Source organism: Bufo gargarizans, chromosome 3, assembly GCF_014858855.1.
Source record: "Bufo gargarizans isolate SCDJY-AF-19 chromosome 3, ASM1485885v1, whole genome shotgun sequence".
Classification (NCBI taxonomy): Eukaryota; Metazoa; Chordata; class Amphibia; order Anura; family Bufonidae; genus Bufo; species Bufo gargarizans.
In genome coordinates this window covers 549,219,334-549,281,701 of record NC_058082.1, presented here as the reverse complement: position 1 = coordinate 549,281,701, position 62,368 = coordinate 549,219,334, and the positions used below count along the sequence as shown (strand labels likewise).

The following is a 62,368-nucleotide window of genomic DNA, read 5'->3' as shown; positions in this document are numbered from 1 at the left end:
GGGCGCATTCAGTTTTTTATTTTTTTAGTTTTCTCGTTTTAACTTATGCAGGGATGAAAATAAAATGTTTTATACTCTCACAATCTTCTGTTTACTATTTAAAATATTTGTAGTGATTTTTGCAAAATGTTTTCTAAGAGTGTAACTGGTATGGAGAGGAAATTAGAAAATGCAACATTTAGTTGGACAAAGCAAATTCTTCTTCTTTTTTTTTTTTTAATCTTTACAATTTAAAGAGGTTGTCCGACATACCCTTATTTTCACCCCGGCAGCCCCCCTGAGCCTAGCATCGGAGCATCTCCTGCTCCGATGCGCTCCCGTGTCCTGCGCTAAATCGCGCAGGGCACTGGCTTTTTTGTTTTCAATAACACACTGCCGGGCGGTAACTTCCGCCCGGCCGTGTGTTTGGTGACGTCACCGGCTCTGAGGGGCGGGCTTTAGCTCTGCCCTAGCCGTTTTACGGGCTAGGGCAGAGCTAAATCCCGCCCATCAGTGCCGGTGACATCACCAGGTTTCCTGGCAGCCCCATGGAGAGCCCCGGTACGTCACGGGAACTCCTAAAAATGCCTTTGCCCTGCGCTAAATTGAACTGCTCCGATGCTCATGTCAGGGGGGCTGTTGGGATGAAAATGGAGGGATGTCCGGGTTCAGTTCTGAACCCGGACAACCCCTTTAATGGCACATTTTGAGCTATAAATGTATTGCCTTTTAGCTTATTTTTTTTGGTTCATGCGTGTGTAGCGACTTCAAATCCTTTTTTCATTGATATGGCCTGTACCATAGTGAAGCATCGTGGAGGCGACGGGCAGGCCAAGGAAGCCCTCTGTCAAACACCTTAGATGCTGCTCCATCCAAGGGGTTAGAACGATGAAAGTCCAGGTTTATTGCTCTCCAATCAGTTACTAAAAGCCTTGGCACTGAGATGGCAGCGCCCATAGCTGCAATCTCCATCCGGAGAAAGGCAGCGCCTAAATAAGGCCACTTTAATAACCCTAAACTACAGTGTTCTTCTGGGAGATACTTACTGATGACTTATCTTTGGAACAGGTCATCACTATCTGATCAGTGGGGGGTCTGAATCCTGGCCCCCTAAACACTCAGCTGTTGGAAGAAGCCTTGGTGATCGGATGAGCGCTACAACCTCACCCTTGGCCTGCAACCATCGGTCACATGGTCTTTCTGCAGCACAGAGACTTTAACTGCTCGGAGTAGTGCTCCGGCCGCCACAGCGGTACTGCTGGTGCCCGACGCGGCCAATAACAAAGCTCCGTCAATGGTCGGTGCTGCAAGGAGTAGAGCTTGTTCTTACTACCCTAACTGTATACCATTTGCATATAACAGAAATTTGGAGCAGGCTCACAAGCTAAGCGCACGACATACAGTTTAAGGCTACATGCACACGAACGTTGTTTGTTTCAGTTCTGTTTTTTTTGCAGATAGGATGCAGACCTATTTATTTCAATAGGTCGTGTGCTGTCCGTCCCATAGCCCCGCAAAAAAAATATAGAACATGTCCTATTCTTGTCTGTTTTAGGCACTGTTACAACGGATCCACAAAAATAACAATGGCATACGGAGGCCATTTTTTTTTTTTTTTTTTTCGTACAGCCATGTGCATGTAGCCTTATACAGCTGAAACCTGTATTGGGGATAACCAAGTCATTTAACCCCTGAGATCCCTGCACCTGAGTGGTTAGACAGAAGGGGGGGGGGGGGGGGTTCTCTGGGTCCCTTAATTTGAAACTCCGCAGTGAAACTGTGGTGCCGATTAGTTGCTATGGTATCCTGTCTGCCATAATAAACCATCAGGGCTTATAGGGTATTTTTGACAAATTCATATTTTCAGTTGGCCTTTATTAAAAATATTGAGTTGTTCTGTCAAATGATTAACACTTAGTCACATTCTTATCAGTAAGAGGAGGACTGAGCTATAAGTGTTTATAATGTCAGCTCCCCAACTGACCGGAAAAGTGAGAAAATAGAATAGAACTAGAGCATCTCAGTTATGTATGAAAAAATATGGAGTCCTTCTTTTTCTGTAAAGACCAATAAAAAAAAAAAGTACAATGCAATAATAATTGCCTTTGGAGGCTCTTCTCTCTCTGCAACTGCCGCACCCTCTGGACTTTGGTTGACAGGGCCAGGCCGTGAAAACATCATGACGCCTGGCCCTATCCATCAAAGTGCAGAGGGAGTGAAGAATCCTCACCACCCATAGAGGCTGGCATCTATCCTGACTACCCAGCGAAGAGGGATGATAGAGTGACCTGTTAACAGAGGTGACGACAACCACCACTGGAGAGAACAAACTGATATTGGAAAGCGGATCTGGTCACCCAGGGAGGACAAATATATTTGTTCCATCTGGCCAGAAAGGCATTTTGAAATGGGCGAGAATGAAATTGAGTGTACAGGACAGCGTCCATGGTGGAGACCATGAGACTGAGGACTTGCATGTATAGGCAAACTGGATATGGGGATGGGGCAAATCAGGACATTTCTGTGCCATCTAATTAGCTTAACCGTGATGGGTGTCAAAGCACATCCCAGGAAAATGAGACTTTTTGAAATTGAATCAGGTTGGATTCAGGTAGATTAATAACTCGAAACGGTACAGAGTATCCAGAACTATGGTCACGAGAGGGAGCTTTGACCAGAATGTCGTCCAGGTACAGGATTACGCCATTTCCCCTCAAGTGAAGTAGAACCATGATCAAGGCAACGACCTCGGTAAATGTCCTCGGGACCACTGTCAGGCTGAATGGAAGACCACAAATTGGGAGTGGAAAAGCCCCACTGCAAATCGTAAGTACTTTTGGTGTGGGACACAGACGGGTAGAAATTGCCTTAGTTCTATTGAGACAATCACTGACCGCAGAGACTCCAATCTCCCTATTTCTTGGGAACTATTAACAGGTTTGAATAGAAACCCTGGAACCTTTCATGATGGGGGACAGGCACGTTCACTCACTGGGCGAGGAGAGGGTAGATGGCCTTGGCTAGAGGAGGGATAGTTTGAAAAATTGTGAGGAAGGAGAATTCTATACAATATACTCTCCGGTACCCAGGCATCTGAAATGTAGGTAAACCATACCTTCTGGAAGAGAACCAGCAGGCCTGGATGAGGGCAACGATTCATGTGGAGGTGGGCTTTGAGGATACCACTATGTAGGCAGGAGGCAGATTCAACAGTGGCTTTACTGAGCCAGGTGAAAGAGCTGACCCTACAGCTTTAAACAAAGACTTTGAAAAACTTTTTGTCCTTTTGTTTGGAAAATGAAGCTGCTTCTGACATGGGCGGAGTGGTTTGTTTAGCCAGGCAGGCAACCTGTGGATCCACAATAGGGGGTGAGGGTTGTCTTTTTTTTTTTTTTCCCCGACAAGGTCCTCTGGTAAAGAGAAGATCCAGGCATTTGGGCATAACAAAATGTCGATCCAGAAAATACTACTCCTTAGAATCACAATCCAAGTGGTTCAGGCAGAACTATTCAGAGCACTGGGAGGGGCGAAACTAAAACCCCTCTTGGGCAGAAAAGGCTTCAGTTTCTTTGACCTGTAGGTTCTCAACAGCTAAAATGAGACTGTCAATCATAGAGGAGAGTTTGTAGGACTACTATTCATCTAAATGATGCTCCATACAGGGGCGGACTGACCGGTCGGGCACTTCGGACATGGTCCGAGGGCCCGCCGCAGAATAACAATGTGCAGTGCCGGGGAAGCGACTGCTTCGGGGCACAGGCTGACAGGCACACACTCTGAGCTACGAGACCCTGGTGTATTTAAATCTCATTTAGCATGTCTTTCAGAAAAGTTTCTCCTGGGCGAAGTTTCGCGACCTTCACACATCAGAGGCAAGGCATTTACCCACACAGCTATGACAGCTTTACCACCATATATATATATATATATATATGACTTCTACTGTAGGTAACTTTGATACCTACATCTATATCTACAGTAGAAGTCATATATATATGAGAGAGAGGCACTTGATACTGGCACATTAGGGGGCAGGGGGAGAGGATGGCACAGTGGCACTAGGATACTGCCACATGGAGGGGGGAAGGAGAGAGGCACTTGATACTGGCACATTAGGGGGCAGGGGGAGAAGATGGCACTATGATATTGGCACATATGGGGCAGGGGGGGGGGCAGGAAATACACAGCTGTGTATGTAAAATGTGTAACACAGTGATATATAATGTGCCACTCAGAGCTGTGTGTGTAGCAGAGCTGTGTATGTAAAATGTGCAAAAACCCTGATGCTCTCAAAAAGAGCAAGCAATATAAAACATTGTAGTTTGATACCTTTTACCCCTTAAAGACCGGGCCCATTTTCATTTTTACATTAGCCATAATCTTTTTATTTTTCCATTCACATAGTCATATGAGGGCTTTTTTGTGTGGGACAAGATGCATTTTTTTAAATGTCGCCACTTAATTTACCATGTCTTGTATCAGAAAGCAGGAAAAAAATAAATTCTTTGTGGGTTAAAAAAAAAAATAACAATTCCGCCAAGGTTTTTGAGGTTTTGACATCATGGCGTTCACTAAAAATGATGTCTTTATTCTGCGGCTCAATACGATACAAAACTTGTATAGTTTTTATTTGATTTAATTACTTTAAAAAATTACTTTTCTATATTTCAGTCTATGTGAGGGCTTGTTTTTGTGTAATGATCAGTTTTCTTGGGGGAGGGGGCCCCATACAAAAATTTGCTTGTTAAAGATTGTGTAGGGTGTGGCTGGAGGCAGGACATGGGTGGGGCCTGTAAGGGGGCCCTGAGGGTTCTCAGTCCGCCCCTGGCTCCATATCAGATACTTCGCCCTCAGGACACTTCTGAATGGTGTCCCTTAGGAGATATGGAGGATCCTATGGAAACTGAGTGAGTGGTTGTGGAGGAGAGACTGGGACACTTTTAAGAACATACATCAGCGGTGGGATCTTTAGGTAAGGTCATTTGAGTCAGAGGAGGTCCTGGCACGCAACCCAACATCTCCACAATGGCTTTGTTAGTAAGCGAAACAAAGGAGCCTGCCCAGTCAGGGTCAACTGCAAGATGTGCCATAGAGGCAGCTGGGGAGAGACAAGTAGCACAGAGAGGCTCCAACTAACTGCACTGTAACTGTGTGTGACCAGAAGAACATGCAAAGTGAGTCACCAACTGTCCGTAGGGTTCTGTTCTAGGGTCTGACATAGCAGATGAGGGGTTAAAGCCTATTCCTCAAGGAAGGATGGAAGCCAGCTAGGGCAGATCTTTCTCCGCCCTGCAGATACAATATAACAAGAATTTAGAAGAGAGGTAGATGCTGTAGAGAAGCAGAGTGTCTCAGGATGGAGCAAAAGGCCTGAACAGCAGTAGAAGAGGGAAAAGGTGACGTTCAGCCTGAATGGGATGCACAGAGAAGGCGGCAAGACCATGAGCAGTGGAAAACCTTCATGCCACGGAAATGGAAGAGAGATCTGGACCCAAACTGAATCAGGAAGTCCCACCCCTGGAAGTGAGACCTAGCTTGAACCAAAGCCTGGAGTATCTATGAAAGCCCCGGCCGCCGCAGAAGACCAACACCGGAGGAAGGTGGAGGTGGAAAAGCCTCGAACAGAACCATTGCCAGCAGACAGGAAAAGACAAAGCTCCAGGCGCCCATTAGCCTCCAAAATGAGAGGCAGAAGAGAGTCTCCCCTGTAACTTAAGGGATTCTGTCACCTCTCCAAAGCCAAAATCGGATTTTAAAGCAGTCATGCAGCACAGCTTACCTTGAATAGGCTGTGCTCTTCTATCTTGTAATCCGTCCAGTAGTTTATGAGAAAATCGACTTTTATGATTATGCAAGTTAGCCCTGAAGGTGCCCAGAGGGGCTTAGCCCCTTAGTGTGCCCAGTAACGCCCCTCTTACAGTGCCCAAAACGCCTTCCTTCAGAATGCCTAACCGCCCACAGCCTCTCATCCCTCTCCTCCCCCACGGCCGAGCGAAGTCTCGCGCAGACACAGTACCCACTAAGGGCTGCGCCAGTGCGATCTGCAGGAGACTGAAGGCAGGAGCTTCATCCTCGTCACTGAGCATGCGCCGAGCCCGGCCGTGAGGGAGGGGGAAGAGAGGGATGAGAGGCTGTGGGCGGTTAGGCAGTCGGAAGGAAGGCGTTTTGGGCACTGTAAGAGGGGCGTTACTGGGCTCACTAAGGGGAACATAACGCCCCTCGGGGCACCTTCAGGGCTAATTTGCATAATCATAAAAGTTGTTTTTCTCCTAAACTACTGGACGGATTACAAGATAGAAGAGCACAGCCGACTCAAGGTAAGCTGTGCTGCATGACTGCTTTAAAATCCGATTTTGGGTTAGCAGAGGTGACAGAATCCCTTTAAGACTGACCAAGATGTACTGCAGACCACAGGGGAGGACATCGAAGCCCCCACATAACGAGATGGTAACTCTGTCTACTAGGTGGAGGCTGGCGCAATAGTCCCACTAGGGTGGGATGGAGGGGGTTGGGAAGGCTTTGTAGAAGGATCAATGTGTATATTTACCCATCTACCATGAAGATAGTCCCCCAATTCTAGTGGGGTTACCGCCTTCAATGTACTACCTCTTGGGGACAGTAATTAAACCGACACAACTGAGGGAACCAAACTATGAAGGAGCTGGCGAGAAATAGCAGATCTAAAGAAATAAAATAAAAGTTATTGCTGAACCTGCCAAGGCAGGCAAGTCTGCCCCCTGCACGGATTTAGCTTAGTCCCTGTGGGAAGGGTATAGCAGGGGGGAGGCGTGAACACTTTTTAGGATTAGTGTCTGCCTCCTAGTGGCAGGCTACACCCATGGTTACTACCGTGTCCCCAATGATGAGAAATAAAAATATTTATCATGAGTGCAGGGAAAGAAAATGGCCAATTTGCCATTTTTGGTCACCCACCCCCTCAAAAAAAAAAGATCTAGAGCCTGCCCTGCAAAACTCAAGCCCTCACACAGCTCTGCAGATATAAGAGTTACTGCTGTCCGAGTACCGAGATGCAAGACAACGTTTTCTTCAATGGCTTTGCTGCATTCGTAGCGTCCTCCTCACTTTACGTATGTCTAAGTGCGATTTATCTGAATTACTGCAAATTTCGTACTACTCCTTGCTTAAAAGGACTCCACAAAAATGCCAAGAGGATTATTTTTATTCTGCTGGAAAAAATAAATGTAGTGTGACCTCTGACCGCGTTATTTCTCTGGTACGGATTGACATTTAATGAAGGGAACTGAAGTTAAATTCATGATCCTCTCCCTTTAATTCCGCTGCCCTTGGAGATTTGATTTTTACTGATCCCATTTGCTACCCCTATAAAACCTTCTCACGCGCAGACACGCACCAGACGGAGGATTTACAACTTTATTTCTCAAACACAGAACATAACATTCTCCTTCTGCATGGAGCCTAAACCTTAAGAAAGAATAACCTTGGAGGCCGATAACTTACAAGCCTTCCACAGTTTAAAGGGCTTCTGTCAGCCCACTAAACAAATTTTTTTTTTTGGGTTAATAATAATCCCTACACTGCGAGCTCCCTATACATAAGCTAAATATTCATTTTGGTTCAGTAGAATTTGTTAAAAAGCTATTTTTATAATATGTAAATTACCTTGCTACCAGCAAGTAGTGCGGCTACTTGCTGGTAGCAGCCGCATCCTCCGATCCTAATGACGCCCCCTCCGCTGTGTGATTGACAGGGCCAGGGAACAGAATCGTTCTCTGCTGGCCCTGTTTGAATTCCAAATCTCGCGCCTGCGCCGTACCCGTCTTTAATCGGCGCAGGCGCACTGAGAGGCGGCCGCTCCATCCTCAATGCGCCTGCGCCGGGTGTAGATGTGACGTCATCGGCGCAGGCGCATTGAGGATGGAGCGGCCGCCTCTCAGTGCGCCTGCGCCGATTAAAGACGGGTACGGCGCAGGCGCGAGATTTGGAATTCAAACAGGGCCAGCAGAGAACGATTCCGTTCCCTGGCCCTGTCAATCACACTGGGGAGGTGGCGTCATTAGGATCGGAGGATGCGGCTGCTACCAGCAAGTAGTCGCCCTACTTGCTGGTAGCAAGGTAATTTACATATTATAAAAATAGCTTTTTAACAAATTCTACTGAACTAAAATGAATATTTAGCTTATGTATAGGGAGCTCGCAGTGTAGGGATTATTATTAACAAAAAAAAAAAAACGGTTTAGTGGGCTGACAGAAGCCCTTTAAATCTACATAAAAAGTCGAGCCGCTCTGTAAACCCGTCGGCCGCGCTTCATAGACCTGTGCCTTGTCAACCTAATCAACGAGGGAAATAACGGACGCTCTCTTCTCCAGTCACATCTAAAGCTCAATTCAGGATTCTGCTGGTTTCCAGTTACCGGCACCATGCTGTTGGGTCACGTGGTGGACACTGATTGCCGTCTGTTTCCAAGAGCGACCAGGAGAATTTTGAACACTGCTCTGGAGAAAAACTAAATAATTGGCACAAAAACCGTAAATCAAAACGGATGTAAAGATGCTCAAGTTTCTATGTAGATTGAAACTGAAATTTTGCTGAAAGTGGTAATAACCTTTAAATGATTGTAAATTAAGTGACTTCACCGTCCAGAGAAAACACCAAAATTTGCAAACAAAAAAAAAGCTAAACATATACATATATATACACACACACAGTAAGGGTTCATTCACATGTCCGTAGTGAATGGCGGATCCGCGATACACCCGGCTGGCACCCCCTATAGAAATGCCTATTCTTATCTGCAATTGCTCTCCGCATCTCTTCCGGCCCTATAGAGAATGAATGGGTCCGCACCCGTTCCTGATATTGCAGAACAGATGCGGAACCATTTGCGGACGTGTGAATGGACCCTAAGACCTTGCACTTAAAGGACATCTGTCAGCAGTTTTGTGCCTATGACACTGGCTGACCTGTTACATGTGCACTTGGCAGTTGAAGACATCTGTGTTGGTCCCATGTTCATATGTGCCCGCACTGCTGAGAAAAAGGATGTTTTAATATATGCAAATGAGTCTCTAGGAGCAACGGGGGTGTTGTCGTTACACCTAGAAGCTCTGCTCTCTGTGCAACTACCGCATCCTCTGCACTTTGATAGGACCAAGCAGTGGGAACATTGTCACATCTGGTCCCGTTAGGCTCCATTCAGACGTCCGTGTGTGTTTTGCGGATCCGCCAATGTGCGTTCCGCATTTTGCGGACCACACATCGCCGGCACTTAATAGAAAATGCCTATTCTTGCGGACAAGAATAGGACAAATGTTCTATTTCTTTCGGGATCGGAAATGCGGACCCGGAAGTGCGAGTCCGCATTTCTGGATCTGGGCCGCACGTCGTGCGGCCCCATAGAAATGAATGGGTCCCCAATTCTGTTCCGCAAAATGCGGAACGGAATTGCGGACGTGTGAATGGAGCCTTAAAGTGAGAGGGCGCGGTAGTTACATTTAGAACTGGTGGAGGATCCGCCGAAGTTATCTAGAGGCCGGCGCCTCTTCATAACTCCAGCGGATGCACTGCCAGCGCAGGGGCTTATTAAGACTGGAATCTAAAACGCCGGACTTAAGAGCTCATTGAGACGTCCGTATTTCTGGGTCCGCATAACGGGTGCGGACACGTTCTTTCAATGGGGCCGCAAAAGATGTGGACAGCACATCGTGTGCTGCCCGCATCAGCAGTTCTGTTCCGCAGCCTTGCAAAAATTATACAGCATGTCCTATTCTTGTCCGCAATCGTGGACAAGACTAGGCATTTCTATATAGGGCTTGCCCTGTGCGTAACGCACACAGATGGTATCCATGTTTTGCGGATCTGCAATTTGCGGACCTCAAAAATGGATACGGTCATGTGAATGAGCCCTAAATGTGCCCCATAGTTTCTTTACCAGCCAGGACTCCTACACATCGAAACCCAACCCAAAAAGCTCCGCATCTATCTGTAGCCCATTCCTCACTGCACTGACCTTGTGCACGTGGATGCTCTTTTCTGGCTCTGTCGTTATCTGTGCACCACTGGGGGCGACTACAGAAAAGGGATGAGTATTTATCAAGTAGAGAAAGCTAAATCCATATTGCTTTCTTTGCTGGCTATACTCATTTTTCTGTCCGGGCTGCAGCGGTGGTCGTAACCATGGAAACGAGCACTGATGGGAAAGTTTACGAAGCCAGCAAAGGAGGCAATATGGACAAACACAATACATTAGTAAGTGCCTTGTAGTAACTCTCTCTACAGGATAAATGCCATTGGCTGAAGTGAGTCGACCCCTTTAACGTACATTCTAATAATTAGGTAAAGCAACCGCCCCTGAGCAGCATCTGAACAAGCAGCTAAATTGTTACCTTTGCAATTACGTTTTTGTAACTCCAAAGCATATAAAATGAAAAACAGAGCACCTTTAAACAAAATCGTGATTAAAGATCCAACCAGTGTGTCCACAGCCCCTCAGCGTCAGTACAGCTACAGACTACAAACAATCCCCGGGCGTAGTCTGCTCCTGCAGTCACGAGTTACCCGTCTTCTACTGTCTGCAGAAGTGAAGTAACATAATGGAGTAACAACTGCAGGATCACAGTCTGCATGGGAGCTGTATACACAAAACGGTAGGATACACAGAATGTAATTACTGCTCTGTAAGTGCTCTAAAGTGGATCTGAAAGCAGAGAACATGAGGTCTTCATCAATACCCGATATACAACGTAGAGATCACCACATGGAGCTTCCATGATAACCGGCAACAAGGGACAAAAAAACTAAATCTAAGACCTCAAATAACTCAAAGGAGGCAGTAATGGAGGGATTCATCCTGAGGTGGCGTAAGGAGCCGGCATTTCCTCCAACAAGCGCAGGATTCCTCGCCCCCGGACCTTGGCGGTAGGAGTGGAGCCGACCCCCCTCATTCCCAGAGAATCTCCTGTAAAATGAACAGAACCAGATAACGGGGTCACTGACTGAAAGAGACAGCCCGCTTGGGTATCTAACAGAAACGCTGCATGATAATAACATGCAATCTAAAATAATCACCTCCGACCGCGCCCGCAGAGTTTCCATTCTCAGACTGATGGGGGCGATCCGTTTTTGTCTGCAGAAAATCAAATATTAAGGAAACATTTATAATGTAAACTGCACGAGCAGTCTATATACTAGTGAAAAGATAGGCGGCATTCCCAGCTATGTCCCCGCTGGTGTCTAGGGAATGGATAGGCTGCATTGTCAGTGATGTCACTGCTGTCTAGTGAACGGATAGGCTGCATTCTCAGTGATGTCACTGCTCTCTAGTGAATGGATAGGCTGCATTCTCAGTGATGTCACTGCTCTCTAGTGGATGGATAGGGTGTATTCTCAGTGATGTCACTGTTCTCTAGTGAATGGATAGGCTGCATTGTCAGTGATGTCACTGCTCTCTAGTGAATGTATAGGCTGCATTCTCAGTGATGTCACCGCTCTCTAGTGAATGGATAGGCTGCATTCTCAGTGATGTCACCGCTCTCTAGTGAATGGATAGGCTGCATTCTCAGTGATGTCACTGCTCTCTAGTGAATGGATAGGCTGCATTCTCAGTGATGTCACTGCTCTCTAGTGAATGGATAGGCTGCATTCTCAGTTATGTCACTGCTCTCTAGTGAATGGATAGGCTGCATTCTCAGTGATGTTCCTGCTCTGTAGTGAATGGATAGGCTGCATTCTCAGTGATGTCACCGCTCTCTACTGAATGGATAGGCTGCATTCTCAGTGATGTCACTGCTCTCTAGTGAATGGACAGGCTGCATTCTCAGTGATGTCACTGCTCTCTAGTGAATGAATAGGCTGCATTCTCAGTGATGTCACTGCTCTCTAGTGAATGGATAGGCTGCATTCTCAGTTATGTCACTGCTCTCTAGTGAATGGATAGGCTGCATTCTCAGTGATGTTCCTGCTCTGTAGTGAATGGATAGGCTGCATTCTCAGTGATGTCACCGCTCTCTACTGAATGGATAGGCTGCATTCTCAGTGATGTCACTGCTCTCTAGTGAATGGACAGGCTGCATTCTCAGTGATGTCACTGCTCTCTAGTGAATGAATAGGCTGCATTCTCAGTGATGTCACTGCTCTCTAGTGAATGGATAGGCTGCATTCTCAGTGATGTCACTGCTCTCTAGTGAATGGATAGGCTGCATTCTCAGTGATGTCACTGCTCTCTAGTGAATGGATAGGATGCATTTCTCAGTGATGTTACCTCTGATCTCTAGTGAATGGATAGGCTGCATTCTCAGTGATGTCACTGCTCTCTAGTGAATGGATAGGCTGCATTCTCAGTGATGTCACTGCTCTCTAGTGAATGGACAGGCTGCATTCTCAGTGATGTCACTGCTCTCTAGTGAATGAATAGGCTGCATTCTCAGTGATGTCACTGCTCTCTAGTGAATGGATAGGCTGCATTCTCAGTGATGTCACTGCTCTCTAGTGAATGGATAGGGTGTATTCTCAGTGATGTCACTGTTCTCTAGTAAATGGATAGGCTGCATTCTCAGTGATGTCACCGCTGCTCTCTAGTGAATGGATAGGCTGCATTCTCAGTGATGTCACCGCTCTCTAGTGAATGGATAGGCTGCATTCTCAGTGATGTCACCGCTCTCTAGTGAATGGATAGGATGCATTTCTCAGTGATGTTACCTCTGATCTCTAGTGAATGGATAGGCTGCATTCTCAGTGATGTCACTGCTCTCTAGTGAATGGATAGGCTGCATTCTCAGTGATGTCACCGCTGATCTCTAGTGAATGGATAGGATGCATTCTCAGTGATGTCACCGCTGATCTCTAGTGAATGGATAGGCTGCATTCTCAGTGATGTCACACATTCTACTAAGTAGCTGCATTATCAGTGATGAACGTGTAGAAGTATAATAGAACCTTATGACGGTAAGCCCACACACAATGCAATACATTACAGATGAGCAGATAAGCCCTAATAAAATACTGACCTGATACCTCCTGGCATTGAGAACAATGGTTTCACTACTTTCACACTTCTGGTTGTTGTTCGCCTGTAGGTTGGGCAAGTGATCGGATGTCAGCACCACCCCATACACCGTGGCCAGAGCGCTGCTAATGGAGTAGCTGCAAAACAGAAGGCAAAAGACATAACATGGAATGAACAGATCCACATCATTTGCAGCGATAAAATATGTACATTTCCATGAGGTCCTTCTCTCCCAAATAAATTGCTATGACGACTTCCAAGATTGGGGTCAAATTAATTGACTACCGAATTATTAAATTCTCTCACCCCAGACTGGATGCAGTCTGTGCCAGAACCGGTGATATCTGGCAGGCTGTTCTCTGCCGGAGATGTGAACGGGGCCTTACCTGAACAGCACCGTTATATCATGGCGTAAACACATCCAGTATCATAACACACTGGAGATGGGGCCTGCGGGATAACTGCATGGGCAGTGTATGGAGCAGACACCAGAGCTGCGTCCACAGCATACACAGCTAGTGCCAGCTGCCACCCGACCACAGTGACCAGGATAGAGAGAAATAAAAACCTGGACATTTAACCCCTCAGATGCTGCAGTCCACAGCAGTTAGACAGAGACAGGGGGCTGACAATGACCCATTCCACACCAGTCATGACAGCAGTGAAGGCCCCTAGTCTCCTATGTGGTTAAACCACATTGCAGTGGACTGTGCTAACAATATAAGGTTCAAGTTCCCTAGGGGGCTAGAAAAGTAAAGAAAAAATATTATATATATATATATATATATATATATATATATATATATATATATATATATATATATATATATATATATATATATATATATATATATATATAAATAATTTTTGCCTCTTATAAAAAATTAGCAATAAAAACATCTATAATTGATATTTCCACATCTGGAATACTGCAATATCATGTTATTTATACTGCATGCTGAACAATGTAAAGAATAAATAAATAAAAATAATGATAAAAAATGTCGCATGCACCCCAAAACTGTCCCTATACAAATTAGTTTACCCCCTACAAAAAATAAAAAATTCAATGCCCTGAGGCAACTCCATAAAAAATTTTGTTATGGGCGCCAGAATATGACCACACAAGGCAATTTATTTTTTCATTTTTAAAAGTAGCAAAATATAACAAAAACCATCGGGTATCTCCACAACCATAGTGACCCACAGAATAAATGTCATGTTTACTGCACAGTGATCATCACAAACCCCCCAAAATAATGGTGGTACTGCGTTTTTTGCAGTTCCTAAGTAGATTAAAGGGGTTTTCTGGGATTTTCCTCTGAATAGGTCATCAGTATCTAATTTGTGGGGGTCTGACACCCAGGACCCCCTCCGATCAGCTGTTTGAGAAGGCACCGGCACTCCTGTGAGCACCGCTGCCTTCTCTCAGCGCCGTACACTGTATAGGGGCTGTGCTTGGTATCACACTCGGCCCCACTGAAGTGAATGTGGCCGAGCTGCAGTACCAAGCACAGCCACTATACAATGTACGGCGCTGAGCTTAGTGAGCTGAGAGAAGGCAGCAGTTCTCACAGGAGTGCAGGTGTCTTCTCAAACTGCTGATCTGTGGGGGTCCCAGGAGTCGGTCTGCCACCAATCAGATATCTAGAGGATAGGTCATTAGTATCAAAATCCTGGAAAACCCCTTTAAAAAAAAAAGCCAAAAGCAAAAAAGAGAAACAAAGACGTTATGGAAAAAAATGAAAAAGTTGCTGCCAACATGGGCTTGGTCTTCAAGAAGTTGGTCCACAGGATATGCCATAAATGTCGACTATCAAGAACGGGCTCATCGTGCGCTTTTGGAAGTCCCATAGCAGCGATTTGAGAGAGCTGTGCAAGCGCGCCTGCTCGGCATTCATGGCAGCGTGTGAGGGGGTCCCATTTTTGAGACTGACGGGGTCCCAGAGGTGTAACCTGTAAAAATGAATGAAATGAACATACAGAGGGTGATAACTTACGTGGCTTTCTTGCAGCTTGCAAGTGCACAGCACCACATGTCGTTCTCCTCATGCCATTTACATCTGCCGAGAGAGTTACACATTTTTATTGCTTGCCACCATCATGCAGTGTAGTTTGCTACCGATCTACCAATGGAAAATACACAGTCAATTCCCACACATGTGAACAAGCCCTCGGCTCACTTATCACGGCCTCTCAGGAAACCGTAGTGCGGGAGGCAGGGGCCTGGAGGACCGAGCTGTGGTCGCTGACTAGACCATAGGCAGGGTCTGTACCCACAGCCACCACTATATTACAGGAATTAATGGATCAGAAGAAACCACAGACTCGGCTTCTCCAAGATAATAAAGAAGAAACAAGGCGACATGTAAGGCTTCTTGGAGTTCCAGCAAATTAAAGTCACTTTCCTGTAGGATTGACGACAAGGATCACCTTTGCACGGATTGATTTTACTGTTCATTTGCTTCTAAAATGCAAAAATAATTATTCTTCATTAAAACTTCCCTACCAATCTGCTTCTGCCTCTGTTGGCTCTCTGCTCTCCCTTCCCTCAGTGCGAGATACAGCAGCAGGGAGGGCGAGGTGCTTGTACGGGGCAAATGTAGGTGAAGAGGATCCAAGAATGACCAGCTCACACAGGCTGTAGACAGGAAAGAAGGCGCACACACACAACGGTCTGCAGGGGGAAGGAAGTAGCATCCAGGACACACAGATCCAGCATTGTAAACTGAAGGAGGTCAGAAATGCATGGACGGGTGAAGATTGCAGAACGAAACTTAAAAGGGTTCTCCAGGCGACAGATCTCAATGAGACCCCAATCAAATAGGGCCCAATACACACAAATAACCGCAGGTGCAATCCCAAGATAGAAAACTGAAACCAAAAATTGGCACGCCGCTTCTGGAATATAACAAAGTTAGGCCTCATGCACACGACCGCTGTTTCATTCCATGTCTGTTGTTCAGTTTTTCGTGACTTTCTACGGACCCATTGACTTTCAATGGGTCCGTTGAAAACTCGGCTAATGCACCGTCATCCGCGTCCGTGGTTTCAGTCCGTCAAAACAATAGAACCTGTCCTATTTTTTTCACGGAAAACGGTTTGCGGACCCATTCAAGTCAATGGGTCAGTGAAAAAACGTGGAGGCACACAAGATTGTCATCCGCGTCCGTTTTTTTCCTATCATTTGCATGGCAAACTTGACTTAGACTTTTTTTTTTACTTTCCTTAATGTCTGGTGATCCTCCAAAAATAAATAAAGACACATGGAAACAAAAAAGGAAACGGATCACAGAACGGAACCCCATTTTGCGGAACGGAACACAACAACGGTCGTATATCAAGTATTGTGGGATATAAAAGGCAAGTATAAAGAGATAAAACCACACTGTGGTACATCCACACTCGCCAAATACTGCACAGTATACGGACCCAGAGGAATGCACCTCCACAGGACACCCCAACACGTGTTAGCTTCCTCAGGGTCTCCCCACGTGTTGGGGTGTCCTGTGGAGGTGCATTCCTCTGGGTCCGTATACTGTGCAGTATTTGGCGAGTGTGGATGTACCACAGTGTGGTTTTATCTCTTTATACTTGCCTTCTATATCCCACAATACTTGTGATAGGACCACGGTTTTGCACCTCCATGTGGTTTTGGATATTGACACCATGGCCCTGATTTATCATACCCGTCACTCCAGAATTCTGGCATCAAAAAGTCACAAAATAGGGCTCTTGCAACTTTTTGTTTACACTTACTTGCGCAAAATTTTGTGACTTTTTGCATGTGTTCACCACTCACTCCAGTTTTGTAATATGGGTGGGGAAGTGGGTGTGGCCAGCTATGTTAATGAGTTTGACTCCAGATTTATCATTGAGACTTTTTTTTTTAAAGTCATAAATAAGTCGCAATCTCCCTCCAGGAGGAGAAGGAAAACTGGAGGAGCTTCTCCAGACAGAAGTGTTAGGTTTCAGGACAAACCTAACTAATCAAACAACCTGTGACATATGATAAATGTGGAATAAAGTACTCCAACGCAGACTCGAGCAAAACTAATGATAACTTCCTCTCTTGTGTGTCTTTTTTCTTCAACTTTGTTTTTTAAACATTTTTCATTTTCCAAGTATCAAAATATGAAGCTAAATCTTCCACAGACAACATGACTATGGTAACGTAGCCAAAATATAAGATTAGATAATGACAGCTGTCGATCCATAGTCTATGTAGATAAGGGTAGAAACAAAAAGAAAGGGGGACACCAAAGGGAAGGAGGGGGGGGGGGATATATGTTTTTTCAATAAAGATGCATTTTCTTAATGAATTCTGGAAGCAGCGTGCCAGTGGCTCATCAGTGTTTACAGATATTGGTGACCTATAACCAGAACCGATGCCGCACAGCTCAGTGGACTGGTCGTGATGGGGTAACTGCAGCTCCGATTCACGTGACTGGGATCTCAGCCAGCGCCAGAAACCACACATTGTACAGAACCTCCAGCTTCCACTCTGTAAAGTTAGGACCCGGTGCTGTAGCAGTTTGGAGGGTGCCGGGAGTCAGACCCCCACCGATCTGTTATTTGTGACCTATCCTGAGTACAGCTCATCAATATCTGTAGCCCAAAAAAACCTTTATTATAAAACTTTCTGTTGCTCTAGGGAAGGGATGGCCAAACCTGAGGCCCTGCACCTGTCGCAAAACTACAACTCCCAGCATGCCCACACTGCCTACAACTATCGGCCTACAGCAAGGCATGGTGGGAGTTGTAGTTTTACAACAGCTGGAGAGCACAGGTTGGTCTTGCCTGCTCTAGGTAGCCAGTAATATATGTAAAAAAATCATCTTCTCCGTGTCCGGTGTCTGTAAAAGCTGGGCACCAATCCAACACACTTTACATACTAATTCCTCGGCTTTCAGATCTTTTGAATCAAAATGGTTTGTTGCGTCGCTGCTAGGGCTGCAGCTATAGACTATTTGTGTAATCAAGTATTATATTGATTAATCCAACGATCAATCGAGTACTCTAATAACGAAAAACTAATTAAAAGAATGTTTTTCTTAAAATAAAAAAAAAAAAACAACTCATGAGCCCCCCCCCCATCAGGCTCCCCGCCGTGCGCCGCCAGCCGTGCGCCGCCAGCTGTCCGCCAGCGCCATCAGCTGTGCGCCGTCAGCTGTCCGCCAGCGCCATCAGCTGTGCGCCAGCGCCATCAGCTGTGCGCCGTCAGCTGTCCGCCAGCGCCATCAGCTGTGCGCCGTCAGCTGTCCGCCAGCGCCATCAGCTGTGCGCCGTCAGCTGTCCGCCAGCGCCATCAGCTGTGCGCCAGCGCCATCAGCTGTGCGCCGCCAGCTGTCCGCCAGCGCCATCAGCTGTCCGCCAGCGCCATCAGCTGTGCGCCGTCAGCTGTCCGCCAGCGCCATCAGCTGTGCGCCGTCAGCTGTCCGCCAGCGCCATCAGCTGTGCGCCGTCAGCTGTCCGCCAGCGCCATCAGCTGTGCGCCAGCGCCATCAGCTGTGCGCCGTCAGCTGTGCGCCGTCAGCTGTCCGCCAGCGCCATCAGCTGTGCGCCATCAGCTGTCCGCCAGCACCATCAGCTGTGTGCCATCAGCTTCCCCCCAGTGCGATCCAGTAGGGGCGCCGCTCCACAGCTCGTCCATACAGCGTCAGGTCATAGGAGGAAAGTGACACAAACGAAACCTTGATGCAAAAAATGTGCATTGAGGATTTTTTTGTGTCAAATTACTCCATTCAAATGAGTAATCGTTTCAGCCCTAGTCGCTGCATTCACAGAAACATAACTTTTATTTTGAAGCTCGTTCTTCTGTTGGATGAGTCATGTCTTCAGCTGAATCATCTTTGAGTACATAAAAATTGATTAAAAACGATAAAATGTATAAAAATGATCTATAAGATAACCCTTGATGTAAACTGAAGTCCAGGCAACAAGTAATATCACTGTCAGTAATAAACAGACCTGACAACCTCTCTCAGTCCTGCAACTCCTTGGGGTTGCGGACGGACTCCTCTCCCTCGGTCTGTACATCTAGATGCAGCAGTTGCTGCTGGTCCCTGATCCCGGCTGTATATCTCTGCACAGATGAACACCACAACGTAGATGTACAATTCCGTCCACCTTTGGGAAGGGTTAATTCCAGACCCTGTGTCCTGGTTTTCTCAATCTCACAGCGTTTAAGGCTGCAGTCACCACACGTAGCAGCCGTGACGTGGCCCAAAGCACCGCGCAGATTACCAGGGACAGAAGGGCTGACTCCGTGCAGTTTGTTCACCCCTTTGGGACCCAGCCAATTTTAGTTCTTTTGCCCACAAAAGAGCCATATGGATGGAAATTTTCCGTACAGATGAGGGTTTTCACTTTTTTTTTTATATCATTTTCTTTACCATGTATTGGTAATGGGGGAAAAAAAAAAAACGTACGAGGGGATGAGAAGTTCCCGTTGGAATGAAAGCTTGATATCTGTTATGTAACGGTGCAGATATCAGATGTTTACAACTGTTATAACTATTATTCATTTCCGGTTGAACCTGAGATGGCGGCAGAGGCACAAGGAAGTTTCACGTCTGGAGTTACCGGCCGTCATGAAGTTTTTGTTTCTCCAGGGAAAGTCTGCAAAGGACATTCACACTGCGATGTCCCAAACACTAGAGAAGTGTCCTCAGTGTGAATGTCCTTTCCCTGGAGAAACAAAACCGCTATGACGGCCCTGATATCTGCACCGTTACATAAGACATCAAGCTTTCATATGGTACCAAATTAATTTTTCAATTCCAACTCAGGGGTGTGGAATTCCTATCGCCCGACGCCCGGGACATGCAGTTCCGGGCGCCGGGCAAGTAGTTTGAACAGTTGTTTAGCCCTGTGCGGGCAAGTAGCAGGGACATGTCGGTTGGGCAGTAATAGGAGCTATCATATGCTAGCTGCAAGCTGACCGCTCCTACATCTATGTCAGCCTGCCCCTGCATCGTGCATATGAGTACCGTACATATCACTTCCTGCAGGCGGCCCCCCGCTCCTCCCGACTCCTGTATCGAAGTCTCCGCCCACCTGCCAGCACAGGAGCGCACAGTAAGTCAGCACACCGTCTCCAGAGACTGAGTAATTGAGAAGAGGAGTGAGAGACCCCACGGCCCCCTGCAGATGAGCGTTCCTCCCGGAGCCTGTCCACATCGCAGCTCCCGGCCTGACCTGCAAGCGCTGACTGGGGTCACATAGCATCATAAATCAGTATAATGCTATGTAACCCTTACAGTTCTGGAATGTGTTGGATAACACTGACAGCATTATGTCAGTGTTATCCAACACATTCCAGAACTGTAAGGGTTACATAGCATCATAAATCAGTATAATGCTATGTGACCCCAGTCAGCGCTTGCAGGTCAGGCCGGGAGCTGCGATGTGGACAGGCTCCGGGAGGAACGCTCATCTGCAGGGGTGTCAGAAATAAAGGTTGTGCTGTCTGTCTTCTGAGGCTCTGGCCCTGCCTGCAATCGGCACTGCACGTGGCACTTGATAAACTATAATGTCTCCCTGTTGCCCCCATACAGTATAACGTCTCCTTGTGGCCCCCATACAGTATAACGTCACCTTGGGGCTGCCCTAGTGCCCCATACAGTATAACGTCATCAAGCGGCTGCCCCCGCACAGTATAACGTCACCCTGTGGCCCTGCCCCCATACAGTATAACGTCACCCTGTGGCCCCCGCCCCCATACAGCATAACGTCTCCTTGTGGCCCCCATACCGTATAACGTCACCTTGGGGCTGCCCTAGTGCCCCATACAGTATAACGTCACCAAGCAGCTGCCCCCGCACAGTATAACTACACCCTGTGGCCCCTGCCCCCATACAGTATAACGTCACCTTGGGGCTGACCTATTGCCCCATACAGTATAACGTCACCAAGCGGCTGCTCCCACACAGTATAACGTTACCCTGTGGCCCCTGCCCCCATACACTATAACGTCACCCTGTGGCCCCTGCCCCCATACAGCATAACGTTTCCTTGTGGCCCTGCCCCCATACAGCATAACATCTCCTTGTGGCCCCCGCCCCATACAGCATAACGTCTCCTTGTGGCCCTGCCCCCATACAGCATAACATCTCCTTGTGGCCCCCGCCCCATACAGCATAATGTCTCCTTGTGGCCCAAGCCCCATACAGCATAATGTCTCCTTGTGGCCCAAGCCCCATACAGTATAACATCTCCTTGTGGCCCCCGCCCCCATACAGTATAACGTTAGTATAAGTTCAGGACAAGTAGATGGTCATGAGGGACAAGTAGATTGAGCCCCCACTTTAGTCCTTCGACAAGTAGTTTTTTTAATTTTATTTCCACACCCCTGCAACTGGAAGGAGGCAAAGCCAGGAACCTTTCAGCATCCCCTCGTATGTAGGGTGAAATGAAAAGAAAAACAAATCCACCATTGTTTTTATGGCGTAAAAAAAAAAAATCACTGATTATGAGAATATAAAGTTAGATGTACTGTATTTTTCACTTTATAAGACGCACTTTCCCCCGCCCCAAAAGTGTAGGGGGGGGGGGGGGGGGGGGGAAATGGCAGTGCGTCTTATAAAGAGAAGGTTGCTATTTTTACATGGCTGATACTGATACATCGCAGCGCAGCCGGCGATGTATCAGAGCTCTATCGGGCGCGGTTGGAGGAGGGGCTGGCAGCTGTTTTGCTTGCGGCGGGGCCCGATGCAGTCACTGTACTCCGTTACACCGGGCCCCGCTCACAGCAGTCTTCTTATGTAAAGATTAGTCATGTAACCCTCAAGAAGTGGCCCTGCTTTGTTAAAGTACTGTAATCGTCCGTAGTAGTACTCACTATCAAGCTAAAAGGCCGCCAGCGTCACTCAGTCACACTCCTGCCCCGCCAGCTTCATTAATGACTGAGTGACGCTGGCAGCCTGCTAGCTTGATGGTGAGTACTACTACGGACGATTACAGTACTTTAACAAAGCAGGGCCACTTCATGAGGGTTAAATGACTAATCTTTACATAAGAAGACTGCTGTGAGCGGGGCCCGGTGTAACGGAGTACAGTGACTGCATCGGGCCCCGCCGCGAGCGAAACAGCTGCCAGCCCCTCCTCCAACCGCGCCCGATAGAGCTCTGATACATCGCCGGCTGCGCTGCGGGGCCCGGTGTAATGGGGGTCACAGGGACATGAGAAGACAGAGGGGACCAGCATAAGATGCTATATACCAGGTCCCCCATAACAGTGCGTCCGCCACAGGTCCCCCCATAACAGTGCGTCCGCCACAGGTCCCCCCATAACAGTGCGTCCGCCACAGGTCCCCCCATAACAGTGCGTCCGCCACAGGTCCCCCCATAACAGTGCGTCCGCCACAGGTCCCCCCATAACAGTGCGTCCGCCACAGGTCCCCCCATAACAGTGCGTCCGCCACAGGTCCCCCCATAACAGTGCGTCCGCCACAGGTCCCCCCATAACAGTGCGTCCGCCACAGGTCCCCCCATAACAGTGCGTCCGCCACAGGTCCCCCCATAACAGTGCGTCCGCCACAGGTCCCCCCATAACAGTGCGTCCGCCACAGGTCCCCCCATAACAGTGCGTCCGCCACAGGTCCCCCCATAACAGTGCGTCCGCCACAGGTCCCCCCATAACAGTGCGTCCGCCACAGGTCCCCCCATAACAGTGCGTCCGCCACAGGTCCCCCCATAACAGTGCGTCCGCCACAGGTCCCCCCATAACAGTGCGTCCGCCACAGGTCCCCCCATAACAGTGCGTCCGCCACAGGTCCCCCCATAACAGTGCGTCCGCCACAGGTCCCCCCATAACAGTGCGTCCGCCACAGGTCCCCCCATAACAGTGCGTCCGCCACAGGTCCCCCCATAACAGTGCGTCCGCCACAGGTCCCCCCATAACAGTGCGTCCGCCACAGGTCCCCCCATAACAGTGCGTCCGCCACAGGTCCCCCCATAACAGTGCGTCCGCCACAGGTCCCCCCATAACAGTGCGTCCGCCACAGGTCCCCCCATAACAGTGCGTCCGCCACAGGTCCCCCCATAACAGTGCGTCCGCCACAGGTCCCCCCCATAACAGTGCGTCCGCCACAGGTCCCCCCCATAACAGTGCGTCCGCCACAGGTCCCCCCCATAACAGTGCGTCCGCCACAGGTCCCCCCCATAACAGTGCGTCCGCCACAGGTCCCCCCCATAACAGTGCGTCCGCCACAGGTCCCCCCCATAACAGTGCGTCCGCCACAGGTCCCCCCCATAACAGTGCGTCCGCCACAGGTCCCCCCCATAACAGTGCGTCCGCCACAGGTCCCCCCCATAACAGTGCGTCCGCCACAGGTCCCCCCCATAACAGTGCGTCCGCCACAGGTCCCCCCCATAACAGTGCGTCCGCCACAGGTCCCCCCCATAACAGTGCGTCCGCCACAGGTCCCCCCCATAACAGTGCGTCCGCCACAGGTCCCCCATAACAGTGCGTCCGCCACAGGTCCCCCATAACAGTGCGTCCGCCACAGGTCCCCCATAACAGTGCGTCCTCCACAGGTCCCCCATAACAGTGCGTCCGCCACAGGTCCCCCATAACAGTGCGTCCTCCACAGGTCCCCCATAACAGTGCGTCCTCCACAGGTCCCCCATAACAGTGCGTCCTCCACAGGTCCCCCATAACAGTGCGTCCTCCACAGGTCCCCCATAACAGTGCGTCCTCCACAGGTCCCCCATAACAGTGCGTCCTCCACAGATCCCCCAATAACAGTGTGTCATCCACAGACCCCCAATAACAGTGTGTCATCCACAGACCACTATTAGTTCAAAACCCACCAAAAGCACACCTTTTGGTTCCAAAAAAATGTCTTCTTATTTTCCTCATCAAAAACCTAGGAGCGTCTTATAAAGCGAAAAATACGGTAGTTTTAGATTTTGTTTCACTTTGAAAATAAAATCTCAGTATTTCATTGCATCGCCATATTCTCACATTTTGTATTTCCATCCACAGTGCTGTTCATATATGACTTTTAGATCACTTTTTATTCAGTTTTTTGGGGGGAGCACGAGGCAAACAAAAGATAGCAATTTGACCATTTACATTTTTTTCCATTGTCGCGTTCATGGCTTTCATATGTAAAATTGGGAACGGGGAGAGATTTTAGCCCCCTTAGGAGACAAACACCTAATTGTCTGATCACTTACACAGTAGCAGTAACATATTGCAGTGTATGGGAATTTTCCCTACTTTCTATTAAGCCCTACCTGATGCAAGGCTTAACCGGCAGTTTGCTATGGTAGGCCTGGGAGCAGTCTTTAGAACCCAGACTGCCATAACAACAGATGGGAACACACTGATTTTGCTGTTTGGGGAAGAGGGGGAATCAGCTCCCTCCCAATGACAACCTCTGAGATGATTGGAGTTATCCCGGTCACTGCCAGTAGGTGTCAGCTGTATTACAAAGCCGACAACCACAGTGTACAGAGAAGGCTCAGCTTGCAAGCGCTCTCCATATACCCAGCATTAATCGTGGACGTACAGTTATGTCCGAGGACATGAAGTCGTCCAAGGGTTGCCGATTTTCCGCAAACTGTTGATAAGACAGACATATGAAAGGTTTTGATCGGTGGGGTCAGAGTGCTGAGACCCCTACATATTGCTAGAATAAGGAGACAGAAGCGAGACAAGCTCAAAGAGTCTAAGCCCTGTCTTGACCCCCCCTGCAGTGAGGAGAGAAGTAGCGATATGCCTCGTTCTAAGGATCAGTGGCCTCTCTGCACTCAGACTTCTCCCGATCAAAACTTTTGATATGTCCGTATGACATATCAAAAGTTTATTGAAAACTCTGTGACCCTTTAATGGCCAAGCAGTGACCATTAAGAAACTGCAGGCAGTTAGCATTTCCGTCTTTAGTAACCTGCGTGGCCTTGCTGCTTTAGGATGCATCATGGCTCCTATGTGTTACGGTTACCGTAAAGGGGTTCTCCGGGCTTCTAATATTGATCACCTATCCTCCTAAGCCGAATGAAGGGAAGGCGCACACAGTGTGCACATGCCATCTCCCATCGCTCTTCCTGCTGCTTTGCCATAGCAGCAGCGAGCAGAAAGACGGGAGACGGCACGCGTGCAGTGCGCAAGGCTTGCCTTCACACTGCTGATCGGCGGGGTTGCCGGATCTCCGCCGATCCTGAGGAGTATAGGTCATCAACATTAAAAGTCCGGAGAACGCCTTTGAGAGATCTGTGTCATCACATGACCAGGACAGATTCTCATCCTCCAGATGTTAAAAATGAAGGTTCTAATTCAATTATTGTAAGCAGAGATATTGAAAAAGTGAGAAATTGATGCACATATATTAGAAAGTGGTGTAACTTTGTATTACACAGTAAATAATCTTTCCCTTAATAATAGCGTGCATCCATACATTTCACCACATACAAGCATCATGGATCTTACCTGGTGTTGTTTGCAAAATCCCACTTAACGGCGCCCAGCAGACGATGCACGCTGGATTTTGAAGGCTCTTCGTCCAGTTTGTTTTTAAAAAGTTTAATGATTAGGCTTTCTATATCCTGCAGCTCAAAGATATTCTCAATACCTGCAAGAGAGGCGGTGAGAGAAGACATGGGGTTTAAGGAGTCCACATTCTCCACAAAGTACATCAGCAACTGCACGCTAAGGCTACTCTCACACGGGCGTTCGGAGCGGATCCGTCTGGTATTTGTACAGACGGATCCGCTCCTATAATGCAAACTATGGCTTGAACACCATGTCACTACAGTGATTTACCGCGATGCTCTGCCTGGGGGCTGTTCGGGCTATAGGCAATACAGGAATACACTCACCAGCTTTGACAGCCAGCCAGTTAAGACTCCATTTGACTCGATATATGTCATTGCTCTAAAAACAAAGAATACAAGTCAACGCTTAAAAAATAAACACAGAGACAGAATCACCTTGCAGGACCTTCCATTGGAAAGGGGCAGGACCTGGTCAAACAGAGTCCTCAGTACATACCCTTCTGTAATATTTTAGGATACCTCAAGAAAAATAAAAGCAGCAGAATCTAGAAGCCAAAACTCCTCCGTTTTAGTGCTCACTGGGGGTTAATAGCGCACAATCCCCAACTTCTGGTATTTCCGAAATGAGCGCTAAGGAGTTGAAGTAAATTGAAAAACTCCATAACTGCTCACTATACAATAAATAATCTTTCTATAAAACCAGAAACTCCTGTAAGAGATGTTCTGCACAACGAGTGATAAGCTGGTCTAGAGGCAGATATAGCAGGCAATTACCTGGAGTGAACCGTTCACTCCCAATCATTGCTGCGCTCACCTCTTCTGGCGTTCAGGCAATAATCTCCTATATATGAGGACTGGCGATCGTTACCATGATCACTCATCCCCGTAGAAAATCATAGCTTCTGGGCAGCGATCACTGACAGCACCATCTGCGGCCCAGAATGCTTTTACCCTGGGTTCACACCTGAGCGTTCTGAAAGGAGCGCTCTGTATGCGCGATTGTACCGGCGTTTACAATCGGGCATACAGAGACAGGCGAACACACATTGTCGCGCGTTCCCGAATATCTATGTACGGGAACGCGCAACAAAACGCCCCAAAAAAGCTCAAGAACTTGTTTGAGCGTCGGGCGTTTTACAACGCGATCGTACGCGCTGTAAAACGCCCAGGTGAGAACCATTCCCATAGGGAAGCATTGGTTTCTCCTTGTTGAGCGTTTTACAGCGCGTAGGAACGCGCTGTAAAACGCTCAGGTGTGAACTTAGGGTTACCGAGTGTTTCCTCGTTCATAAGTGGCGCCTTTACACAGGACAATTATCAGGAACGCTCCCTCCTGATAGCTGCCCAGATCATTGGCCCATGTAAAAGGGACCTTTAGAGTGTCTGCTAGGAAGAAACAAGCTGTACACAAATCACAGGCCTGCATGGGTATGCCGATGCTTTTTGGAAACATTATACTCTCAAAGTTTAACACACCAAAAATGAGTAAAAAAAACTGATGGAAATGAGAACAAACCCTGCAGTAGACAGAAGTGCTGCGCTTCCTCGCAGGGCACACAAAGTCACATAATGAGCGGAAGAGGTTGTGGTAATCCCTGTTTGCAAGTTCAAATCCAGACACCGGGATCTGATGTGTAGCCGAACCTGTAAAGAAGAAAGGATAGCTGCAAGTACGACAGGAAAGACCAGATCTGCACGACGTGACGGGACACAACGCACTTACTCCCTTCATGACAGTAATAGCGGAATCCAAGCGGCAGCTCTCCTGAGGAAGAAACAGAAGCTGGTTAGACCGTCAGCGGCGCACAAGCTCTCACCTCATCACTCATTCTCCACCTGGACGGGGCGGCCGTCTCACCAGCAGGGTTGGGGCTTCCTTCCCACTGGGTCGGCAATAACATGTCCATGCTGACAGTAAACCTTTTGTCACAAAAGTCAGTGAAAAAAAAAATCTTCTGGCAATTTATATTTTATTTTTTGCCAAATAAACCCCCCCCCACACAGAGATCTACAAACACTGTGGAAAGCTGCAGCTCTCTGCCCATCCGATCTCCTATGCCCCCTCCTCCTGTGGGTTGGTGCTCATGTGCAGTGACGGCAGCTCCTCACCTGGATCAATGAAGTCGTGGAAGGAGTCTATGATCCCGTTCTGCAGGGAGTAGCGCACGCAGCCGATCTCACAGGGAACGAATCGCTGCTCGCACAGGCTGGGCATCTCTCCGTGGCTGAAGATGTTGAGGACGTAAATCACACATTTCTCCAAATCTACAAGACGAACAACGCGGAAGTGTTTCAGAGTCGTCTATGGCAATTGCACTGCACATACAACTTCCCTGTCAGTGTACATTCATAAAGCGGTCCTTCTGGATTAGAAAACATGGCTGCTTTATGCCAAAAGCGGCATCACCTCTGTCCACATTCACTTCAATGGAGCGGAGCTGCAATACCTTGAACAACCTATGCACAGGTTTTTTTTGGGGGGAAAAACAGCCATGTTTTTCTAAACTTGGACAACCCCTTTAAGTTGATTATGAAAAAGCTTGGCGATAACCTACATCGCCGCCTGGACCACTAAGTGACAGCTGGTGGCCATATTACTGGTCACTCAAGTTTCCTAGAACAGGTAACTAGGATGGCAACTGGATGTTGCCATCCTAGACACTAGATGTTTTCATCCGTTCACGGGGAGAAGCTGCAGCGGCGGTGCGGGGATCAGGAGCGGGAAGCCAGGTAAGTATATTAAGTGTGAGGGGGACATTTTTTTTGTCTCGGATAACCCCTTTAATACTTAGTAACCCCTTGGCACCACACAGCATACAGTTACAGAGCTGGCACTATGCCGTTATTGCCAAATGCCGTAAATTTAGGGCTGAAAGGATGATACAGGCACGAGAGCTTGCAAGGACCACCAGCTTCTGTGTACGACTACTTTTGTACATCTACTAGGCTCCCGTCCGTTTTGCACTGACAGGCATAATACATCACACTATAGGGGCACTGCAGTGTGTAATATGAGCGATCAAACAAAGAAAAACACATAAGGGTAAAACTACTGTTATTCACAACAATGGAAAAAAGGACTGAAAAGTGCAGTGATAAATCCAGGAAGAGGATGGTTCTCTCGCCCATGGCACAGTCTGGGGGATCCATCCAGAGAAACCACGCGGCCTCAAGACGGTGGCCTCAACAGCCATGCTGCTAAACAGAGCAGGTAAAGATGGGCGGTTATATGGGCCTGGTGAAAGAAGATCAGGTCGAAATGGTAGAGGTCATGGTGTGTCGGACAGAGTACATGGCCAGTCCGGGGGTATGAGAATGGCTGCAACGGCCTCTGCGTTGACCTTTTTCATGATTCTGGGAATGGTGGGAAGGAGTGGGAATACGTACAGAAGTTAAAACAGGACTTAAAGGGAATCTGTCACCTAGTTTTACCCTATAGAGCTGCGGACATGCACGGATAGAGCTCCGCTAGCATGTCCGCAATATACTTGCCCCATAGGGCTGTGTGGTTTTATTTAGCTTAAAAAATTATTTTATTGATATGTAAATTAGCCAAGTAAGGTGCCCAAGGCGCGGTTACTTACGGTTAAGGAGCCCAGTCATGCACCCTGTGAAGGAGCCCAGCACCGCCTGCATCCAGGAATCTCCTCCTTGCTCACAAAGTTACAGTGCCGTAATCTCGCGATGTCCAAGCTGGCGCATGCGCAGTTCGTTTACTGAAGCTGATGCCAGCAAAGGGAACACTTTGCCGGTACTGCGCATGCGCCAGCTTGCACATCGCGAGATTACGGCACTGTAACTTTGTGAGCAAGGAGGAGATTCCTGGATGCAGGCGGTGCTGGGCTCCTTCACAGGGGGCGTGACTGGGCTCCTTAACCGCAAGTAACCACGCCTTGGGCACCTTACTTGGCTAATTTACATATCAATAAAATCATTTAAGCTAAATAAAACCACACAGCCCTATGGGACAAGTATATTGCGGACATGCTAGCGGACATCCATCTGTGCATGTCCGCAGCTCTATAGGGTAAAACTAGGTGACAGATTCCCTTTAAAGAATAGAGAGCGTTAGCTGACTGTGAATGCACGAACACCAGGAACTTTCTGTGGAGTCTGGAGGCCACGAGATCCACGTCTGGATGACCCCATCTGGCGCAGACATCCTCAAACACCTGTGGATGAAGGGACCACTCTCTGGGGTGGACCTGGTATCTGAGGAAGGCAACCATCCAGTTCTCTACTCTGGGAATGTGGACTGGCACATATTCTCCTCACTTGAAGGCATGCGTGGTCTCCAGCATGGCCATGGGACGGCGAGTTCCTCCTTGGTGACTATGGTAGGGCACCCCTGCTGCACTATCTGTTTGGACTTGTACTGGTTTAACCCTGCAACCCAGTGGCTGAGAGAGAGCTGTACGGCCTAGAGATCAGGAACACTGACTGGAAGGGATAACTCCTGGGGTGACCAGACGCCCTGAACTACCCAAGCCAGAAGGCAACCCAGTGAAGAGAAAGAGAAGACTGCCTTGTGGGACTGGTGAGCAGACAGAGGGGGACAGGGCTGACTCCCACTCCTGTATTTTATCATAGTCCGCTCCGGCTCGGCCTTCTTCATAAATGGCCAATAATTTACTAATACACTTATTGTAGTAAAATAGTCACATCAGGCTTTTTCTTATTGTTATGTAATCAGGCTACTTAGATAGAACCTAAACCCTATTTATAAGAATTACATTTCAGAAATTTTTTAATTTCCTGTTACTATGTAATGCGCTATGCATTTAATAAGTGGAAAACGGTTATACATCCAGTAATTGTAAGAAAGCTATGAATTTGTCCACAGAAAAAGTTAGAAAAGCTGTCGATGTATGTCCTGGAAATGCAGGGAAACGTGTAATAAGTGCAGTCGCTATAGTCAGTGCTGCCACGATGGGGCTGTCAGGTAACCTTTTACAGATGTCCGCAGCCTGCAGCTATGGGAAGATTCCTACTTAAAGGGGTTGTCCGGGTTCAGAGCTGAACACAGACATACCCCATATTTTCACCCAGGTAGCCCCAAGATGACCATCTGAGCAGTTCATGCTCCGATGCTCTCCTTTGCCCTGCGCTAAATTGCGCAGGAGATCCAGTGAGGTACCGGGCTCTCCTTAGGGCTGCCTAATCAGCAGCTTGTTCAGTGACGTCACCGGCATTGATGGGTGGGCTTTAGCGCTGCCCTAGCCTGTAAAACAGCTAGGGTAGCGCTAAAGCCGGCCCGTCAGAGCCAGTGATGTCACCGAACACCCTGCTGGACGGAAGCCTCCACCTAGCAGTCTGCCTAGGTAAACAAACAAGCCCTTGACCTGCGCTGAGTCACATGAAATGCTCCGATGCTCATCTTAGTGGGGCTGTCTGGGTGAAAATATGGGTATGTCCGGGTTCATCTCTGAACCCCTTTAATTGCTACCCGCAGCTCCTGTGTGTCCATTTTCCGGTCCGCGGCTCGTTTATCTTCTTTCCCACATGATCTGCTCCTCTGCAGCCAATGACTGAATCCAGCGGTGGTGTCATTGCCTGGAGCAGAGCGGGTGACTGAGCCCATGCTGGGGAGGAAGTGAACAGCGTTTACCGGAAGATGCACACACAAGAGCCAGTGCGCAAAACCCGAGCATCAGGTAGTAGGTAAATAGGATTCTTTCCATAGCAGAGGCAGGCTGTGGGCTCCTGTGAAAAGTAGCTTATTTCCAGAAAACCCTTTTAGGGTCCATTCACACGTCTGCAATTTTGCGGAACGGAATTGCGGACCCATTCATTTCTATGGGGCAGCATGATGTGCTGCCCGGATCCGGAATTGCGGATCCGCACTTCCGTTACCGAAAAAAATAGAACATGTCCTATTCTTGTCCACATTTTCTATTAAGTGCCGGCAATGTGCGGTCCACAAAATGTGGAACGCACATCGCCGGTGTCTGTGTTTTGCGGATCCGCAAAACACACACGGACGTGTGAATGGACCCTAATGCTGTCTTCCTCTTCGGAGAGGACTGCAGGCATGCACAGTGGTGAACTTCTTCCTCTGGTCTTCACTTCTGAGCAAGTGCAGCACAGTTTTAGACGTTGGCGTAACATGAAGTCAGGAGGGAACACAGGAGAGGTGAGAACAGATCATCTATCCCCAGTAGATCACTCTCCTTATCACTGTAGGACAGTAATGATGAACCTTTAAGAGACAGAATGGCCAAACTGCAACCCAAAACACACTTATTTATCGCAAAATGCCAACACAGCAAGTTACCTGAATAATACATTGCAATCTATATAGTGTATCTTCCATGTACATTATCATTTAGCTATAATAGCCTGCCTACATTCAGTGCGCTGCCTGTGCTGTTCATAGTGCGCCTGCGCTGATGAATGGCAAGAAAAAGTCTAAGGCATATTAGTGCACCATAGAATTTTTCCAGGGTGCGGGTGCCCACAGAGAGGGCTCCGAGTGCTGCCTCTGGCACCCGTGCCATAGGTTTGCCACCACTGCTGTAGGAGATCTCAGAATCAGAGTGTTATAGGTGAGGCTGAAGCAGCACGCAACACATCATTTGGACACCGTAGTGAGATCTAAAACTGCCAACGACGAGGAGTACACCGACTGAGGCAAATACTAGAGCGCAATGGTGTTAGAAGTGGGATGCTAGATACCGCGAGCAGATTGCCATGGGAAGAGTACGCGAAGAGGCCGCTGGGGATGTCTTCTTGTATGAGCAGTGACACCACGGAGGCCAGAGCACGGAGTAATGATGAGACATAACTAACTGGAGGGACGGGCATAGCAGTGGTGGAGAGAGGTGGGCATGGGGGGTGTTATACATAGCCTTTCCCTGGACCTTCCTTCCTCCAGCCAAGCCGCCCCTTCAGGGACAGAGATAATGCCGGGCAGTGGAGAAGAAAAAACGGGCAACCTGAGTACGGGTTCTTTAAGGTGGTCTTTGCCGTTACCATTTGTAAAAACAACACTATAATACACCTACCTTTTAAATTCTGCTGCATTTTTGCATCGCCGATGCCTTCATTCCCCATCAAATCATGTTTACATGGGATGTTAGGTGACATGTGCTGGACATGTGGCTGCAGCAGCTGATTACTAGTTGTAGCGGTGACATGCCGTCCATACCGATGTTGGAAAACCCCTTTAAGAGACATATAAAGCGAGAAATTCACGAGTCTAAAATGATTGGATATTTAGGTCTAAGGCTGTGTTCACACCTCCGTTATTTCATTCCCTCACGGGTTCTGTCACTTAACTACAAGAGCGCGATTCATTGCTAGTCGCTAAAACGTTACAGCTACACTAGGAGACAGATGACACAGTGGAGATCTCTAGATAGGAGCTTGTGGTATAGTCAGCATAAAATGACCAAGCACGAGTGTCGGCCGACTGGAGCCCGAGTTCTATTTATTCATCCAAATGCACACAAGGCGTATCCGGGCGCAGCCCCCTCTGCAGGTGAAAATATACATTACTTAACAGACACCTGTTATAGCCACAGCGGGTAGGATGCACACACAGATGACGAGGGAGGGGTCAAAAACTGGTATAACACCAAAAATCTAATAAAATAACACAAATCTAGTTTCTTAAGGATGGACTTCGTAATGATAATTACTCTTACCGGTAATTTGATTTTCCAGAGTTCAAGACAGCACAGGAGAGAGGATCCTCTGCCTAGGACAGGAAACCCACAGATATTTAAGGAGGGGGGGTCCTCTCCATTCCTCAGTGGTCTTCAGAGACTAAAGAAAGCATCCCCGATATCCATCCTTCTGATTCATCCAAATCCATTGCGTTTAATTCAAGCATGGCCAACCTGCGGCTCTCCAGCTCCTACAATGCCCTGCTGTACGCTGATAGCTATAGGCAGTCTGGGCATGCTGGGAGTTGTAGTTTTGCAACAGCTGGAGCGCTTTAGGTTGGCCATCCCTGGTTTAATTCATCAAATTCTCATTTTTTTCTTTGCGCACCCTGTGCACCAGAAACCAAGACCCATCACCAACACCAAAACCAAGGGAGGGAATATAAGGGTGCTGTCATGGACTCCGGAAAATCTAATTACCGGTAAGAGTAATTATCATTTTTCCCTTCGTCCTATGACAGCACCAGGAGAGCTCTCAGAGATAGAGAGTTAGGGTGGGATAACAGCCTGCAAGACCTTACGACCAAAAGAAAGGTCAGAGACAGAAGAGAGGTCCGGTCTACAGTGCCTATAGAAGGTTAGAGCAGAAGACCAGGTAGCCACTTTGCAAATATCGTGGATAGACGCATCTGCTCTCTGCCCATGAAGTAGATGCCGCTCTTGTGGAGTGCGCCGTCCAACCCATAGGTACCGGTTTCTGCAAGAAAACATAAGCTAGACAGATAGCCGGCTTAATCCACCTGGCTATGGAACTTTTGCTAGCGGCCTTTCCTTTATTAAGACCTGAATACTGAACGAACAAGGCTCCTGACTTCCTCCAATCCCTAGTAGAATCCAGGTAAGCTAGAACACATCTAACGTCTAAGCAACCAAACTCCAACTCCTTCTGACACCTGGGATTGGTACCGAAGGACGGAAGACCCACCTCTTGAGACTTATGGAAGACGTTCGATACTACTTTGGGAAGGAAAGCTGGGTCTGGTCTAAGGACAATTCTATCCTCCTGGATGGAAGTATATGGGGGATTGATGGACAAGGCCTGGATCTCCCCCATCTTTCTAGCTGACGTGATTGCTACTAAAAAGGCACATTTAAGGGTCAACCTTCTGATAGAGATCTCAGAAATAGGCAGGGTGGATAAAAATCTATGATTTTAAAAAACTAAAAGAAAAAAAATAAAATAAAAGGATTTTTTGGATTTAAATCTGATTTTTTAATATAAAATGCTTTTTGAGGAAAATATATTACCATCCAAATGTTATTTCATTATGAAATAAAGATAACTTTAATTATGTAGAATAAGGCTGTATATGTTTAATTTTTTGTTAAATTCCATTAATCCATTCACAATGTCATGCTCTTCCAGAGGTTTTTGTAAGATTATTTGGTAGTTTCTCTGCCTACAAGATATTATCACAGATGCTTGGTTTAAAAACCTTTTCCACCTTCCTGTTGGATCTTGTAGCAAAGAGATCCACCGATGGTTCCCCCCAAAGCTGTACTATCTGGGAGAAAAGCCCCTTATTCAGACACCACTCTCTCCGGTCTAGTTTGTGGCAACTCCAAAAATCCGCCTGTTGGTTGTCCACTTCTCTGATATGAAGAACCGCCATCAATTTACATTTGAGGAAGTTGCACATATCGATCCGTCCTAAGGGCCTTGCAGAACTCTGCCCTGGACGTGAGCTCCCCAGCCAATTGGACTGGCATCTGTAGTTACTACTATTGGGTCCACAGTTTTCCAGGGAACCCCCACGGGCAAGGTTGACACCATTTTAGGGAACTGCACGTCTAACTGGAAATTGAAATTTTCCTGTCCAACTCTTCTACTTTCCCTGACCAAGTCTGGACAATCTCCCATTGAAGGCTCCTAGAGTGAGCCTGAACCCACGGAACCGCCGGATTGCAGGAGGTTAGAGTTCCCAGAGCTGACATGCCCTTTCTGATAGACAGAGAAGGATACTGAATAAACGGATGTACCACTGACCTTACTCTCTGGAGGCAGAAGAGATTTCTGAGATGCAGAGTCTAGTAATATGCCCAGGAACTGATGAACCTTCTGAGGAATCATTCTGGACTTTTTTCGCATTGATTATCCTCCCCAGAGAGTTCAGAATGCAGATCACCTGTCCCATCTGGGTGAGACAGGCCAGTTCGGTCTGGGCTATGATCAGGAAATCGTCCAGATACGGCACAAACAGGATGTCATTTTCTCTTATATGAGCTGCCATCTCCGCTACGAGCTTTGTGAAGATCCGCTGCGCCATGGAGACTCCAAAGGGTAGCACCTGGAACTGAAAATGCCTCAGACATCCCTGTACCTTCAGTGCCACTCTTAAGAATTTCTGGTGAGCTGGGTATATTGGGAGATGATAAGCGTCCCTGAATTCTAGGACCACCATATAACAGTCCTTGTATAGGAGGTCCACTTGAATTTTCTGTATACCAAGTTTAATCCCTTTAAGTTTATGATCGTCCTGAAATCTCCTTTTTTTAATTATTATTATTTTTTTTTTTTACAAGAAAGGTTGGAGTAGAACCCCATACCTTCTTCTGATGGAGGACAAGAGATAAGCGCATCTTTTAAAATAAGTTCTCTACCTCCCTTTCTATAGCCTCCTGAGCCCTCGGGCCTACCTCTGTTACAAAAAAAAATTCTGGGGGAAAACACTTGAATTCCAGTCTGAATCCCTCCTGCAAGGACTGAAGAATCTAAGTACTGTTGGAAATCTTTGACCAGGCTGGGAGGAAGTCCAACAGCCTTCCTCCCACCCTGGTGTCATTGGGGGTTGTCTTTTTTGGAAGTGCCGGAATTTCGGCCTCTGAACAAGAAACCCTTGGACTTAGAAGAGAATTTCCACTTGGAATCTCTCTTATTCTGGCTCTTCTCTGTACCGGAGACTCTTCTATTCTGGCCAAAAGATGGATTCTGCTTACGAAAAGAAGAGGGAAACCCTTTTTCCCTATCTCCTGCTTTCTCAAGAATATCATCTAAGGCAGACCCAAACAAGTATTTTCCTTCACATGGAATATTACATAGTCTATTCTTAGACGCCACGTCCCCTGACCAATTCTTTAGCCAAAGGGCTCTGTGAGCCAAATTAGCCAGGGAAGATGAACGAGCAGACAATCTAACCGCATCAGCGGAAGCATCTGCCAGAAAGTCAGCTGCCTTGGCAATAACAGGGATGGATTCTAATAACTGAGCTCTAGGAGTCTTATCCCTGATCTTGTCTTCTAACTGCTTCACCCATAAGATAAGGGCCCTAGCAGTACAAGTGGCCGCTATGATTGGTTTAAGGGAAGCCCCCGCTGATTCCCATGTTTGCCTTAGAAAGCTATCTGCTCTCCTGTCCATAACGTCTTTAAGCTGCCCTAGATCATAAAAAGGCAAAGATGATCTGCGTGAAACCTTAGCAATCGACACGTCAATTTACGGTGTGCGGTCCCAGAGTACTGAATCCGGAGTCAAAGGGGTATTTGCATTTAACCGACGAGGGAATAAAATTACATTTGTCTGGATTTTTCCACTCGTTCGTTATCATAGCTGCCACGTTGTTGTGAATAAAAAAATAAAAAAATTTGATTTTTGTGAACTCACCTGTGTTGATTCATTGGGGGACACATGACAGTGGGTATAGCTTGCTGCTGCCACTAGGAGGCGACACTAGGCTGAAAACTGCAGGCTATACCCCCTCCAGCCTGGAGAGAGCATTTCAGTTTGTGCTCCAGCAGTAGGAGACACCAAATTAAAGTGAAAATCAACAGAAAACTGTACACTGTCATGAGACCGAACCAAACACAAGGTCCCAACAGGCAAAACCAGAACCCCACTTGCCTTACAACAATATGTGGGTGGGTGCTGTGTCCCCCAATGAATCAAGCGAGAAAGATTTTACAGGCGAGTTCCTAAAAATCTAATTTTCTAGCTCATATTATTGGGGGACACAGGACCGTGGAACGTCCTAAAGCAGTCCCCGGAGAGGGAAACAAAATTCTCCCAAACCAACTCTCTATGGAAGTCACTGAACTGCGGCCTGCAGAACCCTGCGGCCGAGAGAAGCATCCGCCGAGACCAATGAATGCACCCGGTAAAATTTAGTAAAGGTGTGGAGAGAGGACCAAGTCGCTGCTTTACACAACTGAGACGAAGAAAGTAGATGGACGGAAACTTCACTCAGAGGTTCTTCGAACGGCGCTGTCTGGAGTGAACCGAGAACCAGGTTCAGGTCCCAAGAATGTAATGGAGGCCGATATGGTGGAATGGTGTGAGCTACTCCTTGCAAGAAAGTCTTGACCGGACCTAGGACGGCTAGAGTACGTTGGAAAAAAAATGGACAGGGCCGAGACCTGCCCTTTGAGGGAACTGAGAGCCATGCCCAGGTCCAATCCTGACTGAAGGAACGCTAGAACCGTCGGAAGGGAAAAACGCCTGAGAGGAAGAGCTTGTTCCTGGCAGAAATGCAAAAAGGATTTCCAGGTCCGGTAGTAAATCCTAGAAAAGGAAGGTTTCCTGGCCCTAATCATGGTGTGAATGACATCAGAAAAACCTCTGAGTTTCAACAGCCACGCCGTTAGCGTATCTAAACTCTGATGGAAGACTGGGCCCTGGGAGAGTAGATCGGTTCTGATTGGCAGAGGCCACGGAGCATCTCCTAGCAGAAGAATAAGTTCTGAGTACCAAGCTAATCGAGGCCAGTCTGGGGCGATCAGGATAGTCTTGATGCCTTCCTTCCTGATTCTGCGTAGGATCCGAGGTAGAAGTGGTAATGGTGGGAACACGTAAAGAAACAGGAAAGCTGACCCAAGGCGCCGCGAGAGCGTCCACGCTGTGTGCTGTTAAATCCCTTGCGCAAGAGAGGAAGCACGGGAGCTTGTGATTGAACCTGGACGCCATCAAGTCCACCCTGCAGAAGTGGAGGCCCTGTATGAGAAGGGACTGGACTGCTTGGAAGAAAGCAGCTGCCCTGGATCCTTGGGCGGCTGGGAGAGGAAAAAAACGGTTGGGTGGGATAGATTTGAGTTCTATCTTGTATCCTGATGTCACTACCTCTCGTGCCCAGACGTCCGATATAGGAGTTTGCCACATTTCCTGAAAAAGGGCTGTTTCCCGGAAGCAGAAAAAGGCTGTTGTGCTCGCGAACGCCATGCTGGCTGAGGTTTGAAGGATGGGCCTTTTCGCTGGTCCTGATTGGGTGGCCTAGATGCAGGTGGGGCCGCCGGACGAGTGCCTGCAGACCTACAAAAGGACTGATAATGGGAAGATGTGACCCTAGGACAAAAAGGAACGTTTCGCCTTGGGTTGCGGTAAATGGGTGCTTTTTTCCCCTGTTGCATCCGAAATAATATCATCTAGCCGGGTACCAAAGAGTCGAGACCCAGCAAAGGGAAGTCTTGAAAGAGAACGTTTGGAGGATGAATCCACCGACCAGACTTTAAAGGGTTACTACCACTTTGATTTCACATAATTAGGTGTCAGACACTAGCGATCCGCTAGTGTCTGCTCTGCCAAACTATCCTGCTATAATAGCTTTTGGGGCAGCCGTTTACCTATAAAAAGAACTTATATTGATATGTTAATGACCCTCTAGGTGCTATGGGGGCGTCATTAGCACCTAGAGGATCGGTCTACCTTCTCAAAATGCCGCCGCCCAGCGCCTACCTCCGGCCCACCCATCTGCTTCGAAATGCGATCAAACGGACGACTTCACGCGCATGTGCGGCTGTATTCGGCGCATGCGCAGTGAATGTCCGACCGCTTCCCTGCTCAGACATCTCCACTGCGCCTGCGCCGATGACGTCATAGTGCGCCATCGGCGCAGGCGCAGTGGAGATGTCTGAGCAGGGAAGCGGTCGGACATTCACTGCGCATGCGCCGAATACAGCCGCGCACGGCGCATGCGCGTGAAGTCGTCCGTTTGATCGCATTCCGAAGCAGATGGGCGGGCTGGAGGGAGGCGCTGGGCGGCGGCATCTTGAGAAGGTAGACCGATCCTCTAGGTGCTAATGACGCCCCCCATAGCACCTAGAGGGTCATTAACATATCAATATAAGTTCTTTTTATAGGTAAACGGCTGCCCCAAAAGCTATTATAGCAGGATAGTTTGGCAGAGCAGACACTAGCGGATCGCTAGTGTCTGACACCTAATTATGTGAAATCAAAGTGGTAGAAACCCTTTAAGCCACAGTTCTCGGCGGATAGATACCGTCCAGAGCCGCTTCGCAAAGGTACTTTCCTGCCTGGGAAATTTGTACAGCCAAGGACTGGAGTTCCGCTGGAGGAAGATTGGTCGCAAGGTCTTTGTTCAAACGGAGGGCCCACTCCGAAACCGCCTTGGTTACCCATGCGAAGATCGGGCGTAAAGGCTGAACCACTGGCTGCAAAGACCGACTTCGATAGCGAGACAATGCGCCGATCTTCTGGGTCCTGGAGAGAGGAGCCAACAGCCACCGGAATAGTCGTGTTCTTTGCGAGGCGAGCGACCGGAGGGTCTACCTTCGGAGGTTAGGCCCATTTTTCCACACAATCAGTTGGAAAAGGGAAGAGCAAGTTTAACCGCTTTGGTACAATGAAGCGCAAACCTGGCTGGTCCCAAGCCTTTGCGAAAACAACGGAAAAATCGTTGTGTACAGGGAAGAACTTATGGGTTTGCTTTGCACGCAAAAACGGCACTCCCTGGTGGCTGGTGGAGAGGAGTTCCTCCTGAACTTCGAAAGAGTGTCCCGGATAGCTGAAATCAGACTATCTACCATAGACGCAATCTGGGAAGTTTGCTCCACGTCCATCTCCGTATCTGAATCCGCAATCTCACCATCTGAAGGTGAGGCTGCACTGTGGGTGATTTCTATACCAAACGACCCAGTAATGAAAGGGTGGAATGGGAGACTTTGGAGAGGTCTTCTTCTGCCCGGGACAGGGACCTTGCCCAGTCAGGTTTTCCACAGCCAGAGGGGTCTTGAACTCCTGTGGGTTGTGACAATATGGATGGATGGCTCTGTGGGGCCACCTGACATGCAGAGCATAGTGAGAGTGACTGGCCATGAGGGAATTTAACAGAACATGAAGTGCAGGCATAATAAGTGGTCCTGCAGGGTGCCTGGGGAGGGGTCTTGGCTGAGTCTGACATTGTGTGGCTTTGCTACCCCCTCCAGCATAGAGATCTCCTACCATTAGAAGTCCCAGGTCCTGTGTCCTTGTGGCACGGGAGCGCTGGAGAGGTCTTCCAGAGTGCCAAGGTCGGAAAATAGGCTCCGCCCCACGTGCAGGAATATAGGCTCCGAACCCCCCCTCCCCCGCGGGTTGTGTGAGGAAGAAGCCCCGGCCCTCTGCTCGCATGCTAGGAGCCGCCATGAGACGGGAAGGGGTTAATATAGCACCTCAGGAGATGCCTGTCGCGATGCTGCCGACATTAACCCCCGCAGTGCCGTACCGCCACCGCCGTTGAGGATTGATAAGGACGCAGGAGGGAGATCGTTACCCAGCAGACAGGGGTGATGAGCTAAGGGAGGGAGAGAGGGGGATTAATACTCACCTGTCTTCTGTGGACTACGCCCTTAGATGTCATCCCAGCAGGGCCACCCAACGACCGCTGACAAAAGGCAAAGGGAGGAGCTAACAGTTTTCAGCCTAGTGTCGCCTCCTAGTGGCAGCAGAAAGCTATACCCATGGTCCTGTGTCCCCCAATGATATGAGCGAGAAAAAAAAAAAACAACCCCTCATCCCTTCCAACCCCTCAAACATTACGTCCTGTACTGATCTCACTTCTTCGGGGTCCTCAATATTCATAGTAGCTCTAACGGCTTTCAGAAGTTGATCAACGTCCTGAATGGGGAAGAACGATCTACCACCCCCATCCTCCTCTGAGGATGAAATTTACACACTTTCTACTAAAGGTATTTTAATCCTAACTAGAAACGTCCGAGATCTTCTGACCAGAAGGGGATCTGCCTTTGCTTCTATGGGCGTCTTTTTTAGATTTAAGGGCATTACCCACTTCTTCTCTAATCAGTCATACATTTAAACACTGAGGGGGACTCTTCCGCTATAGTGTTTTCTATGCAGAAGCGACAGAGTAGTTTAACATAGGATGGTGCAATTTGGCCTTACAAATTCCACATTCCTTATGCTTTGTCTCAGCAGACACCTTCCTGGGTTTATCCTAAAAGACAATATGCCATAATAAACCCATATGACAAGGAAGAACAATGAGGGGGGACAGAACCCCCTGCTGTACATACCTTCCAACCATACTACAGGTGCAGGGGTAGACCAGTCCTTCTGTGCCTCTCCAGCGTCCTCCATGCTGTCAGAGGTCCAACACACACCTTGGATCTGGTCCTTCACGACAAGGAGCCGCAGGCAGCTCTAGCTGGACTTAATGCGGCCGGAAATTGGATAAAGTATCGCGAGATCTTGCTTCCTGCTCCCGTGGTCTCGCGATACTACGGACGGGAGGCGCTATCTTCGCAACACCTGCGCTCCCGTCCTCTTGTCCTGACCGTCCCCACTCATTGCGTTAGGCAGGGAAAAAAAACATAATTCCTCAGGAGGCTTCCAGGTATGCCACCCTTTCCAGTCTTCAGGGAGCACGTAGCGGGGAACTCACCCGGCACGCTCCCCAGCCCAGCCGGTGAGTTAACTTAGAGAGAAACTACTCAGCAGACGCTTGTAGGAATCCTCTCCCAGGACAGCAAAACCACTGAGGAATGGAGAGGCCCTTCCTTCTTAAATATCTGTGGGTTTCCTCCTGGTGCTGTCATAGGATGAAGGGAAAATAACCTATATCAGATAAGAACAATAATTGAAAGGGGCTGTCCGACAACAGACCTGTGCTCCTGAACATAAGGCAGACTCCACTGCCTGCGGTCCTGAGGCTGCTCCATTCCTGGAGGCTTCCACTCCCCACAGGACCAGTGGAAATAGCGCAGAGGTGCGCACTGTCTAATAAAGCTAGGATTTAAAATACAGCCAAAAACTATCCCGCTTCAGAGATCGTTCTTACCTTCACGGCTCTTGCTGTACTGGTCTTGCCCTCTCTGTTCTCCTTCAACCTGATAATTAAACCTTAGCACCTGAAAGAGAGTCATGTCATCAGTCATGGCCCAGCGTGCACACACATACAGTATATAACCCTGCGCATGCACACTGTCTTTAATCCTGCACACAGTATATAAACCTGTACATACAGTCACGCGGCCTAGGAGCAGCTCAGCCCCATTGAATTGAATGGGCCTGAGCTGCAATACCAAAATATGCGATGATGGACCACCCAGCAGAAGCGAGATTCCTACTAGGACTTGGTAAGAGACACAAAGAATGATATTTCATTTTATTAAGACTAATGGGATAATGTGGATGGAATTATACAATCTAGATTGGGGAATAAATAAAAATTAATTGATTATCTTCATTATTGAGATGTAGTCTTAGGATATTGTGAGGCTTCATTCAACGTGCAGAAGAATCAAGACGCATAATCTATCAGAGCATTAAATGATTGCCTATATATTGTATATTGATATTCTTCGCCAAGCTAAGTGATGGATTCCCACAGGAAAGACTTGTTCCAAGTCCTTCCCATTTAAGATATGGTCTAGCAAAGATCCTAGATCCCTGTTATTTGTCTTAATATTCTTACCAAAGTCATATGTGTGAAAATAGTCCAGGATGGGGCGGAAGGATACAGTTATCTCTTCCAAGTTATATCCTGGAATGGATTTGCCCATCTGGAAGTCATGTGATGTGTAGTTGGTTAGAGGGGGGCGGAATGTATTTAGCCTTCCATATTGAGGTCTAGGATTAGACAGGCCCGTCCTGATATCATGAGGTTTCCTCTGAACAGAAGTGATGTATATCACTTATGTTCCTACTTTGATATCCTAACCTAATAACAGCTTGGTTATAATGTGACACGTTACTTCCACTCACATGTATTGTTAAGCTTGTAATGCTTTATATCAACGCTGAATATATTCATTTGCATGTATCATTGTGTTTATCTAATTATTTATGTTTACCAATAAATCTGCTTAATCATTAACGTCAAAAGAACTTATTATCTGAGGAAATAGTGAAATAGTCGGACTCAGATGTGAATTGTATCGTTTAGTTTGTCTACAATTCACCAGGTCATGAATTCAAGAATTTATAACAAATTTTATTTTTTCATGGTTAATTATTTTATGACCATAATTAATAATTCTTAATTGAATAATTACCGCCCGACAGCACATACACATGTATACGGTAAATAACCACGCACACACGGGTATACGATCGGTAACGCCGCGCGCACACATGTATACGGTGTAGACCGGCAGGTGACTCCCGACCACTGAGGCGGCTGTAGACGCACACAGACCCCATGCCGCGGCTGCGCTACGGATGTGTCCGCGGCAGGCAGGGCGCTCTCACCTTTTCATGATTATCAGCGCTTGGTCTCGGAGATTCAAGGTCGCGGCTCTTCCACTCTTTGGCCTTTTCTGCATATTTTTCCCTTTCTTCAGCCGAAAGCAACTAGAAAAAATGTACAAATATCCATCAATAAAGATCAGAATCAAGAAAAGTCAAATAATATTCAACCGGAACTCAGAAAAAATCTTCAGCGAGATCTTATTACGGGGAAAAGCAACTGCGGACGGCATCCTGTGATGGGGGATATGTGGATGAAACTGATATTGGGGGGGGGGGGGGGGGAATCTGTGGATGACACACACACTATATCCCCCTCTATATACACACACACACTATATCCCCCTCCAGTCCCCCCTCTATACACACACACACTATATCCTCCTCCAGTCCCCCCCCTCTATATACACACACACTATATCCTCCTCCAGTCCCCCCCTCTATATACACACACACTATATCCTCCTCCAGTCCCCCCCTCTATATACACACACACTATATCCTCCTCCAGTCCCCCCCCTCTATATACACACACACTATATCCCCCTCCAGTCCCCCCTCTATATACACACACACTATATCCTCCTCCAGTCCCCCCCTCTATATACACACACACTATATCCTCCTCCAGTCCCCCCCTCTATACACACACTATATCCTCCTCCAGTCCCCCCCTCTATACACACACTATATCCCCCTCCAGTCCCCCCTCTATACACACACTATATCCCCCTCCAGTCCCCCCTCTATACACACACTATATCCCCCTCCAGTCCCCCCTCTATACACACACTATATCCTCCTCCAGTCGCCCCTCTATATACACACACACTATATCCTCCTCCAGTCCCCCCTCTATATACACACACACTATCCCCTCCAGTCCCCCCTCTATATACACACACACTATCCCCCTCCAGTCCCCCCTCTATACACACACTATATCCTCCTCCAGTCCCCCCTCTATATACACACACACTATATCCCTCCTCCAGTCCCCCCTCTATATACACACTATATCCTCCTCCAGTCCCCCCCTCTATACACACACTATATCCTCCTCCAGTCCCCCCCTCTATACACACACTATATCCTCCTCCAGTCCCCCCCCTCTATACACACACTATATCCTCCTCCAGTCCCCCCTCTATATACACACACACTATCCCCCTCCAGTCCCCCCTCTATACACACACTATATCCTCCTCCAGTCCCCCCTCTATACACACACTATATCCTCCTCCAGTCCCCCCTCTATATACACACACACTATCCCCCTCCAGTCCCCCCTCTATACACACCTATATCCTCCTCCAGTCCCCCCCCTCTATACACACACTATATCCTCCTCCAGTCCCCCCCTCTATACACACACTATATCCTCCTCCAGTCCCCCCCCTCTATACACACACTATATCCTCCTCCAGTCCCCCCCCCTCTATACACACACACTATATCCTCCTCCAGTCCCCCCCCTCTATACACACACACTATATCCTCCTCCAGTCCCCCCCTCTAGACACACACACACTATATCCTCCTCCAGTCCCCCCCTCTATATACACACACACTATATCCTCCTCCAGTCCCCCCTCTATATACACACACACTATATCCTCCTCCAGTCCCCCCTCTATATACACACACACTATATCCTCCTCCAGTCCCCCCCCTCTATACACACACTATATCCTCCTCCAGTCCCCCCCCTCTATCACACACACTATAGTCCTCCTCCAGTCCCCCCCCTCTATAACACACACACTATATCCCCCGCCAGTCCCACCCCCCTCTATACACACACACTATATCCCCCTCCAGGCCGCCCCCTCTATATACACCACACACCACACCACTATAATCCTCCTCAGTCCCCCCCCTCTATACACAAACACTATATCCTCCTCCAGTCCCCCACCTCTATACACACACAACTATATCCTCCTCCAGTCCCCCCCTCTATACCACACAAAAAGCACTATATCCTCCTCCAGTCCCCCCTCTATATACACACACTATATCCCCTCCTCCAGTCCCCCTCTATAAGACACACACTATAATCCCCTCCGCCATCCCCCCCTCTATATACACACACTATATCCTCCTCCAGTCCCCCTCTATATACACACCCTATATCCTCACGCCAGGTCCCCCCTCTATATACACACACTATATCCTCCTCCAGTCCCCCCTCTATATACACACACACACACACTATATCCCCTCCGCCAGTCCCCCTCTATATACACACACACTATATCCTCCTCCAGTCCCCCCTCTATATACACACACACTATATCCTCCTCCAGTCCCCCCTCTATATACACACACACTATATCCTCCTCCAGTCCCCCCTCTATATACACACACACTATCTCCTCCTCCAGTCCCCCCTCTATATACACACACTATATCCTCCTCCAGTCCCCCCTCTATATACACACACACTATATCCTCCTCCAGTCCCCCCTCTATATACACACACACACTATATCCTCCTCCAGTCCCCCCTCTATATACACACACACTATATCCTCCTCCAGTCCCCCCCTCTATATACACACACACACTATAATCCTCCTCCAGTCCCCCTATATACACACACACACTATATCCTCCTCCAGTCCCCCCTCTATATACACACCCACACTATAATCCTCCTCCAGTCCCCCCTCTATATACACACACACCTATATCCTCCTCCAGTCCCCCCTCTATATACACACACACTATATCCTCCTCCAGTCCCCCCTCTATATACACACACACTATATCCTCCTCCAGTCCCCCCTCTATATACACACACACTATATCCTCCTCCAGTCCCCCCTCTATATACACACACACTATATCCTCCTCCAGTCCCCCCCTCTATATACACACACACTATATCCTCCTCCAGTCCCCCCTCTATATACACACACACTATATCCTCCTCCAGTCCCCCCTCTATATACACACACACTATATCCTCCTCCAGTCCCCCCTCTATATACACACACACTATATCCTCCTCCAGTCCCCCCTCTATATACACACACACTATATCCTCCTCCAGTCCCCCCTCTATATACACACACACTATATCCTCCTCCAGTCCCCCCTCTATATCACACACACTATATCCTCCTCCAGTCCCCCCTCTATATACACACACACTATATCCTCCTCCAGTCCCCCCCTCTATATACACACACACTATATCCTCCTCCAGTCCCCCCTCTATAACCAACACTATATCCTCCTCCAGTCCCCCCTCTATATACACACACACTATATCCTCCTCCAGTCCCCCCCTCTATATACACACACACTATATCCTCCTCCAGTCCCCCCTCTATATACACACATACTATATCCGTCCTCCAGTCCCCCCTCTATATACACACATACTATATCCTCCTCCAGTCCCCCCTCTATATACACACACACTATATCCTCCTCCAGTCCCCCCCTCTATATACACACACACTATATCCTCCTCCAGTCCCCCCTCTATACACACACTATTCCTCCTCCAGTCCCCCCTCTATACACACACTATAATCCTCCTCCAGTCCCCCCTCTATACACACACTATATCCTCCTCCAGTCCCCCCCTCTATACACACACACTATATCCTCCTCCAGTCCCCCCTCTATATACACACACACAACACTATATCCTCCTCCAGTCCCCCCCTCTATACACACACTATATCCCCCTCCAGTCCCCCCCTCTATATACACACACACTATATCCTCCTCCAGTCCCCCCCCTCTATACACACACTATATCCTCCTCCAGTCCCCCCTCTATACACACACTATATCCTCCTCCAGTCCCCCCTCTATACACACACTATATCCTCCTCCAGTCCCCCCTCTATACACACACTATATCCTCCTCCAGTCCCCCCTCTATACACACACTATATCCTCCTCCAGTCCCCCCTCTATACACACACTATATCCTCCTCCAGTCCCCCCCTCTATACACACACTATATCCTCGTCCAGTCCCCCCCTCTATACACACACTATATCCTCGTCCAGTCCCCCCCTCTATACACACACTATATCCTCCTCCAGTCCCCCCCTCTATACACACACACTATATCCTCCTCCAGTCCCCCCTCTATATACACACACACACACACTATATCCTCCTCCAGTCCCCCCCTCTATACACACACTATATCCCCCTCCAGTCCCCCCTCTATACACACACACTATATCCTCCTCCAGTCCCCCCTCTATATACACACACACTATATCCTCCTCCAGTCCCCCCTCTATATACACACACACACTATATCCCCTCCTCCAGTCCCCCCTCTATATACACACACTATATCCCCTCCTCCAGTCCCCCCTCTATATACACACACACACACACTATACCCCCCTCCAGTCCCCCCTCTATATATACACACACACACACACACACACACACACTATCCCCTCCTCCAGTCCCCCCTCTATATACACTATATCCTCCCCCAGTCCTGACCCACACGTGCTGCACTGATACAGAGCACCAGAAGAAATCAACCTCAGAATATAAAATCAAGCAGTGTGAGGTGGAAAAAAAGCTAATTAATCTAATTTCATTAATCATACAGCCTATGTGACATGTATGTAGAGGGTCACCCTGAGCACATGTAACATGTATGTAGAGGGTCACCCTGAGCACATGTAACATGTATGTAGAGGGTCACCCTGAGCACATGTGACATGTATGTAGAGGGTCATCAGAACCATTAGGCAGGGCCCGGGTGTAAGGTGGGTGTCACTCACGGCCCAGTCCCCGGAGCACAGCGGTATGGCCTCCTTCACTCCGGACACACAGAACCCGCGGCGCCGCAGCTCCGGGATCATGCCCAGAGCGAAGAAGAAGTAAGCGTTCCGCGAAGCCCGCTTGTTCGGCATGACGTGACGTGTCGTCTCCTACTCACGGAAACAAAATGGCGCCCGACGCCGCTCCGCACAGGACTAGTCGCGCCACCACGTGACCAGCGACGTACTCCTCACGTTGGGCCGCCGCTGGATTGCGCCGCACGTCACTGACTGTCTCCATAGCAACCACACAGGTGCGCCTGACACTAATCACATTGTGCTGTAGTTAGAGGCGTTTTTTTTTTTTTGCAGCCCTCTGGGGTCAGATTACACATTGCAGTTTTTGTCACAGCAAATACCCTTTCCCCCCAAAAAAAGCATACTTTTTTCCTTTTACCATATTTGTGTTTTTTACAGGTGAAGCATTACGGCTACGGAGTCAGTGACTGACGGTTAGAAGCGTTGGTTGCACTGTATGAACGCGATATTCACGACATTAACGAAGCTCCTTTCCGCCATGTTTCCGTTATCCGGCAGCAGCACTTTTCTTCCCGTCAAAAATAACAAACCATACAGCGCTTTTTTTTTTATTGCCACATGCGGTTTTTAAAACCGCACCGTAGAAAAGAGATGTCCTGGCCATTCCTGATGCAGATTCCGCGTCCAAAACTTCCACTGAAAAAGGGCAGGAATGAGAATCCTCGCCCGAACCACAACAAAAACCATGTTAAAAAACGTGTCAGGAAAAAAAAACCGCACAGAAAAATAAATTCATGTGGATTCCGCATCAGTTTTTTTTTAGCTCACACAATATTCTGTGGATAGGTCATCAATATTAAAAGCCTGGAAAACGCCTTTAACCCCTTGACGATGGTGCAGTTTTTGCGCTTTTGCATTTTTACTCCCTGCCTTCTTGTAGCTATACCTTTTTTATTTTTCCGTTCACATAGCCGTATGAGGACTTGTCCCGCTGTAATGGCTCCATATAATATTGCATAGGGTGTAGTTGGAAGGTAGAAAAAAGTTCCAAATGTTGTGGAATAAAAAAAAAAAGTAATCACGCTACAGTTTTTTTGTTTGAAACAGCAGAGACCTGCCAGCCATGACCCCTGCTGCACGTGCGAGCGGGCGCAATGTTTGCCTAACGCTCCAGCACCGTGCGTGTACGGAGTTGGTAGCGACCAGGTTAAAGGGGTTCTCCGGGCTTTTTCTATTGATGAGTGGTGTCACTGCGCCCATTACGTGTCCCGGCATTGACAGTCAGCCACCGTCACCTTTGTTTGCAGTGTTTTTAGGTGAATGAGAAACCTGGACTGCTATGGACTGGAACCGTCTCATCTTAAGGCCTCATGCACACGACCGTTCTGTTTTTTGCGGTCTGCAAATCGCAGATCCGCGAAAAACAGAAGCCGCCCGTGTGCCTTCTGCGATTTGCGGAAAGGAACAGGCGGCCTATTGTAGAAATGCCTATTCTTGTCTGCAAAACGGACAAGAATAGGACATGTTATATTTTATTTGCGGGGCCACGGAACGAAGCAACGGATGCGGACAGCACACGGAGTGCTGCCCGCATCTTTTGCAGACCCATTGAAGTGAATGGGTCCGCACCCGAACCGCAAAAAATGTGGCTCGGATGCGGACCACAACAATGGCCGAGTGCATGAGGCCTTAGAGATGAATCCAGGTTCTGTTTGGGATCTGATGATGGTCGGGTTGGACAATGGAGGCCTCGTGGTGAGCGCTTCAGTCCTGCCTCTGCTGTGGAGGGACACACTGCCCCCCCCCCGCTGGTGTGATGATCGGGGGAGCCATCCTATATGACAGTCGGTCAGCCCTAGTAGTGATAGAGGGACACTAACAGCTCAGAGATATGTGCAGGACGTCCTGCCGCCGCATGCGCTCCTCTCATCTCCTCCAGATTACACTTCCTTGGCGCCCGGTCACCAGATTTATCTTCAATCCAGCATTTATGGGACCAGCGCTGGGACGCCAGCTTCCCCAACCTACGAGTGTGCAGGATCTACAGGCCCAGCTGTAACATCTGTGGGCAAATGCGCTGCAGAATACCATACATACCGGTATGCCTCCATGCCCAGCCGTATCTCATCTTGTATCCAGGCTAGACGCAAGAGGGTCCTACAGCTTCCTTTCAATTGTACAGTTGCAGTACCTCAGAGGGGCACTGCAAAAGTTAAATTACTGCTGAAAGATTTATTTCAAAGTTACCAAGTTAAATACTGTGAATTATGGGTAAAGCAGTAATTTTTCTATGCATTGTGTAAACCCAATTGCAAATGTATAGGCAGTTACATGATTAACATTGGTTTACTGGTTAGGTTGCCAGTGTAATGGACCAAGGTCCACCCCTGGTTAGTAAGTCTAGTCCAGCGATGGCGTACCTTTTAGAGGCCGAGTGCCGAAACTGCAACCCAAAACCCACTTAGTTATCACAATGTGCCAAAATGGCAATTTAACCAGAATACTACAGTCCAGTATTATATATCTTGCATGTACTTTATCATTTAGCCATAATATCCTGCCTACATTCAATGCGCTGCCTGTGCTGTTCATAGTGCGCCTGCGCTGATGAATGGCAGGAAAAGTCTAAGGCATATTGGCGCACCATAGACTTTTTCCAGGGTGCGGGTGCCCACAGAGAGGGCTCCGAGTGCCGCCTCTGGCACCAGTGCCATAGGTTCGTCACCACTGGCCTAGTCTGAGAAGAGCTTCAGGAAGGATGTGAGAAAAAGAATCTCTGCAGACGAGGTCGCCGGACACCTATCTCTGAGGCTTCACCTGCCCGGAAAACAACTTCAGCACCAGAGTATTCCCGACAGAACGGATCCGGTTGTATTATCTTTAACATAGCCAAGACGGATCCGACATGAACTCCACTGAAAGACAATGGAGGACGGATCCGTTTTCTATTGCGTCAGGATCCATCTTGCTCCGCATTCCGAGGACGGAAAGCAAACCGCAGCATGCTGATCTCCGGTATGAGAACTGAATGCATTTTGGAGCATTCTGTTCTGTTCAGTTACGTTTTGTCCATATTGACAATGAATGGGGACAAAACTCCTGCCTCGCACCCTGCCAAACACTCACCTAGCACCGAGGGCACCCCACCTGACATCGGGCAGGCGTCGACAACATCAGGGAGTGCCCCAAAGGAAGTACACAGCACACAATGTCAGAGTGAGGACTACTACTACCACCATCATCATAGCCATTACCACTCCTCTCATCCCCTCTCTTGGGTCACTGCATGGTTTGCCAAATACATTTCTACTTTCACACTAATAATGTAATCACTGCCATCCATCATCATAACATTCACACATAGGAAGAGTAATTCCAACAACTCCTTTACTTATCCTGTACTGATCCTGAGTTACATCCTGTATTATACTCCAGAGCTGCACTCACTATTCTGCTGCTGCAGTCACTGTGTACATACATTACTTATCCTGTACTGATCCCGAGTTACATCCTGTATTATACTCCAGAGCTGCACTCACTATTCTGCTGGTGCAGTCACTGTGTACATACATTACTTATCCTGTACTGATCCGAGTTACATCCTGTATTATACTCCAGAGCTGCACTCACTATTCTGCTGGTGCAGTCACTGTGTACATTACATTACTTACCCTGTACTGATCCTGAGTTACATCCTGTATTATACTCCAGAGCTGCACTCACTATTCTGCTGGTGCAGTCACTGTGTACATACATTACTTATCCTGTACTGATCCTGAGTTACATCCTGTATTATACTCCAGAGCTGCACTCACTATTCTGCTGGTGCAGTCACTGTGTACATACATTACTTATCCTGTACTGATCCCGAGTTACATCCTGTATTATACTCCAGAGCTGCACTCACTATTCTGCTGGTGCAGTCACTGTGTACATTACATTACTTACCCTGTACTGATCCTGAGTTACATCCTGTATTATACTCCAGAGCTGCACTCACTATTCTGCTGGTGCAGTCACTGTGTACATACATTACTTATCCTGTACTGATCCTGAGTTACATCCTGTATTATACTCCAGAGCTGCACTCACTATTCTGCTGCTGCAGTCACTGTGTACATACATTACTTATCCTGTACTGATCCTGAGTTACATCCTGTATTATACTCCAGAGCTGCACTCACTATTCTGCTGGTGGAGTCACTGTGTACATACATTACTTACCCTGTACTGATCCCGAGTTACATCCTGTATTATACTCCAGAGCTGCACTCACTATTCTGCTGGTGCAGTCACTGTGTACATACATTACTTATCCTGTACTGATCCTGAGTTTTACAGCAAGACACGGAGGCTCCTATTGCTATCTCCTTCTTTACTTCCACCAATAGCAGCAAAGGAGAAATTAACATAATCAAAACAATAAAGGACCCTCCCCTAACAGATCCTATAATAAGCAGTGTCCTCTTCATATCTTCCTCTTTCTTTGCTGCTCCACCAAGATAAGTTATTTATTTATTTGATTATGTGATTTTTGATTCAGGAAGCATTTGTGTCTTTGCTTGTATTTCAATACTGGCCTAGTATATTTATGCTGTTCTGACCTGTTGCAGGGTCCCCCCCTGTTTTCACTTCGTTGTGGGTTTTTTATCCCAGTATTGCTGTATCCCCCATACACCTGTTGCGGCCTTCATCTGGGGGTCGTTCCCCCTTCCCTCTCTCCCCTCTGCCTTGGCATTTACTCTTTTTCCCCTCATCCTTTCACTTTGGGGTGTGTTCTCTAGCCCCCTCCTCTCCCCCTACCTCTGCGCCGCTCCGATTCCTCCCCCCGGGTCTCCGGCGGCATAGGCTTTCGGCGGGCTTTTTCTCCTGTAGCTTCCCGCGGCTCCGAGATCTCGGCGGCCATCTTGGGAGCTCCCGCCCGTCCTCTCGCGAGATTTCGGAGCATTCACCAGTGCTCCGCTACTCCGCTCAACTCCGGATCGGCTCCTGCTACTTGCGGCGCTTGGGGTGACTAACCCCTAGATAGGTTAGTTTTTTCTGCCACAGATTAGGCGCCACTGTTAGGCACCGTTAGATTAGGTGCCCCCATCGATTGCCCTGCAATTAGTCCTTAGTTTTAGATAATCTATATCATGTCCTCAGACCGCTCTCCCCCTGGGCCTAATCCCCCCCCCCACCCTCGGGGGACCCCAGCTTGCCAGCCGTGAGCGCACAGGCCCTTGAGCTACAACGCTCAGTGTCTAGTGCCATTATAGAGGCCATGGGCTCCATGTCCTCAATGATTTCTCAGACCATTTCTCAGGCCTTATCTGCCCATGCTCCAGGCCCCTCTACTCTAATGCCTACACCCACTAACCCGCAGCCTACCATTGAACCTCCTGCCCAGGAGAATTTGATTGGTGTGATCCAAGCCACCCAGGATAGCGCGCTTAGATCGCGCAAAAGAGCCTTACCGCGCCAGGCAGAAAGGGCGCGAACGTGGAAATGTGCTAGAGCACAAACTGATGACATAGATTCTGATAATGAATCTGACATGGAGGCTTATGCGGAGGCAGATGACCACTCTGATTGGGAGTTGGAGATGGAACAGGAGTTTCCAAGTACCTCGGGCCCTAGGCCCTCCACATCTGGGTCCGTGGGCGCATCCACCTCTGCCCCCAACGCGGCTTCTAGCCTGGTGGATCCTTCTGGCAACCCACTATTTGACCCTGATGCCCTCCACCACCCTAGGTCGGCGGAGTGGATGCCGGTAGCTCATGTTAGCGACTACCTGGAACATTGGGTGCGTCGTCCTCTCAGCAAGGAGGCGCGCAGCAAGCTCCGTGCGGAATGCCCCAGACCATTGATCCCCAACAAGGTCTGTGAAACGCCATCTGTGGATCAAAAGATGACGCAGTTCTTGGCTAAAACCGGCTGGAATCCCCGTAAAGGGCTAGATTCCGCTATAAAGAGCTGTCAGGACAAGCTCCTCGACATTTTTGGTCCCCTCGCCAAGATATTTGAGATGGCCGAATCGGCCAGAGTGGACGGCTCTCCGGTCGATCCGGAGGAGCTTACGGGCTGGATCCAAAGAGCCATCTGCATCGCGGGCAGCACTAACTCCTCCCTGTCCATTGAAAGGCGTAAAGCCATTCTTTTTAAAATTGACCCAAAATTGGCCAACCTGGCACTCACTGAGACAGGGAAGGAGGCTCAGGGTCAACTGTTCGGGGATTCCTTTATTAAGGACCTCAGCAGGTACGTTGGAGCATTCACCGCATTGGACAAGGCCCAGTCCTCCATGAAAAGGGTATTTCAGGGACGGGTCTCCACTAGGGCCGGCAGTGGTAGGGGCCGTCTGTCCGGCCGATCCAGTTATCAAGCCCGCAGCTCGGGCCGAGGCTCCTTCAACCAGAGGCCTCCATTCCAGGACCAAAGGAATCCCCCCTCGTTCTTCCCGGCCAGAGGCGGCCAATGGCGTTCCAGGTCGGTTAGAGGAAATCCGAACTACAGAAAATCCTTCGGTAAGTCTTTCCCCAGTGGGGGCTTCTTTCTCCCCTCGTGTAGGGGGCAGACTCCGTCTATGTTCCCACGTTTGGTCCAACATCACTTCAGATCCATGGGTGCTGAACACTGTGCAAGGGTTCCACATAGAACTTACGGGTTCCCCAGATCTCGTCCTGTCTCCCCCTCCCCGGGCGCTGCCGGACAGGGAGCTGGTGGACGTAGAACTTTTTTCCCTCTTGCACAAGGATGCGATAGAAAGGGCCCCTCCTACCCAAAGGGGCGTTCTCAGCCACATTTTTCTAGTTCAGAAGAAAGGGGGACAATTTCGTCCGGTCATAAATCTCCGGGCACTGAACTCTGTGGTGCGCTACCGCCACTTCAAGATGGAGGGGATTCACCTCCTGCGGGACTTGCTGATTCCGGGGGACTGGATGGTGAAGCTGGATCTCAAAGATGCCTATCTGACGGTTCCGATTGCTTCTTCCTCCAGGGATCTTCTTCGCTTCATGTGGAAGGGCGAGGTGTGGCGCTTCACTTGCCTACCGTTCGGCCTTTCCTCAGCACCTTGGTGCTTCACCAAGTTACTGCGCCCAGTCGTGGCCTGGCTACGGAGTCGGGGGGTGCGTCTTGTCATCTACCTAGACGACATCCTCATCGTGCACCAATGTCAGCCGTCTCTGTTACAACATCTCCAGTGGACCTCGGATCTTCTGACGGGTCTGGGTTTTCTACTCAATCCCGAGAAATCCTGCCTCACACCGTCTCGACGTATGGAGTTTCTGGGCTTCACGGTGGACTCCGTCGCGGAATCTCTCAGTCTTCCTGCAGAGAAATTGCGGACAATACGCAAGGAGTTGAGACATGCTCTCTCAGCTCCCTCCCTGTCGCTTCGCCATCTGGCTCGCATCATTGGGCTGTTAGCCTCCTCTATCCAGGCAGTCTTCCACGCTCCACTCCATTATCGGGCTTTGCAACGCCTGAAGATCGCCCACCTCCGTGCCGGGACCTCGTTCGCGGACGCGGTGGTTCTGGATCAGGAGGCTCAGGAGGAACTTCGTTGGTGGTTGAGCAACTTGGAGGCCTGGAACGGCAGAGCAATCTTCGGATTCCAACCGGAGTTCACGGTAGAGTCGGACGCGAGTCTCAAGGGCTGGGGAGCCCACTGCGAGGGTATCTCCACTGGGGGTCGATGGTCGGACTCCGAGACCCATCTTCACATCAACGCTCTGGAGCTTCTAGCGGGTTCGTTTGCCATCAGGAGTTTCACCAAGGGCATAGCTCACGCGTGCATCCGTCTGCGCATGGACAATGTGTCAGCGGTCCGATACGTCAATCACCTAGGCGGCACTCAATCGGCCACCTTAGCCCGACTGGCGAAGGAGTTCTGGTCCTACTGTCTGTCCAGGGACATCATGATTCAGGCGGAGTACCTTCCGGGCCTTCACAACTACAAAGCGGATCGGAGTTCCCGATGCTTCACGGACGGCAGCGACTGGAGGCTGAGTCCGGACTTGTTCTCCACAATCTCGGACTTCTGGGGTCCTTGCTCCATAGACCTTTTTGCCTCCCGGCTCAATACTCACCTACCCAGGTTCTTCAGCTGGCGGCCGGACCCGGAAGCGGAAGCGGTGGATGCGTTTCTTCAGGACTGGTCATCAGCCCTTCATTACGCTTTCCCACCGTTTGCCATGATTCCGAGGTTGTTGCTACAGACTCGGCGTCAGGTGGCGGAGCTGGTGGTGGTGATTCCCTTTTGGGGATCTCAAGTCTGGTACCCGATCCTCCTGGAACTCCTAGTCGATGTACCTCTCCTGCTCCCGACGCGGACGGATCTCCTCCTGGACCCGCTGGGTGCCCCTCATCCCCTCCTGGTCGAAGGCTCCCTTCAACTTCTGGCGTGCCGAATCTCAGGACTCCGGGAGAGGTCGAGGGAATTTCGGAGGCGACTAGACGCCTCCTGGACAACGCTTGGGCCCCCGGCACCCGGAAATCTTACCGGGCAGCTTGGGGATCTTGGGTTGGCTGGTGCGTGGAACGGGACCTTGATCCCGTTTCGGCGTCTGTAACCCATGTGTTGCAATTCCTGACATCTCTTTTTGAGGCGGGGAAAGCTTATAGGACCATCAATTTGTTCCGTTCTGCGATTTCCTCGACTCATCAGGGATTTGATGGCGTTCCTGCTGGTCAACACCCTTTGGTATCTCGGCTTCTACGTGGCTCCCGTTTGGCTCGGCCTCCTCGGCCGCATTTCACCACTACGTGGGATGTTTCCCTGGTTCTTTCTTTCCTCTCTTCCTGGCCCGACAATGCGGCTCTTTCCCTCCGTCAGCTGTCGGCCAAATTGCTGACCCTTTTTTGCCTGATTTCCTGTAAGCGGGTCTCTGATGTCAGGGCGCTGGATCACGATGCCAGATCTTACTTTTAACATCACGCGGCGTACCAAGACCAATATTCGGTCTGTGTCCTATCCCAGTTTTCCGTCTTCTCCGGCGCTCTGTCCTGTGGTTTGCCTACGGGAATATGAGTTGCGCACTCGGGCTCACCGTTCTGCGGACACTCCGCAGCTTTTCCTCTCTATTCGCCATCCCTTTGGCCCAGTGACCAGTCCCACTTTGGCGCGTTGGATGAAGTGGGTCATGTCCCTTTCCGGGATTGATACGACGATTTTTACCGCTCACTCGGCCAGGGGCGCGGCTGCTACTGCCCTGGCGGTTTCGGGGGCTCGTTTGGAGGACATTCTGCGTCTGGATGACTGGTCTACGGCCACGACGTTTACTGAATTTTATTTCCGTCCTACTCATGTGTTTTCAGCTATTATTGAGCAGCTTTGAACTTGCAATACGAAGCCTCCGTGTCTTGCTGTAAAACTTAATGATTTTCCTATTTCATGACGTAAAGTCATAGTTTTATTAAAGACATGGAGGCGAGTATTGCCCACCCTGGGTTTCTCCTGCCCCCCCCCATTGTTATGATATTATTATTGTTATTGATTGTCTCATTGTCTTTTGTTGTTATTTATGACATTGTACCGTTACGGTTTATTATGGGTTTGTCTCAGCGACCTTTTTGTTGTACGACCGTTATAGGGTCGAGACTGCGAATTTTGTACACACGTGTTTACACTGGCTATGTTATTTATTCTGTTTCAGGTTGATTGCTCCTTGGCGGATGGCATTCCGTGTTGTTCCAGGTTTCCTGAGATGTTAGCCATGTTGGCTTGAGTTCTTCAGTTGGCGGGACCGGATTGGTCGGTGTCGAAGCCATTTCCAGTTCGGTTCCTTTTCGGTTATGGTTGGCGGTTGGTGTCGTGAATTCAAAGAAAGAGGAAGATATGAAGAGGACACTGCTTATTATAGGATCTGTTAGGGGAGGGTCCTTTATTGTTTTGATTATGTTAATTTCTTCTTTGCTGCTATTGGTGGAAAGTAAAGAAGGAGATAGCAATAGGAGCCTCCGTGTCTTTAATAAAACTATGACTTTACGTCATGAAATAGGAAAATCATTAAGGCCTCTTTCACACTTGCGTTGTCCGGATCCGGCGTGTACTCCACTTGCCGGAATTACACGCCGGATCCGGAAAAACGCAAGTGTACTGAAAGCATTTGAAGACGGATCAGTCTTCAAAATGCTTTCAGTGTTACTATGGCAGCCAGGACGCTATTAAAGTCCTGGTTGCCATAGTAGGAGCGGGGAGCGGGGGAGCGGCATACTTACAGTCCGTGCGGCTCCCGGGGCGCTCCAGAGTGACGTCAGAGCGCCCCATGCGCATGGATCATGTGATCCATGCGCTTGGGACGCCCTGACGTCACTCTGGAGCGCCCCGGGAGCCGCACGGACGGTTAGTATGCTGCTCCCCGCTCCCCACTACACTTTACCATGGCTGCCAGGACTTTAGCGTCCTGGCAGCCATGGTAACCATTGAGAAAAAGCTAAACGTCGCATCCGGCAATGCGCCGAAACGATGTTTAGCTTAAGGCCGGATCCGGATGAATGCCTTTCAATGGGCATTCATTCCGGATCCGGCCTTGCGGCAAGTGTTCCGGATTTTTGGCCGGAGCAAAAAGCGCAGCATGCTACGCTATTTGCTGCGGCCAAAAAACGTTCCGTACCGGAACGGAAGACATCCTGATGCATCCTGAAGGACGGACTGTCCATTCAGAATGCATTAGGATAATCCTGATCAGTATTCTTCCGGCATAGAGCCCCGACGACGGAACTCTATGCCGGAAGACAAGAACGCAAGTGTGAAAGGGCCCTAAGTTACATCCAGTATTACACTCCAGAGCTGCAGTCACTATTCTGCTGGTGCAGTCACTGTGTACATACATTACTTATCCTGTACTGATCCTGAGTTACATCCAGTATTACACTCCAGAGCTGCACTCACTATTCTGCTGGTGCAGTCACTGTGTACATACATTACTTATCCTGTACTGATCCTGAGTTACATCCTGTATTACACTCCAGAGCTGCACTCACTATTCTGCTGGTGCAGTCACTATGTACATACATTACTTATCCTGTACTGATGCTGAGTTACATCCTGTATTATACTCCAGAGCTGCACTCACTATTCTGCTGGTGCAGTCACTGTGTACATACATTACTTATCCTGTACTGATCCTGAGTTACATCCTGTATTATACTCCAGAGCTGCACTCACTATTCTGCTGCTGCAGTCACTGTGTACATACATTACTTATCCTGTACTGATCCTGAGTTACATCCTGTATTACACTCCAGAGCTGCACTCACTATTCTGCTGGTGCAGTCACTGTGTACATACATTACTTATCCTGTACTGATCCTGAGTTACATCCTGTATTATACTCCAGAGCTGCACTCACTATTCTGCTGGTGCAGTCACTATGTACATACATTACTTATCCTGTACTGATCCTGAGTTACATCCTGTATTATACTCCAGAGCTGCACTCACTATTCTGCTGGTGCAGTCACTGTGTACATACATTACTTATCCTGTACTGATCCTGAGTTACATCCTGTATTTCTTTTATTAAAATTTTAAAACAAACAGATAAATAAATATATAAAACAGAGACCAAACCAACCATACAGGACATGATGCTCCTCAGCGCGGCGCAGACAGCACCGGTCCAGCCCACTCGCCACAGAACACCAGCTATGTACAATATTTACAATATCTATGTACATGTACTAACCTTCCTGATCCGGTTGCACCTACCTACACTTAACAAATACAGAAGTTAAACTTACAAAAAGCCCACCCACCACCACCCCAATGCAACACACAATTTTTTTTTTTTTTATATTATATATATATATATATATATATATTTTTTTTTTTTTTTTTTTTTTTTGGGTCCCTGAGCTGGTCCCGCATCCCATGCCCCCAGTACATGATAATAGACGTCCATGAACCAGCCCAGGATTTTCTTATATGTCCCAAAGTCCCCAATGTTCCATGGAACCCTCCCCCCATTTACCCACCACCCAACCTAACACTACACCCGACAACTCAACCTATACAAATATACAAATATATATAGACATAAAGACATATAAACTACATTACATAGTACATTACATAGTAGACCTTAACCTCACCACCCACCGTGAGGCTTTTCAGCCACACACAACCCATTAAAGCCCAAGTTTGGCGCCTGCAAGCCCTATGTCCTCATACAGCCACCAAAACAAAACAAAAATCTACAGTGTCAGCTTCAGCCCACCACCGGGAGGGGAGACAACAGGCTAGGGTACCCTAAAGGCAAAACCCCTCCAGAGGAGAGAGGCTCTACCCGCCCCCAACCTCTCGTACTCCAGAGAGCGCACCTTCACCAGGTCTCCGAGAATGTTCCTAACCACCTCATCCTCGGGGAGGATTTTGCGTTGCGTCGAAACTAAACACCGTGCATGCCACGTGTAGTACCTGACCACTGAGCTGACTAGGAATAAAGTGCAAAGGTCCCTACCACCCAGGTGTCTGAATGCTCCATAGGCCCATTCCGCATAGGAGAGAGTGACCAGCCTAGGCCAGCCAATGGAGGTCCCCACCCTGGTGTAAACCTCTGTGTTAAAGGGACAATGAAGCAGGAAGTGGTCCATGCTTTCCAGCACACCACCGCACTCCTCACGGGGACACCCCCTGTCCTCAGAGCTCCTACACTTCAGATTGTCCCTCACACACAGTTTCCCATGGAAGCAGCGCCAAGTCAAGTCAAAGAACTTCAAGGGGATCCTATTGGAATTTAAAAGCCGTAACCCAACCCTCAGATCCCGACCTGGGCAGTCCCTGAGGGCCAGAGGTTTCTGGAAATGGGTCAACAGAACCCTCTGGTCAAGGAGTCTCCTTGACTGAGTCCTGATTTCCCACATCCCCAGACCCCACCGACGTAATACCTTCAGAACCAGGGCAGCATAAGCCGGGAGATGCCCATGTGGTGTGCGGAGATCCTTCACTTGCCCCCCTGTCTCCCATTCCTGGAAGAAAGGCCGAAACCATCCCCGACAGGAGGCTACCCACAGAGGAGCCCTCTCTTGCCAGAGGTTCGAGAGATTAATCTTAATAAAGGTGTTCACCAGGAACACCACAGGGTTGACCATACCCAACCCTCCTAGTCTCCTCGTACGGTAAGTAACCTCCCTCTTGACAAGGTTCAGTCTGTTTCCCCATAACATCTGGAAGAACAGACTGTAGACCCGAGTCCAGAAAGGTTCCGGCAAGACGCACACACTGCCCAGATATAACAGCAAAGGGATCAGGTAGGTTTTGATAATGTTCACCCTTTCCCTGAGGGTTAAAGACCAACCCTTCCACTGGTCCACCTTCTGAGCGGCAATCTTAAGCCTGCTATCCCAGTTTTGATGGGGGTAATCCCCCTGGCCAAATTCAATGCCGAGGACTTTTGTAGATTCCTGGGGCTCTGGAAGGGTGTCCGGGAGATCAAAACCAGGATCTCCACCTCCCAGCCAGAGACTCTCACACTTATCTCGGTTGATCTTGGACCCAGATGACTCTGAGTAGCGCTCTACCTCAGACAGTACCCACTCTGCCTCCCCTCTCGAAGACACAAAGATAGTTACGTCATCAGCATACGCCACCACCCTCAGTGTAGTCTCCGGAGCCGCCCGGTCCATCCCGATGCCCGCCAACGGCCCACGATCAACCCCTCTAAGGAAGGGATCGATCGCGAACACGTACAAAAGCGGGCTCAGAGGACAACCCTGGCGAACCCCAGATCCCACCCCAAAAGGACGCCCAATCCAACCATTCACAAGCGGGAAACTCTCTGCCCCTGCATACAAGGTCTTAAGCCAATCAACAAACCCCCCGGGCAGGCCATATCTCAGAAGGACAGACCAGAGGTACTCGTGGTTAACACGATCAAATGCTTTTGCCTGATCCAAGGACAGCATGTACCCCTTCCAGTGACCTGCCCTGCCCTGCTCCACGGCCTCCCGGACACTGAGCACAGCACTAAAAGTACTGTGGCCGGGAACAGAGCAATGCTGGGCCCCAGAAAGGAGCTGGGGTGCAAACTTCACCAGCCGATTAAAT

General features: G+C 48.7%; 1 protein-coding gene across 1 annotated transcript; it reads right to left on the bottom strand.

Moving 5' to 3' along the window:
- Positions 1-10,089: 10,089 nt before the first annotated feature.
- On the bottom strand, positions 10,090-48,450 carry MAEL (maelstrom spermatogenic transposon silencer). Its single transcript, XM_044287826.1, has 13 exons — positions 48,319-48,450; positions 43,544-43,645; positions 42,132-42,201; positions 32,467-32,625; positions 27,572-27,727; positions 27,186-27,227; positions 26,979-27,106; positions 25,787-25,841; positions 25,398-25,539; positions 14,963-15,025; positions 12,964-13,099; positions 11,027-11,084; positions 10,090-10,916 (listed from the first exon to the last, which is right to left on the bottom strand). Exons 1-13 carry the CDS (start codon positions 48,448-48,450, stop codon positions 10,804-10,806), a joined length of 1,356 nt encoding a protein of 451 aa, XP_044143761.1. The 3' UTR covers positions 10,090-10,803.
- Between the last annotated feature and the right edge of the window lie 13,918 nt (positions 48,451-62,368).

Coding starts and splice junctions, on each gene's coding strand:
- MAEL (XM_044287826.1), bottom strand. CDS start 48,450: ATGCCGAACAAGCGGGCTTCGCGGAACGCTTACTTCTTCTTCGCTCTG. Junction 42,202..43,543: donor GCGCTGATAATCATGAAAAG/GTGAGAGCGCCC, acceptor ACTCTCTTTCAG/GTGCTAAGGTTTAATTATCA. Junction 11,085..12,963: donor TCAATGCCAGGAGGTATCAG/GTCAGTATTTTA, acceptor GATTTTCTGCAG/ACAAAAACGGATCGCCCCCA.